The sequence below is a fragment of the Podarcis raffonei genome, chromosome 5, assembly GCF_027172205.1.
Source record: "Podarcis raffonei isolate rPodRaf1 chromosome 5, rPodRaf1.pri, whole genome shotgun sequence".
NCBI classification, from domain to species: Eukaryota; Metazoa; Chordata; class Lepidosauria; order Squamata; family Lacertidae; genus Podarcis; species Podarcis raffonei.
In genome coordinates, this window is record NC_070606.1 from 92562912 (window position 1) to 92635000 (window position 72089).

A 72089-nucleotide genomic window follows, 5' to 3' on the forward strand; every position below is an offset into this window, starting at 1 on the left:
GCAAGTGAAGGCAAATATGTTTTATTGCACCAAAAGCCAGAAGTGGACCAAGATGGAGGAAGGCAAGCTGTGGCACAGAAAGATGTTCCCATTGCATTGGAAAGACACCTTGCCGGCCACCTGGGTCTCTCTCTGTCTCTCTCCCTTTTCTGCCTCTCGCTAGCGCATGCAGTGAGGAGCATTCAAAAGCAAAAAAGCAGATGCAAATCCAGATGTTGCAGTTAAGACATAATATATGACATGCTGGTTGTCTGCCAGGGATTTAATGAGGAGTTAAAACGCCGTAGGCACCATTTAGTGTGTGTGTATAATGCACTTCACAACAGAACAGTTTCCCTTTACTTGCCCTTAGGAGAAAAAGCCAGTTAAATATTTTCTTTGCTTTCTTCTTTCTTTCTCTCTCCCCCCCCTTTTTTTTAAGAGAGACGCATTAGAATTGGGTTGGTGTTTTTTTAAAAAAGAAATTGAAGCATTTGCCTTTCTTCCTCTTTCTTCTTAATTGGAAAAAGGGATGCACATCTGTTTCATTTAGTGCTGAGATGAAACAGGATGGGGCACATTTCGTGAACATTTCAGCCCCCTGCAAACAAAAAAAAGCCACTCGTGTCAGTGATTTTGAGCCCCACCCTTGTTAATTGTTGGGGGGAGGGATTGAGTGTATCTAAATGTATGCCTCCGCCCACACTCTTCCCCAACTAGGGAGGGAGGTCAATCTTATTCACATCCTAAAGCGAACCAACCTAATTCATCGGCAGTCAGAACACAGTTGAGAAATGGATTGCACCCAGGTCCAAATTTTGTGGTGCATACAGTAAAGTGCGTTTTATGGGGGAAATGGGGAAGAAAGTGCATATTTTTTGAGGAAGGGTGCATAGAAAAAATGCACTCAATTTAAATGTGTGTCTTTCATATATGTGTTTATCCACAGTAAAAGGGATAGGGGGACACGGGTGGCGCTGTGAGTTAAACCACAGAGCCTAGGACTTGCCAATCAGAAGGTCAGCGGTTCGAATCCCCGTGATGGGGTGAGCTCCCGTTGCTCAGTCCCTGCTCCTGCCAACCTAGTAGTTTGAAAGCACATCTAAGTGCAAGTAGATAAATAGGTACTGCTCCGGCGGGAAGGTAAATGGCGTTTCCGTGCGCTGCTCTGGTTTGCCAGAAGCGGCTTAGTCATGCTGGTCACATGACCTGGAAGCTGTACGCCAGCTCCCACGGCTGCATCCCTTGTTTCCTGTTTAGGGAAGCTTTTAATGTTTGATGCATTACAGTATTTTAATATTTTGTTGGAAGCTGCCCAGAGTGGCTGGGGAAACCCAACCAGATGGGCGGGGTATAAATAAATTGTTGTTGTTGTTATTGCTGTCACCTGAGGCTCAAAGAGCCTTGGTGGCCTGGAGTGCCTTCCACCAGCTAACTTTTGTAAAATCTAGGTTAGATTACTGCAAAGCTGCCTCTGAAGACGGTTCAGTAACTTAAGCTGGTGCAGAACTCAGCAGCCAGATTGCTCACCAGGGAAAGATGGTCTGAGCGCATCATACCAATCCTGGCCTGACTGCACTGGCTAGCAAATAGTTCCCGGGCCCTATTCAAAGTGCTGATTTAGACCTATAAAGTGCTTTGTGGCTCAGGACCTCAAATACCGCCTCCCCACATATGAACTGGCCTGGACTCTGCAATCACGATTGGAAGCCCTTCTTCATGTGTCCCCCTCCAGGGACACACTAGAGGAGGCCTTTTTGGTGTTGGCGCCTCGTTTTTAGAATTTTCACTCCGGGGAGGCTCGCCTGGCACCTTCATTGCCAGCTTTGATTTATTTATTTTTATTTATTTAAACAGCTTGTATGCCACTTTACGACAATCATTTAGAAACAGTTGTACATACAGGCATGAGGCTAAGATGTGCCTGTTTACCTAGGCTTTTGGTCATTAACTTGGATCATACCATGGTATGATTTCTTGCCCGCTTTGTCATGTCCATCTTTCATTAGGGTAGGGTAGAATTTATTCTTTTTATAGTTATTGTTGGATGAGAGCACTTTTGAGAGCATTATTCCACTGTAATGTGATTTTTTTTCTCCATGTGAATTTTCGTTTTAAAATGATTGTCAGGATGTTTGTAATTCATGGATTTGTATAGGGGACGCAGGTGGCACTGTGGTCTAAACCACAGAGCCTAGGGCTTGCCAATCAGAAGGTTGGCAGTTCGAATCCCTGCAACGGGGTGAGCTCCCGTTGCTCGGTCCCTGCTCCTGCCTACCTAGCAGTTCAAAAGCACGTCACACATCAAAGTGCAAGTAGATAAATAGGTACCGCTCCAGCGGGAAGGTAAACGGCATTTCCGTGCACTGCTCTGGTTCACAAGAAGCGGCTTAGTCATGCTAGCCACATGACCCGGAAGCTGTATGCTGGCTCCCTTGGCCAAAAAAGCGAAATGAGCACCACAACCCCAGAGTCGTCCACGACTGGACCTAATGGTCAGGGGTCCCTTTACCTTTAAACAGGGAACATCTAGAAGTGCCCCCAAGCTATGTACTTGCTCCTTTAGAGGCAGTCAATCTTGCTGCTCTGGTTCGCCAGAAGTGGCTTAGTCATGTTGGCCACATGACCTGGAAAAACTGTCTGCAGACAAACACCGGCTCCCTCGGCCAGTAAAACAAGATGAGTGCCGCAACCCCAGAGTCGTTCGCGACTGGACTTAACGGTCAGGGGTCCTTTACCTTTACCTTTTGCACATCTTTCACATCTTGTGAAAAGCAATGAGTGAATGTAAAACAACAACAACAATAAAACTTAATAACTTATAGAAAATTGCATCAGAAAGTTGCCTCTCTTCCAGATTCTCAACCTGCAGTAGGACCTTATAGTCAAGTGGGCAAATTGCCGTTCTCCCAATGAATCAATCAGCGGTTCCAAGACATGCCGTTGTGTGTTCAGCAGACATCTTCCTTTGATACCCTCTGCAGAAGATGAACAAATGACTAAGTGGTCATTCAACAACTAAACTGTTAACATTTTGCCTCTGAAGGAGACTCGAGTAAATCCAGAGGCTTTAATAACAAATCTTTGATAACCAAACAAACCATTTCTTTTGGGGGAGGCCATCTGCTTTATCACTTACATGGTGTTAACGTCCTTTCCAAATAGGCAGATGGACCTCATTCAAGTTCTGACAGTAACCCTTTGTTATTGGTACAAATGGCTTCAGAGGTATTTAATTACCATTAGTAATCATCGGTTTGCTGCTAGCTGGTGACATTCGGAATAGTAAGCAGGTTGCATTCTTTGTGTCCAGCGAGTTCATAGAAAGTTAAACCTACTTTTGACAACAGCCTCAAGCTTAGCCACCATTAACCCCTCTTCAGTTACAGGATGATGTGTTTGAACAGTATGAATGATTAATGGGAGCTAAATAGGCCCATTTCTAGCTTAAAAACCTTTTGTTGTTGGCAGGGCACGGGCGACTGGCAAGGTGAACAGGAATTCAAGTGTTGGGGTCCTTGCTCACAAAAGAGATGTTAATTTAATTTTATTTTACTAGGTGGTTGACGGCAAACAATGCCAGGCTACAGCAGGCCACTTCCGCCTCCTCCGTGTCCAGCGCTGTCTCTCTCAGCCCCCTTTCCAAGGGATCAGCTTTCCCTGGCAAGGTGGGTGTGGTGCAGCGCAGGCTGGCAGAGATGGGCAACCTGCAAAACAAGGAAGCACCACACCAGTAAATGTGTTATTTAATGGTTTGTTCTCGCTGAGGAAGTGAGCGGCGTCCCCAAGTTCCACACCCAGTTTGGGATTTCTGTTCAGGCAACTTCCAAAATGTTGGCCTATGCAATTCGCTACAGCTGATCATTTTGCTTATTTTCTCAATGAACAAGTGGGCGGATTTTTAATAGAAGAAGGAGAAATATGCCTCTCCTGGTCCTAGGAGACCAGCAGCGAGGGGAGCTTGTCACAGCAGGAGGGGGAAACACTTGTGCCTCTTCACCAACTTATCTCCCTCCTCTCCATAGCTGTCAACTTACAGATTTGAAAATAAGGGACCAGCAGCCTTGAAAATAAGGGACCAGCAGCCAAAATAAGGGATTTTAGTCAACTAGTTAAAAGGGACCAGATAATTTTGGAGAGCAGCGCCGGTTTTTAGCCCTTTGTTTCCAGAGGTTACTGCTCAAGACACCAGCCGATGAAACACTGCAATTAAATAACTACAAGAAGCAACCACTTTTCGTGCAAAACGAAGTCCAAGCTACGAAGATGCTGCTGCAGTTCTGTATCTTTTCTCTCGTGCTCCATCTGTAGCTCTCAGTTCCATCAGGCGGGGCGGGAGGAAGGGGGGGGAAATAGCGCCCGAAGTAAACCCGCAGATCAGACCATCTATGCTAGTCTACCACTACAAATCTATGGGAGAAGCACTTGCGGTCCTTCCCTTGTAGCCCTTGGAACACCTGCCCGCGCCTCCGCCTCCTCTTCTTCCTCCTCTCTCTGAACTGCTTTCTCTATGGTTGCCCTCGCTCTCCTCTCATGGCTCCTCATCAATTCATAGACCATGCCAGGCTGCCCATCTCATACGGGTCCTTCGGCGGCACAGCCGCAGTACGGCCTAGTGGGAACGGGAGCAACGGTGACGGGCAGAGGGGAGGCCCCAGGCAGAGACGCTCAGTTCAGCGGCCACGAGGAGGATGGCGACGGAAGGGCCCGAGGATCCCACCAGTCCCAGCAGGGAGGGGTTCCCGGGGGCCGAGGCTGGTGAGAGGAGGCTGGAGGGGGGCGGGGCGGGCAGCCAAGCAACACAGTTGGAGCCTCCCTCCTCCCTGGCCGGCAGGGAGGGAGGGAGAGGAGCTGCTTCCTTTGAAACCTGGGAAATTTAAGGGACATCCATCAATAAGGGACAGCACTGGGATAAGGGAGTTTCCCTCCAAATAAGGGACGCTTGACAGCTATGCTCCTCTTCTGCTTCTGGACTTCTCTCTGCCACAGACTCCCAGCTCACTGAGCCCTGTCGCCTCTTCAGCTTCCGGAACCTCCTCTTCCCGCTCTGCTCCCTCTTCTTCCTCTGACCTCTCATCATCATCCCACCACGAATCCCCAGGCTCTGATGGTTGCTCCCACCATTCCTCTGCATCCACAACCAGGCCGAGACATCACCTTTCCCAGAGCATGTATTTAAGAACAGTAGAAGCAGCTGGGAAGAAAGGAGTTTTATTTTAAAAAAAGACAATTTTATAAGTTGCTTGTCTTTGTTTGAGCCCTCCGCATGGTTCTGTATGTATTGTGGTACTTTATGCATTGTGACCTGCTGTTAGTTTCATTGACTATAGTTTAGTAATTAAGATTGTTAAGAGTGAATTTCTGTTTAATTATTATCTGCTGAAATTTGATGTTATTGGGTACTATTATATGTTAACGGATTATTAACTATCACTTTATTTGATATTAGTTGTTTATTTTAAAGCTGTGTTTTTAATATAACTTTTTTTGTATTGGATCACATTGTTATAAGGGCTATGATCTTTGTTGTTTCTTCAGATTTCAGAGAAATAAGCAACTATCTGACTTTTAGAAGACATCTGAAGGCAGCCCAGTTTAGGGAAGATTTTAATATTTGATGAATTATTGTATTTTAATATTTTGCTGGAAGTTGCCCAGAGTAGCTGGGGAAACCCAGTCAGATGTGTGGGGTATAAATAATAAAGTATTATTATTATTATTATTATTATTATTATTATTATTATTATTAAGCTTGTAAACGGCCTTGTGTATACAGAAAGGCGGCGTACAAATTAAAAGTGAAATGAAATGGTGGGGGGGAGAATAGTGTTGCTTTTCTCAACAACAGATGTGCATGAAGGACTGCTGTTTTTCCATTTCCCCAAAAAAAGTTGTTCCACAAACTACAGTGGTGCCCCGCAAGACGAATGCCTCGCTAAACGAAAAACCCGCAAGACGAAAGGGTTTTCCGATTTTTAGCGGCTTCGCAAGACGAATTTCCCTATGGGCTTGCTTCGCAAGACGAAAGCCCATAGGGAAATCTCCGGGGACAGCGGGGAAGGACAGCGCACCTTCTCCTCTGTTCCCGGACCTGTCCTGAAGGCTTGCGGTGGGAGGAGGGTTTTCCTCCCCACCGCCAACATTCAGAACCGCCTTCCCCTCTCTCCCCGGACCCCTTTTGAACCAAGGGGCGGCAACAGGGAGAAGCGATTTTCCCCGCTGCCCCTTCCCTTGCTTTAAAACAGGTCCGGGGACAGAGGGGAAGGTGCGCGGCGCTTCCCCTCTGTCCCCGGACGGTCTCCATAGGAACGCATTGATTGATTTTCAATGCATTCCTATGGGAAACCGTGCTTCGCAAGACGAAAAACTCGCAAGAAGAAAAAACTTGCGGAACGAATTAATTTCGTCTTGCGAGGCACCACTGTAATGTACTGTACGATATAGTGTTGGGCTGGTACATGTTTATTCACCACATGAGCTCACTGTGGATAGGAATGCACATCCCACAGACATCAGTGTGGTGCTGACAGACATCTGCACCTGAATTCCCCTTCAGTTCCTCTGTCACTTTTCCATGCCTATCTCTCCCACAAGTTTGTGTATCCAGCTGCTGATTACTTTCTTTGGCCCATGCTATACATAACACTAACTCAGTGCTTATATATCATGCATTTATTGCTGTACTATTTACATACCTGTTGTTTTCATCTATCAGTCAATAACATCAGCGATTAAATTAATAATTATTAAGAACAGTTATTAGTAGCAGCCAGAAGGAGGTGGCCGGGGTAGACATGCCTCAGAACTATGATACGCAGGAATATGGGCATGTCGTTTCATTTTTTAATATTCCATGCCACTTTTCACGCACGCGAGTCACAAAGCGGCTCAGCAACAATAAATAACAGTAACCTAACAGAACATCGCAATTATAGAATAACTGACAAATCATCAGCGAAACAACCACCTTCTATAAACAACTATTAACAAAGCAACTAACAAAATAAGCTGAACACTGCCAGTCAGTGTAGACCATCAGGTGGCCAACTCCCAAGAGACTGCAGTGATCTACACCCTTTTGGGGGGTTCAGGTCAAAGTTGAGCTTTTTTTTAGGAAGGAGGAAGGCTGATTTTAAGGGGTTCATGTCAAAGTTGTTTAGCTTCTTTGGGGGGAGCCAGTGATCTACCAGTGATGTACCACAGACGTCCAGTGATCTACCGGTAGATCACGACCTGTCTGTTGGACATGCCTGGTGTACACCATGGGTAGGCAAACTAAGGCCCAGGGTCCGAATCCGGCCCAATCACCTTCTAAATCCAGCCCGTGGACAGTCTGGGAATCAGCGTGTTTTTACATGAGTAGAATGTGTGCTTTTATTTAAAATGCATCTCTGGGTTATTTGTGGGGCATACTGTAGGAATTCGTTGTTGTTTTTTTCAAAATATAGTCTGGCCCCTCACAAGGTCTGAGGGACCGTGGACCGGCCCCCTGCTGGAAAAGTTTGCTGACCCCTGCTATAGACAATACTGACAATACTATAGACAATAGACAATACTGACTTAGATGGACTTATGCTTTGTGTCAGTATAAGGCAGCTTCCTATATTTTGCCTTTAAAGCCCTAAATGGCCTTGGCCTTGGCGCTGAAGGAGCGTCTCCACCCCCATCGTTCTGCCCGGACACTGAGGTCCAGCACCAAGGGCCTTCTGGCGGTTCCCTCATTGCAAGAAGCCAAGTTACAGGGAACCAGGCAGAGGGCCTTCTCGGTAGTGGCGCCCGCCCTGTGGAACGCCCTCCCACCAGATGTAAAAAAAGAAAAATAACTACCAAACTTTCAGAAGACATCTAAAGGCAGCCCTGTTTAGCGATGCTTTTAATATTTAATAGGTTATTGTATTTTAGTGTTTTGTTGGAAGCCGCCCAGAGTGGCTGGGGGGACCCAGCCAGATGGGCGGGGTATAAATAATTATTATTATTATTATTATTATTATTATTATTATTATTATTATTATTATTATTATTATTATTATTATTCCCCATCCCCAGTCCTGCATAGCACTCAAGGCAGGTCGCCAGCTCAGATCTTGTCTCTGCCATAAACTTACTAACTGACCTTAGCCTGTTGGCAGACCAACTCTGCATTACAAAGATGTCTGCAAATGTGACATGAAGACTGGCAATGTTGACCTCAATGTGTGGGAATCCCTTGCAGATGACAGCAGTAAAGGAGAGGTTGTGCATCCATAACCATGACCAGAGGAGGAATCACCGTTGGGAAGAGCACAAAGAAACGCCATGGTGCATCTGCAGCAGCACAACCGGACGCCTTCCTCTGCCCCAGCTGCAACAAAACATGTCTCTCCCATATCGGTCTCTACAGCCACAGCAGGCGCTGCAACTTTCCAACGATTGCACTTCACCCCCCAAAGATACACTCCTCCATTGTCTCCCAAGACAGACAGATGCCGGCCACCCTAGCGAAGTCACTCTCTCCCAGCTTCAGTCTTCCCATCTGAAAAATGGGAGATAAGAACACCGGCTTTGCTTACGGGGCTGTTTTAAGGACTGCAGCTACATAAAGTGGCCCTTGAAACCACTGTACAAATGCCAGCACTGGCAGAAACTGCAAAACACCATCTTTGTCAAGGATCTTCAGATTCCTATGACAACCCTCCTCCTCAAAGCTCTCTGAAAGGGCTGGTGATTTTTACAAAACTGCAGCCTCCTCATTGACGGGGCCATCTCCTCCATTCACCCTAAAGCACTTTCCCCATTTTCCACCATGTTCAATGTATATATGCGGGGGGGGGGGGGCAGAATGTAAAGATATACTTCAATATTTGAATGATTTTTTTTGATGAGAGTGACTCATCTCAGCTCCGTACCAACTTTTCATTTAGTTGTGTTTTTTTTGTTTTTTTCAATCCCCAAGGGAGGCAGCAGGATATTAATTAGCCTCGTGCCCATTACTCAACAAATACACAGGCTTTAATTGCACCTTTGGTGTATTTTGCTCTCTGTCACAGGATCTTGCTTTTATTAACTACAGTCATTTAAGGCTCTGCATCGCTTTCGCGGCAACGCATGAATACCGCAGGGCCCCAATGACTCATTCACCCGTACAGAGCTGTCAAGACAATTTGCCAGGCCAGGTGCAAAGCAACTCACCCGTCATGATAAAGATGAGGAGATTTTTATTTAAAAGATATTTGTCAACAGAAATAAGGAGAATTATTTGCTTCAGACAAGTGGATGAGCGTCAAGCGGCCAGAGAAATGGCAACAGTAATTTTCAACTGAAGGGGGGGGGGTAAACCAGGAATTTATTTTTCTGGTCCTCTCTCTCTCTCTCTCTCTTCATTTCCTACCCTGGGATTTTTTGCTTTAATTGCAATTTGCTCCAGGAATGTAACAGTCTTTTTCTTTCCTTGTTGTCTCTCTTCGCTTGTACAGCCTCCAACTGTTTTTTGTCGTAGGTTTGTAATACTTGCCACCCAGTACTCCGGGTTACTCACAGCAGCAAGGATTTGGCATGCTCAGCTTGTGACCTACCAAACCAAACAGAGCCCATCTGCCATGCATGGCAGCTTGTTAGAGGCTGAATGAACCCCCTGTTTTGCGCTGTCTGCTGCGATTGCAAAAAAACAGGGGTGGGAGATGAATGGGGCAAGCTCTTGGCAGGCTATAATAGATAGCTGCTGGACTGGGCTCAGTGAATCACAAGTTCTTCAGAGCTGGGGGGTTGGGGGGGGGGGTTCATCCCCGTGCACAATTGGTAATTGTTTTTGAAAATATTCACCTAACCTCAGGGTCCCTTCCAACTCTGCAAGTCTATGATTCTGCGATTCAGGAATCATGGCCCTCAGTCTGCACTGACTTTGTTTGCTTTCAATAATGGTAGCATGTAGCCACAACTGATTGGCTGTGTAGACTTGTGGTATCAGAACAGTCACTAGATGACCCATGATGATTAACTAGGATCACCCACAACTTTGCCTTTAATAATACAGTGGTACCTCGGGTTACATACGCTTCAGGTTACATTCGCTTCAGGTTACAGACTCCGCTAACCTAGAAATAGTACCTCGGGTTAAGAACTTTGCTTCAGGATGAGAACAGAAATCGTGCTCCGGTGGTACGGCGACAGCAGCAGGAGGCCCCATTAGCTTCAGGTTAAGAACAGTTTCAGGATAAGAACGGACCTCCAGAACGAATTAAGTACTTAACCCGAGGTACCACTGTAATAATAATAATAATAATAATAATAATAATAATAATAATAATATAATATTATTTGTACCCCGCCCATCTGGCTGGGTTTCCCCAGCCACTCTGGGCGGCTTCCAACAAAGATTAAAAATACATTAAAATGTCACACATTAAAAACTTCCCTGAACAGGGCTGCCTTCAGATGTCTTCTAAATGTCAGGTAGTTGTTTTTCTCTTTGACATCTGGTGGGAGGGCGTTCCACAGGGTGGGCGCCACTACCAAGAAGGCCCTCTGCCTGGTTCCCTGTAACTTGGCTTCTCGCAGTGAGGGAACCACCAGAAGGCCCTCAGAGCTGAACCTCAGTGTCCGGTTTGAACGATGGGGGTGGAGACGCTCCTTCAGGTATACTGGGCCAAGGCCATTTAGGGCTTTAAAGGTCAACAACAACACCTTGAATTGTGTTCTTTGCCTTTACTCTTAGCTGACTTTTTTGGCCTTCAGCGACATACGAGCATCTTGGCACATCTGATCGACTATGTGTCATTGTGAAATTGCCACATTCACTGCCACGTGATCCTGGGGTAACTCGGAGTGAGGGGTGCCTGAGGAAACAGCTCAGGAAGAAATTCATTCCAGAGTTTGCACATACTGATATGCTGCGCCCAAAGCTGATGCTTTGATGCTCCTCCTCAGGTGAACAATTCAACTCCACCTGCACTGCCCCACCAGTCAGTACTGCTCATCACTTCGCCTCTTCTTCACCACATCAAGTTTTTGCTACTAGTCCCCTCCCTTGGGGGGGGGGTGACTGACTTCACAGAATGTTTATTTGACGATTATTCCATCTCCCCCAAGGAATCCTAGCAACTGCAGTTCTGTTAGGAGAACCTAGAAATTCTACCTAAAATTTTCCGTGGAAGCAATGTGCAGATTTGTCAGGGGAAAGATGCTACTTTTGAGGGGGGTTTTAAAGCAATATTTGCAGATGGAGAGAAAGGAAAAGTTTAGAAACTGAAGAGCTCATAGAGGATGAAGCTGCAAGACTTGGTCAGGAAGCGAAATGGTATTCCCCCCCCCCCCTTGTTTAAACTGAGCTGTAGATTGCTATTTATTTATTTTATACAGTGGTACCTTGGATTAAGTACTTAATTCGTTCCGGAGGTCTGTTCTTAACCTGAAATTGTTCTTAACCTGAAGCACCGCTTTAGCTAATGGGACCTCTTGCTGCTGCTGCGCCGCCGGAGCAAGATTTCTGTTCTTATTCTGAAGCAAAGTTCTAAACCTGAGGTCCTATTTCTGGGTTAGCGGGGTCTGTAACCTGAAGCGTCTGTAACCTGAAGCGTATGTAACCCGAGGTACCACTGTACACCGCTTTTTACCATAAATGGCCACAAAGTGGTTTCCGTGACGATCAACTAAACAACACATCGATCAAAACAATACAATATTTAAAACTAAATGAGAACCATAGGTAAACAAGAAAACTTCCAATTTGTAGCTCCCCGGCTCTTATTCCAAAACTGCAGTTCCCTGGAATTCCCCAATGCAGACAAAAAAAAAAAAGGAATTGTGAAAAGGAAAGTCTGCAACAACAAAAAATGCAGTTTATATTGGTGGAAATAATGTACTGAAATGCATCCTTCTTTGGAAGAATCCCTTGCAAAAATGTGTACATCAGGCAAAACTGCATACAGGAACATATATGTTAGGTGCAATGCAATTGAAAACTCATACAGGTTTTAAAAACTTATTCACAAACTCCTGCAAAAATGGGGAGAACCGAAGTGAAGGTGGGGGAAAATGAGACGCTGACATTAACCAAAGTGGACAGGATTTTTTCCATTCCTAGCGTGGCCGGCCATAATGAGAGAAGGGGTGTGTTGGTGTCTACAGTGGTACCTCGGGTTACATACGCTTCAGGTTACATACGCTTCAGGTTACAGACTCCGCTAACTCAGAAATAGTTCTTCAGGTTAAGAACTTTGCTTCAGGATAAGAACAGAAATTGTGCTCCGGTGGTGCAGCGGCAGCAGGAGGCCCCATTAGCTAAAGTGGTGCTTCATGTTAAGAACAGTTTCAGGTTAAGAACGGACCTCCGGAATGAATTAAGTACTTAACCTGAGGTACCACTGTATGTGCATTTATAATCAACTCATTTATGAAGTTCTGAAATGTCAAGTGTCCAAAACCTCCTTGCAGTAGGAGGACATTTTGACTGTGCTATTTATAAGTGATAGAAATGTGATTGCTGCCTGCTCAAATGATAAAGAATAATTACTGCGGGCACCTCCCGGCACCGGCGAAGTGCACAGATGCATGCGGATATCGAATCCAGGCAGAGGGGAAAATGCCCCCTTGTTGTGCAAGAGGAATGGCTGATCATATGTTCAGGAACTCACAGAGACCCTCATTCAGCCAAGCACAGCGGCAGCCACCACCTGCAGATTCGGCTGGTGGCACACAAGAGGACGGGTATGTCTCTTACATAGCAGCTGTCCTCAGCCAAAAGCAAATTACAGCGTCTTCCTCTTCGGAAGGCAACCCAGCAGTCGGCTTTTCTTACACCCTGATCCTGGGCGTAATTACTTGGAAGGAAATCTCATTCATTTCAATGTAACTTAGGTGTGATGAGGAAGCTTAGGATCTCAGCCCATAATCTCACAAGTAGGTTAATGCGCATGCGCGTGCACACACACACACACACACACACACACGGGCTGGCTTAAGAAATCTCCCCAAAAATGTGACAACTGCTTGCTTTTCTTTCTTTCTTTTCTTTCTTTTTTTGCATAAACTATCTGTTAACTCAAGCGTGCTACACATATGACAGCACAATATACAATCCCATTAAAGTTGATTTAAAAAAAAAACTGAAGCACTTTAACTTTAGTGCAAATAAAATATGCACATGAAACACAGAGACTTTTGGACATTAAAAAAAAAAAGTAACGGAAAAAGCTTGAACTGTCTAACAGGAATCCTGAAACAAAAACAGTTTTTATCAAATGATCACCTACACAGGCAAGAGCAATTTTACATCTCGGTGAATTTATGTCATAATTTGCAAGCCGCAACAGAAAATACAGAAATTCTGTAGGTTATATATGATTATGGTATGATTGCGGGGGGGCTGATCTTTTAAAAAATTTCCAAAAAAGAAACTCCCGAAATGAAATTTAGTCCTTGGGTTACTGCAAAATGAACAGTATAATAAATAACATTATTTACCACATTAGGGCTGCGCCCAAACTTGCCCTCCAATTTATCCAAGCTTCTTACCTCTACAAAAGAGGCTTCTACTATTCTGTTTAAAGCACTATGATGCGGTTTCAAATATACATGGCTTCTCCCAGAGAAATACCCCTGTCCCCCCAGAGAGTGACAATTCCCAGAATTCCCTGGGAAGAGAGATTGATTCTTCAACCACTTCAACCCTGCTTGAAACCCTGTAGATCAGCTACCAGCTAGTGCAGACAGTACTGGCCTTGATGGACCAACAGTCTGACTTAGTATAATGCAGGTTCCAGTGCTCCAGTTGCAACAGAGCATGGCTAAATTTCCGCGGATAATGCCATGAGGGAAACTAAAACCCATAAAAAATGCTGGCACTCAGCTAGACCTGGTTTAGGGAACGTGGTATCGGTTTAATCGTTTGTGGTTCATAGGCAGTGCTTTGTGTATATTACTGGCCTCCAGCTTTGGCATCAAGCATTGGAGTGGTGGGGACCCCAATAAAGGCACTAATGTGTTTTCAAGATCCAGTTTTGAATAACTTCCATGGAATTCACTTCAGCTCTGTCTTAGCACCACATAAAATGTGGGCAAGTGCTTCGAATCTTAGAATTGTGGAATACTTCTTCCACAAAGGACTTAAAATGCTTAGGATAAACTAGATAATCACCCTTTTCTTGGGGAAAAAATATCGGGAGCCTGATGTCAGAATACTAAAGGCCATAAGCAGGGAGGCTGGTCCCTCACCTGCCTGTTTTGTTGTTGTTGTTGTTTAGTCGTTTAGTCTTCGTGACCCCATGGACCAGAGCATGCCAGGCACTCCTGTTTTCAACTGTCTCCCACAGTTTGGTCAAACTCATGCTGGTAGCTTCGAGAATACTGTCCAACCATCTCGTCCTCTGTCGTCCCCTTCTCCTTGTGCCCTCCATCTTTCCCAACATCAGGGTCTTTTCCAGGGAGTCTTGTCTTCTCATGAGGTGGCCTCAGCTTCAGGATCTGTCCTTCCAGTGGCCTCAGCTTCAGGATCTGTCCTTCCAGTGAGCACTCAGGGCTGATTTCCTTCAGAATGGATAGGTTTGATCTTCTTGCAGGCCATGGGACTCTCAAGAGTCTCCTCCAGCACCATAAATCAAAAGCATCAATTCTTTGGCGATCAGCCTTCTTTATGGTCCACCTCTCACTTCCATACATCACTACTGGGAAAACCATAGCTTTAACTATATGGACCTTTGTTGGCAAGGTGATGTCTCTGCTTTTTAAGATGCTGTCTAGGTTTGTTACTTAGAAGCAATCCAAGGCATTGTACTGCCTATCGGCCTCCTCCTTCCTCTTCCTGCACTAGAATTCATTGGCTGTGCCTATCAGTGCCTCTGACTCCACCTAGTGTCAGCCTCCTGCCTCACACCCCACAAATCCCATTGGACACTAATTATTGCTGGTGATATGGTGACTTTCCCATAATGACAAGTTCCCCAATATTTTGAGTTTGGCACTTGGTCAGTATCACGGCTATGCAAATACAGTTTGCATCTAATAGGATGCTTGCCAAAAAGGACCACTTTAGTCTTCTCATACTTTACAACTCAGAATTCTTTTGATATGAGTTCCAAGTTCTATAAGCAGCTCTTTAAGTCGTTTCTGAAGAATAATGGATAGCTGAGCCATGTCAACTGTGTATTGTAATAGCAGCAGCAAAGTGGCTGAAATATCAGATGAACAGAAACTTGGAAGCCTCGGTTGCTCAACAATCTGATGGATATAAGTATGGGGGGGAATGAAGCCATCACAAAACAGCCTTGGCAGACGATCTTCCCTCTGGCTCCAGGGGGCCAAGGCTCCTTGGGCTGCCTCAATTTTTATTTTTTTATTTTTTTTGAGGAGGCCACCTCCCTCATTTTTGAGGCTGAACACAGAGCCAGGCATGGAACGACGTCAGGGCATCACGTCGACCCCCTCAATGTTCCTGGGAAATGGTGCCTCTGATTCTGATAACGTCTCTTGCTTGCCCGGGCAGAGGATGTAGAAGGATATACAACTATGTGCAAAACTAATCAACTGTCCAAATAAAACATTTGAATTCATTGCTCCACCAACTTTTGCCTCTGGCCCCTGGAAGGTTGCCCAGGTGGAAATGTGGCCCTTGGTCTCACCAGGGTCTCCCAACCTTGATATAAAGAAAGACATTGATTAGGCATATTCTTGTCTTTTGGAAGACCAGAAAGCTCAACAGTTTAAGGCAGGTAACAGTAAGTTTATGAACTGCAGCCTTTATCTCACAGTCTTCACAGAAGGCAGCAGGGGGCTTGAATCGGCAAGTGCAGCAGCGAGAACCAGGCACCTTGCTTTCTAAATAATCTTGCTAGGAGAAGGTGCTGCCCGACTGCTCCTTACTTTGCACCAGTGCCACCCAGATAACCAAAGGGGGGTGTTGCAGTGTCCAGCAGGGATCAGGTGACACAACAGGCCAATAGGGTTCCACTGGGTCCTACAAAGCTATAAAGCTATCTGAAGGAGCATCTCCACCCCCATCGTTCTGCCCAGACACTGAGGTCCAGTTCTGAGGGCCTTCTGGCGGTTCCCTCACTGCAAAAAGCCAAGTTATAGGGAACCAGGCAGAGGGCCTTCTTGGTGGTGGCGCCTGCCCTGTGGAATGCCCTCCCACCGGATGTCAAAGAGAACAACAACTACCAGACTTTTAGAAGACATCTGAAGGCAGCCCTGTTTAGGGAAGCTTTTAATGTTTGATGCATTACTGTATTTTAATATTTTGTTGGAAGCCGCCCAGAGTGGCTGGGGAAGCCCAGCCAGATGGGTGGGGTATAAATAATAACAATAACAATAACAATAATAATTGCATAGCCTCCAACATTTCTCTGATGAAAATAAACCCCACATGGCAGACATGGCAGACTGTGTAGCAGGGACTGAGGAGCTGGATTGGTCGGGCCGAGGCCCCTGGTTTTTGGGATGGACGCAGGGCTGTCTTAAGCATAACCGGCGCCGTGGTGCAAAGATCCCTCCGCCCCCCATTTCCCAGAGTTGTCAACCTTTTCCCAAGCCTCTGTGGGGATCGCTCTCCTCCCATGGAGACCTGGGAGGCAAGCTGCACGCCCGCCAGCCATATGGTTGATGGGGCACAGCTGGCAGGTGTGCAGGGAAAGGGGAGCCCGCCGGCAAAGCCGCACAGCTTCCCCACTCACTGGGGCGCCCCTGAGAGGCCGGCGTCCTGGTGCAACGCACCACTAAGCCCAATGGGGAAGACGGCTCTGGATGGACGAGGATATTTTGACCATGCTGAAGATCCTCATCATCTGCAAGAGTGGCTTTGGCAAGTCTAGGTGTCGACTTGCAAGTGAAAACAGTATCTGTTGATGGAAATAAGGTTCAACTAGCAATCTGGGACACTGCCGGTCAGGAACGGTTCAGAACGTTAACACCCAGCTATTACAGAGGAGCACAGCGTGTTCTGTTAGTTTATAATGTCACAAGAAGAGACGCTTTTGCAAAACCAGACAACTGGCTAACTGAATTAGAAACACACTGCACAAGAAATGATATAGTTTAAATCAGAGGTCAGCAAACTTTTCAGCAGGGGGCTGGTCCACTGTCCCTCAGACCTTGTGGGGGGGCGGACTATATTTTGAAGGGGAAAAAAATGAACGAATTCCTATGCCCCAGAAATAACCCAGAGATGCATTTTAAATCAAAGGACACATTCTACTCATGTAAAAACACACTGATTCCCGGACTGTCCATGGGTTGGATTTAGAAGGCAATTGGGCCGGATTTGGCCCCCAGGCCTTAGTTTGCCTACCCATGGTTTAAATGTTAGTAGAAAACAACATTGATAAGGAAAACAGGGATGCTGACAGAAATGAGCGTCACAAGCTTGCCCGAAAACATTCCATGTTGTTCACAGAAGCAAGTGCAAAAACATGTGATGGTGTACAGTGTGCCTTTGAGGAGCTTGTTCATAGTCTCCAGGACTGTGGAGAAACAAAAGCCAAAACAGAGGTGTAATGAAGAGAGCTATAGCAGCACCTGTGGTGACTACCATTCCGTGTTATAAACCCCCCAAAACTTGTTCTTTTGTGTATTTAAGAGGATAGTGGTGTCCTCTGGACATAAACTTACACCTGCTATTTTAGGGACCTTGCAGTTTGCTCATATTTGTGTATCACGGCAAGTGAACATTTTTCTAGGGAAATGTGCTCTGCAGCTTTTCCAGATGAAAAGTGTTATGGTTAGCATGCCTAATTTGAAACTTATCAGTTCTTTTTATACGTAGCATAAGAACATGTTGCAGGAACAAAGGCACTCAAATTTCATAATTATCATAGAATTACTTGGAAAAATATTTCAAACACATGTTGGCTTCATTCTGTCTAACTCAGGCCTTTAACTCAACCATGGCACTGTTTGAGGCACACAAATCTCAAATGGTACAAGTGGATGCATGTAAAATTTGCACAATTTTATTGTCAGAGGCCTTTTCTGACCATTTTAACAGCATGCATATACAATCCCTTTCTGGCTCCAAGCAACACTTTTTCTAGCTTGTAACTAATCCCAGTTAAAATCTGTGATCTTGAAATAGGTGCAAATTACTTCTGGTGGGGGTTGGATGAGAAGGGGAGATTTTAAAAATTGTCACTTCAGTGAATACTATGATTGTCTAATTTGATTTTTTTTTGACCCTGAGAGTGGGGGGGGGCACTCTTGCACCATGGCATTTATGATGTAATATGCTATGGACCTGCAGGAGAATTGAAAAAAGACAATGCACATTTTTGGTGAATCAAGAAAATATTTAATAAAAGTTATATTTTTAAAAAAGGAAATAGGGATGCCCTATTTAATAATAATATTAATAATAATACCCTGCCCATCTGACTGGGTTGCCCCAACCAGTCTGGGCGGCTTTCAGCAAAAATAAAAACATAATAAAACATTAAAAAAAAAACTTCCCTCCATACCCTCCAAAATTTCTCAGATGAACACAGAGACGCCCTAAGAAAAAGCAGGACATTTGAGGATCAAATCAGAAACCAGGATGGCTTCTGTAAATCCGGGACTGTCCCTGGAAAATAGGGACATTGGAGGGACTGATAGTGGCTCTGGCCCAGCTCCTCAATATCAGCAACTTCCAACTCATGATGGACCCAGCAGTTCTTCAACTGGACATTATCAACTGAATGCCTGCCTGCTGACATTGGTGCCCAAGACTGCCCACCATACTTGGTCTCTTCCACCAGCTCATTTCTGGGCTGTTTTCCTCAACAGATAATTTGTGCGTTCACTGCAGCTCCTTCGAAAATGGCTCCAGCTATTTTGCAGGCTTGGGATCACCTCCAGAGGAAAGCCGACTTGAAACTAGAGCCACTAACCTCTATTTCCAGGAGCAAGGATATTATGTTGGGGAGTGCAGGTGCTGGGCTCAGTCAACTCCCTTCCTCCCTCCCTCCCTGCAGTTTCCATATCTGCTATCCAACTGGCTGAGTTACTGTGATTGAGAATGAGCAGGCATAGTCTACCTGACGACACAGTCTGCAATGTGTGTTCATAGAATCATAGAACTGTTGAGTTGGAATGGACCCTGTGGACCATCTAGTTCCTGCAATGCAGGAATGTGCAGATGTCCCATATGGGGATCAAACTTGCAATATCCTTGGCATTATCAACAGCATGCTCTAACCAACTGAGCCATGATGGCATGTCAGGGTTGTGTTTGTGTGTGAGAGACCACCTCTGTCTGTGTGCACTTTCCCCCTGCCTTCTGATTATGGGACAGAAAGTGCTTTTTTCTGGGGGGATGCAGGGGTACGCATACCCCTAAACATTTTGTGAATCTTTGTACTTTTGTCCATTTACTGTACAGTGGACACTCGGGTTGCAAACATGATCCGTACGGGGAGCACGGCCGCAACCCCTCACGCTCGGATCACGATTCAGCACTTCTGCGCATGCACAAAGCACAATTCGGCACTTCTGCACATGCGCAAGCGCCGAAACCCAGAAGTAATCCATTCCGGTACTTCCGGGTTCGGCACGGTGCGCAACCCAAAATAGCACAACCCCAAGTGTCTGTAACCGAGGTATGACTGTATTTATTTCCCCTGATTTGAACTATAAAATGGTGATTTCCTTGAGTCAAAATGAGAGTACCCCTAAACATTTTTAATTTTTTTAAGAAAAAAAAGCACTGGGGACAGTTATAGTTTGAATTGGGAGTGCGCATTTCATGAAGTGAGGACAAATATGTCAATTTCAATTTCTCTCAGTTCCTCCTTTTTCCACCCTTAAAGTCAACCTACCACATCGATTTCTGAATTTTCCTTTGCGAAGTCCACATGGAAATTAGCATGTCTTATCTTGCACATTTCCCCAATATGCACATTTGTCTTAAGATGGGCATTGCTGTGAGACATTTCCCCAAATATAATGTCATTTGGTGTGTCATTTTCAAGAATATGTGCATTGATTTGGCTGGAGAACTGCACCACAAAATTCAGAGAAGTGTGAATCTTGAATGATAGCTGTGCTTTGATTCATTTATAAGTTCAGGAGGAACAAATTAGGAAGATTCGCATTAAAATGCAAACGGAATGAATTTCTCCCTATTGCTGGGGAATCGTGTGAAGCGGTAGCTGTACCTTTATAGTCTGGATTAACACAATGCCTTCTACGCAGCTGTTAGGCGAAATAATATATTATTATTATTATTTTGTTACATTTGTATCCCACCCATCCATCCCCCCAAAAGGACTGTATATATGATTTCGCCTCCCCAGTTTTAGCCTTACAGCAGCCCTGTGACGTAGGTTAGACTGAAAGATAATGACCATGTTATCATCTGAGCCTGCATTCAGACAGCACTTTATTTCATTTTCCCAACGTCTCCTTACCTGCTAATTTCTACATTTTATGTGACGTTTCAAACAATGTAAATTCCGCTTCTGGAAAATGTAGAAGTTTAATACTTGTGTTAAAAATCTATTGCAACCCCATTAACCTAGAAGATTGCTGGAGTTTTGCGTTGTAATTTCATGTGACAAACTTTGATGCATGCAGTATTCCAGCATTCAGTTCTTTCCCACCATTTAAAATTAAGCATAAAACGGCAGTATTTGGATCAAAAAGCCACTGTTACATAATGCAACAGGTTGTTGTTGTTTAGTCATTTAGTCGTGTCCGACTCTTCGAGACCCCATGAACCAGAGCACGCCAGGTTCCACTGCCTCCCACAGCTTGGTCAAACTCATGCTGTATTTTTGGTTTTTATGGAAGCCGCCCAGAGTGGCTGGGGAGGCCCAGCCAGATGGGCGGGGTATAAATAATAAATTATTATTATTATTATGGTAGCTGCGAGAACACTGTCCCACCTTCTCGTCCTCTGTCATCCCCGTCTCCTTGTGCCCTCAATCTTTCCCAACATCAAGGTCTTTTCCAGGGAGTCTTCTCTTCTCATGAGGTGGCCAAAGTCTTGGAGCCTCAGCCTCAGGATCTGTCCTTGCAGTGAGCACTCAGGGCTGATTTCCTTAAGAATGGATAGGTTTGATCTTCTTGCAGACCATGGTAAAGGTAAAGGTAAAGGGACCCCTGACCATTAGGTCCAGTCATGACTGACTCTGGCGTTGCGGCGCTCCTCTCACTTTACTGGCCGAGGGAGCTGGCGTACAGCTTCCGGGTCATGTGGCCAGCATGACTAAGCCGCTTCTGACGAACCAGAGCAGTGCATCGAAACGCCATTTACCTTCCCTCCAGAGCAGTACCTATTTATCTACTTGACCTCTGACTTGCTTTTAAACTTCTTTGGCAAGAGCAGGGACCAAGCAAAAGGAGCTCACTCCGTCGTGGGGATTCGAACCGCCGACCTTCTGAGCAGGAAGCCCTAGGCTCTGTGGTTTAACCCACAGCGCCACCTGTGTCCATGGTACTGCAGTGTAAAAGGAATGTTAGACTCCACAATGGCAACATTGGTATTAAAATCAGGACCACTAATGCAGTAATATCCACATCTGAATGCACTCTAAGTCAATCATTTTAGCTGATAATATCTAACATTTACATTTTTAAATCAACAAATTAGCAAAAATTTACATTGGGTCAGTTACAGTAGAGCTAGCAAATTTTCTGCTCACTGTTCACCCTAAAATGTCCCAATTGCTGCATAAATTCACACTGGCACAAGTTTGATTGCATTTTACTAATACCTTCACAGAAGCAGTTTCAGTTCTATTCTGACTATTATCCTGCTCTCCTGGCACAACAAATATCCTAACCAACATGTACAAGAACATCAGAACAGTGCAAGATTGACTGCTGGGCTATAAGGTTCAACTAAGAAAAGGGTTTAGCTGGATCATACTTGACTGGCAACTGATGCCAGATTATGGAGCTGTTCAGATATCAGAAACAGGACATTGACAACCACAGAGTGTTAACTTACTGGATTTTTCTCTGAAAAGTTAAATCTAGAAATAAATGGGAGGAAAATACAGACTGCCATATTGATGCCAATCTTGTTGTGTGAATTCTGCGGAAAAAGAAAAGCACAAATAAGGACTACCCATCACTTGTTTGCACCCAATGCCAACTTAGAAGTGCACAGAATTTATTTATTTTTTAGCATTCAGAAAAACAGCCACTAGTATAGGGGCAATCCTCTGTCAAGATCCACCATAAGGAGCCGCTTTGGATGTAGCAGATCTCCAGCTCAGTTCGCTGATTCCTGACTCGGCTGGGCTCAGGTGACGTTTAAGTCCCCAACCCCAGCTCAGCTAAAGATATGCCAGCATAACTTGCTCATCTTTTTTTAAAATGTATTTTTATTAAAGATTTTCTTGATTTACAAAGGTATGTGCAATGTCTTTCTCTCATATTTTTTTTCATGTACCTTTTTTAAAATATTTTTTTTCAAATTGGTTTCATTTATTGAGACATTAGGAAGAATAGGGGGAAAGAGGGGGAGGGGGAAAGATGCGTGGGGGTGGGGTCGGGTGGTGATGTTTCTATTTTACTTAATATATATAACTTGCTCATCTTGACTCAGCCGGAGCTCAGCCATTTAAGTCAAAGCTAGCAGAACTGAGGCCAGTGTAAAGGTAAAGGGGACCCCTGACCATTAGGTCCAGTTGTGGCAGACTCTGGGGTTGCGGCGCTCATCTCGCTTTACTGGCCGAGGGAGCCGGTGTGCAGCTTCCGGGTCATGTGGCCAGCATGACTAAGCCGCTTCTGGTGAACCAGAGCAGTGCACAGAAACGCCGCTTACCTTCCCGCCAGAGTGGTACCTATTTATCTACTTGCACTTTGACATGCTTTCGAACTGCTAGGTTGGCAGGAGAGGCCAGGGTAAGTCCCCCCCAAAAGGAGAATTCGAGGAACATGCTGTGGTGGGGCCAGAGAGCTCCCTTCAGCTCAGCCAAGTGACCTGGCAACCCAGTGCAGAATACATTTCGAAGGCTTCCCTCTGCCAGCTGTAGGTAGAGCAGCAGCAGCAGAAGGCTCACTGCAGGCCAGGGTTGGGATCCAGCGCAACTTTATGCCAGCTTCACTTCCACAGGCTTGCAATACCTCCTTGGGCATAGGATTACTCCCTAGGATAATCAGAAGGAAACGGGTTGCTCTTTCTTCTCATTCTCCTCCTTTATTGTCAAAAGGACAATAACCTTAGCACTGCAAAGAAGAAAAATGCATCATGCTTGGTCCTCCGTACCTGAGCAGGTTGAGGGCAGCAAAGGCCTTGCACCTGCTGAAACATTCTGAAGCATCAAATAAACCTTCCACATGCAATCTGCATCTAAAGGAAGACAAACCCTGTTTTGGGGAAGAAGAGATATTCTCTTGCTGCTCCTTTTTTAAAAAAAACCAACCAACCAACCAATCCATCTGACTTTCTCTGAGCTCAGAACTGTGTCCCAGATTTCCCAAATTGCAGAGAACTCGGAAGAGGTTAATTGGAGAAGGCCTGGCTGCAGACTAGGGATGCTTAGCGGGGCAGCTGCTTCCTCTGGTCTGCTTGTTAACGTGTTGTGTTTTTTTGCCGTGCCTCGGGGCCCCAGCAGCCTGTGTCATTGCTGTCGCCAGCACCCTGGCTGTGAGTCCACTCCCCAGCCTTACTGGCTCCTCATTTTTGCACGCTTCACTTTCCTGGGCCACTCTGAGTTGGCGTCTTCCATCCAGTCACAGCTCTCTAAGTTTGCCATGTGCACTGACCCGGCGCTGACCCCGAACCATGATACAAACTATGGGATTGTAATTAATCTCTAATTACCCACAATACATCACTGTGTCCTCACCAGCCTGCTGTTCGGGTATTTTCCTGACCACTTCCAGTCACTAATGGAGCGTTCAAAGCTCGGTGCAATTTGGGGCTGGGAAGACAGAGGGAGAGGCACAAGGACTGAGCCGTGACTCTGGATGAATTCACACGGCCTCTTTTTATCCCCGTGATCATTGCAGGCACAGAGTGACTGTTCAGCACATAGGCAGACCTCTCACTTCTGGGCAATTTTGTCTTCACTTCATTTTGTGCCCATGTTCTGCATCTGTCTTGTGGGGGGTAAGGGGTAGGATTTAGCTCAAGGGTGCAGCAGTGGCGAAGGAGGTTACAAACGCTGCCCCAGCGCTGGAGCCCACATCCAGATCAGAACACACAGACAACTACAGGCATGGCCATTTGAAGCCAAAGCAAAAGACTTTAAGAGATCAGGTCATGATTCTACTGTTGTCAGTTTATTTTGGCCAACATATTAATTAAATGATGAAATAAATGCTGAAGCTGAATGTTGGAATATTCAGGACAGAAGTGTAACTGAAAGAGTTACTTCCTTGCGTCCTGTTTATGCACCAATAATCAACTGGAAATGATGGATGATGATGATGATGATGATGTAAGATTTCCTGGACTTAAGGCTACGGGTACCCTGTGTGAGAGTTAAAATGTTCGTTCCCAGTGATACAGTCAGGTAAGTTTGGGCTCTGAAATTAATGGTCTCTGCCTTTAGATGGTCTCACTTATTTTAACACGAATTTGGTAGATTTGGGGCACCCTTCTGCTGATTCTGCTGAGTGGAGCTCTGGGCACCTGCAGAAGTATTCCTAGCATCAAGTAAGCAAGCATGCTAAAGAAAAGGGACAAGGAATGAAATTCCAATTCAGTTCTCATTTAAAGGCAAACTGACCTAATCCACACTTTCCCAAACAAGATGTGAAAGTGTTTCCAAAACACAGCCATCCTTTGGGTCTCTGCACTTCTCCAAATTTTGCTATGGGCTTCTCCAGCCAAGTAATTTGTACATAAACGGATATACCAGTGTAAAGTGCATATAAAAATGCACACGTTAGCGAAAGTGCATTCTGTTAAGGGAAAATGCTTTGCAAAAGTGTGTAAATTAGGCAAAAATGCATGCAAAAATGTATGTATTTAGGGCGAAATGTGCCCTAAAATGCTGTCAGATTATCAAGAGAACTTTTTAAAATCGTCGTCATTGTCGTGGTCCCAGATTGATGTAGAAATGTGGATTTAAGGTGGGGGGGATGCAAATTTGCGAGAAACCAAACCAACATATTTGCCCATCTCTAGTCTTTATTCTGGGAGGCGGGTGGAGCTGTGGGTTAAACCACAGAGCCTAGGACTTGCCGATCAGGTTGGTGGTTCGAATCCCTGCGACGGGGTGAGCTCCCATTGCTCGGTCCCTGCTCCTGCCAACCTAGCAGTTCAAAAGCACATCAAAGTGCAAGCAGATAAATAGGTACCACTCCAGTGGGAAGTTAAACGGTGTTTCCGTGCGCTGCTCTGGTTTGCCAGAAGTGGCTTAGTCATGCTGGCCACAGGACCTGGAAGCTGTACGCCGGCTCCCTCGGCCAACAAAGCGATGATGTAAGATTTCCTGGACTTAAGGCTACGGGTACCCTGTGTGGGAGTTAAAATGTTCATTCCCAGTGATACCGTCAGGTAAGTTTGGGCTCTGAAATTAATGGTCTCTGCCTTTAGATGGTCATGTGCATTATCTCACTTATTTTAACACGTATTTGGTAGATTTGGGGCACCCTTCTGCTGATTCTGCTGAGTGGTTGGCCAGAAGTGGCTTAGTCATGCTGACCACATGACCCGGAAGCTGTACGCCGGCTCCCTTGGCCAACAAAGTGATGTAAGATTTCCTGAACAAAGCGAGATGAGCGCCGCAACCCCAGAGTCGTCCTCGACTGGACCTAATGGTCAGGGGTCCCCTTTACCCTTTACCTTTTAGTCTTTATTCTGGTGTGCATCCTGAACCACCCAGGTAATACGTAAAGCTTCGCTGTATGATTTTAATGGGCATATAAACCGGCATGCAGACACCATCCTCTGTAGAGAGAGAACTGCTTCTGCACAATCACCATGAGGACCTCTAAGTGCGGCAAGGGAATGTGACTTGTCCTATTTGTGGATTAGGGTCGGGATTTTCACATTTGTTTAGCTCCGTCTTGGAAGTGGTATCAGTAGGGAAGAGGTTAAAGTGGTGCAGCTACGGAAGCCGGAATTGCTGCCGTTAACAAAGAAGAAGAAGAAGAAGAAGAAGAAAAGCAGCCATCATGGAGAAGACAGGTGTGCTAGTTAGGGGCTGATGCTGAGAGTGCAAACAGCAGGCCTCAATCTGCTCCAAACCAAAGGAACCTACAAAGGTTTGCCAGGAGGCTGCACATGGAGCAAGGAACTCTGATGAAGGATGAAGGCAAATAGCTGCTGCAGGCAAGTAGGGGGTACCTGCTACACTCTGAGTTATTGTTGAACTGCCATCAAAAGATATCTATATTTATACCTATATCGGTATCTCCTTTGAGGGTTTGTTTGGTTACTTCAGGCCTGGGGTGCAGCAGACATACCATATCTACGCACCACTTTTGGACAGGTCCCACTCAAGAATGCAGTCCTCATTCATTCTGAAGGCTGGTCGGTTACCGTCATTTTAAAAGCAAAATGCTCTTTCCTTGTAGGAAATGGGGGGGTGGGGGTAGGCATGCTTGTGGAAGTCCACAGCTTCCTCTCCACCCCCCTCTGGCCCAGATTCAAAGACCCAGGGCTGGACCAAGATATTTTGGTGGAGCAGCAAGTTGACACCCCCCACCCCAAGCCAACGTGCATCATTCAGACCTGAGACCGGTCATGTTATTTTTGTCACATCGTTCTGGCACTTCTTCCTCCATAGGCGCAGAAATGCAGCAATAGCTCCTTAAATACTATTTGCTGCCCTAAATGACACCTGAAATATGCTCTCTGGGGTGGCCACATCACGCTGCCTAATAGTCTTGCAAAAACCTATTATTATTATTATTATTATTATTATTATTATTATTATTACCCCACCTATCTTACAGGGTGGCTCACAGCATATCTAAAAACATAATAAAAACATCAGACATTAAAAACTTCCCGATAAAGGGCTGGCTTCAGATGTCTTCTAAAAGTTGTTTGATTCTTTATCTCCTTGACATCTGAAGGGAGGGTGTTCCACAGGGAATTCACATTTTAACTCACACACAGGGTACCCATAGCCTTAAGTCCAGGAAACCTTACATTCTTCCTCTTCCTCTTCCTCTTCCTCTTCTTCTTCTTCTTCTTCTTCTTCTTCTTCTTCTTCTTCTTCCAGCACATTCCAGATTGCCCAGGAATGTGGGGTGGCAGGCTTTGCCCCCCCCTTCCCTACCATAACCACATTCCTTTGTGTGTCTCCACCCTATCAGGGAATTCAAGGTGGCAAACATGTGTGGGTGCCAGGTGGACTCCCATCCAGGTGCCGACCAGACCCGGATCTGCTTAGCTTCAGCAAGGCAGCGCCCGTTCTTCTATGTACTTCTCCATTACGAAGAACACACACACAGAGGGAGCGGAACTGCCTGTGAATAGGTTTACAGGGGGCAGTGATGACAGTGAAAGACTCATCACTTTTCAAGGAAACTGGCCCGTCATTGCTGCTGCCGTCAGAAGGAGACAAAGTCTACATTGGAGGTTCTCAAACAGAGGTTGGCTCACCATCCGTCAGAGAGTCTTTAGCTGCAATTCCCGTATTGCGGGGGTGGGGGTTGGATTAGATGACCTTTGGGATCCCTTCCAAACCTCCATTTTTATTTTCCCTGCTCACTGGGCTGCAGTGGCTCCATGGCCCTGAATGGTGAGAGAGCCTCCATGCTGCATTTTGGGAAAGGGCTTTGTGACTTTCCATGGATGGCCCATTGACAAATTTCCACTGAGGAAGAACCTCTTTGTGTTGTGTTTTGATTTGGGGAGGGTTACTTCACCCCTCCCCTTTACTAAGAGCTCAGATAGATCCGTTTGTCTTCATGTATCTCAGACACCCTCATACAGCTATTGAAAGGCCTATTTCCTGCCATATCCCCCCTTCCCCTCCTTTATTGATTCCCTCCCTTATGGCTGGTAATTCACTCTTCTGCACTTGCCACAAATAAGAGAAGAAATTCGGCAGATCACATAGATATGACAACCTACCCTAGAATGGGTCATTCACATCTCATATAAGAATGCCTGCTTCCTGCAGATATCTACCTGCTCTTTTTTCCAGCTCCCCTTACTCCTCTTTTTCGTCTCTCTTTTCATATATTTTCTTTTTAAAAATAAAACAAATCCTACTCTCTCTGTTGCGTTCTTGGTATTTGGCTCTCAAATCTTCAGCTTGATTCTTCAAGCTGTGCTCATCCGGGGGGGAAAAATCTGCCAAAAATTGTGTGTGTGTACACACACTGTTGCAGGCTGAAGGCACCAATGAATGGGGATGTTTAAAAATATAACCCTTGCCATTTTTAGCGCTTCGGTCATTAAATCACAATCCCACCTCCTTCACTCTTTCTTTGCCCGTTTTATTTATATTTCGTCCAATCTGAAAAAAGGATTTTATTAAAAATAGTCTATAAATAAACACAGGGACGCGGATGGCGCTGTGGGTAAAAGCCTCAGCGCCTAGGGCTTGCTGATCGAAAGGTCGGCGGTTCAAATCCCCGCGGCGGGGTGCGCTCCCGCTGCTCGGTCCCAGCGCCTGCCAACCTAGCAGTTCGAAAGCACCCCCAGGTGCAAGTAGATAAATAGGGACCACTTACCAGTGGGAAGGTAAACGGCGTTCCGTGTGCTGCGCTGGCTCGCCAGATGCAGCTTGTCACGCTGGCCACGTGACCCAGAAATGTCTGCGGACAGCGCTGGCCCCCGGCCTCTTGAGTGAGATGGGCGCACAACCCCAGAGTCTGTCAAGACTGGCCCGTACGGGCAGGGGTACCTTTACCTTTTTATAAATAAACACACACACACACACAGAGAGAGAGAGAGAGAGAGAGAGAGGTGTGTAAAATCCCCTCTTTATTAATTTAATTTGCTTATACTTATAGCCCATGCTGGAGCAAACGGCCCCAGAACCGGTTACCAAAAACGTGACAATTAAAACAAATACAATTTACATTAAAACCACCAAATAAGCACACAAAAGAGCCAAATAGCCATGTGCTTTCCCATCCTCCTGAGTAGCCTTACATGCAGTTAGCCAGGAACTATGGCAGCTGCTCTGCTCCTTCCTGGTTCAGCATCTCAGGGTCACTGGCAACATGGAGACCTGCTGGAAGGTCTTGCTCCTTTTGTTCCTCATCAGTGGAGACCTGAGGTTTGAGATCTGGACAAGGCTGAATGACAACACATACAAGGCTAGATAGACAAAGAGTCCGACCAGGTATAAGCCCAGAGCTCTGTGGTAGAGCATTTGCAGATGTCCGAAGTTCAATCCCAGGTAGGGCTGGGAGATAAAGACGTTTTCCTGAAGCCCTGGAGTGCCACTAGTAGCTAACATGGACAATGCTGAGCCCCATGGAAGTTGTCCTGTTCACCCAAGGGTGCAGCAGGACTTCCTCTCCATCTCCCATCCCAGCACCTCCACCCGCAACCCCAATCCACTCTGGAGGAGTGGGGGAACCCACAGAACAGATTTGGGGAAGCACAAGAGACAAACAGGAGAGGAAGTTCCATCACACAGGTGGAAATCCTTGTGCTAACAGGGACGACTTTGTTGGGTACAACCCTAGGTTCCTATTATTGCGGTGGCACTCAGGTCCTGCTTCTGGGCTTCCCATAGGCCTGTGTTTCTCAAACTTGGGTCCCCAGCTGTTGCTGGACTACAACTCCCATCATCCCTAGCTAGCAGGACCAGTGGTCTGGGATGATGTGCGTTGTGGTCCAAGATTGAGAAACACTGCCATGATGCAGGGACACTATACAAAGGTGTCACATGATAATTGACTTTGTACTCCTGCCCTTTTGAAGTGGAGGGGGTGGTCAAGGAAATGTTCTCTAACGCCGTTTCTAACCATAACTATAGGGAGCGAACCCTGCTGCACACTGTAGCTCAACAACGCTGAAGAAAGTGGGAGATCACAGATGAGCCACCACTAATCTCCTGTGATGAGGCTGCATTTTAATATTTTAATGTTTCAATATTTTAATTGTTGTTTTTAAGTTGTATTCATTCAACTTGTTTTTATTATTGCTTGTTAGCCACCCTGAGCCTTGGCTGGGGAGGGCGGGGTATAAATAAAAATTATTATTATTATTATTATTATTATTATTATTATTATTATTATTATTATTATTACCCTAATGCAATAATCAGTCCTGGCAAATCCAGTGGGAAGTCCCTGCCTATTGAGGTCAACTGTACTGTTTTCAGCACCTGTTAAAAGCATTTCTGTTTAGATAAGCCTGCCCAGATGCTTAGAAAGTTGGTGCCATTTTAATCTGTTTTCGTATTTTAACTTTTGTATGTTTTAAAGTAAGGTTGCTATTATTATTATTATTATTATTATTATTATTATTATTATACCGTTTTACCTTCCGTAAAGTTCTTTGACATTTTACAATCATGGGGTGTATAAAGTTTATGAAATAAACAAAAAAACAAAACCAACCACCGTATGAATTCTTGCCCACATGATCCAAGACTGATCCCTGCTATTAAAAAAAATAGGAAGACTGGGCGTTGCATACTCTGGTCTGGCAAGGAATGGCCCCCACAGCTGCAAAATACGCACAAACAAAAGAAGCAGAATGTCGGCAAATAATTTGCTCGCTATAGATTAGAAATGTGGGAGGCCTTGCTGAGCTACGAAAGGCATTGACAGCCACCAAATATACAGCAGAGTCCACGTTACCCCAGAGAATGCTGCAAAGCCACTGCAGTCTTGCAAAGATGGATGGCTGCCAACAGCCTTGGAATTCAGAGCTCCGGCTGGGTGCCTGACCCGATCCTTAGAGGGTGAGCGACCGCTGAGAACAATCTCCACGTCCCTCGTGGCAGCAGAGAGGATCTTGAAGACAGGCTTGTTATGGCGCATGCGCATTATTGCGCACATATCTCCCTGGTCTTGGTTCCCCTGCCTTGATTGGCACCGGACTTGTTTCCACTTGCAGCTTACCCTTGAGAATAGGCAGGCCTGTTGAGTACGAAGGTTTCATTTCTCTATGTCTGGCTTTACAAGGACTCTGTATCAATTATTATTACCCAAGCAGGTTGGAGAGCCAATTGTGAGACGTTCATTAAAAAAACCATGCCTGCCTGAGATTTATTTCCGCTCATCTGAGATGACCTAACCTACCACTCGTCGAAGCCTTGCTTCAGTGCGCTAATTAGGGGTGAACATCCCTTTCTCCTCCAGAGTGTGCCTTTCATCCTCAAGCTCTTACTGAGGCAAAAGATCCCTGTGGAGTTTCTACGGGGGCTTTGCCTGAATATCTTCCATGTTGGGTCCTGCATCAAGGTACGCTAGGCCAAATTCTAGTGCTGCCAACATGCACGCTATTGTTGAAATCACCCTGGCGATATGTACGTTAATGAGTAGGCGATAGGTACTTTAATGAGCAGGCTGCAATGCGCCAATAGCCCTGATCCAGAGAGAATGGGTCCATTTCCCTCGACGCAAGCAGAAGCCGATACAAAAATGCGGGGTTTATCACTCTATTCTGTTTCCCCAACAGTCTAAACACTGCAAAACGTAGCACTGGTGTTTGGAAGCAGGGCAAGTCCAGCCTTGGGGGGGGGGGGCAAAGGACATGTTTACATGCATGAAGTCCCAGGTTTATTCCTGACCAGAGGAGTCGTGACATTGTGCGACTGTCACAGACCTCCCATGTTTCTCTACGCTGCGCAGCCTGGAGCAACCTCCAGTCAGGCTGTGCCAGGCCGCAAGGCATCTCCCAAGGCAGCAGGGGACAATGGGAGGAGAGAAGGGTAGGGAGCGGTGGGCAGGCAAGGAAGGACTTGCGACGTTGGTGCAATGTAGGTGATATGTCTTTCCAGCCATTTTTCTCCCAGTTGGGGAAATGGTATTTGTACCCTGGATCTTTTACCCCCTGTGGGTGGGCAAGCAATTGGGAAAGCAATTTCAGAAGGAAAGAAAGGGAGGGAGGGAGGGAGGGAGGGAAGGAAGGAAGGAAGGAAGGAAGGAAGGAAGGGAGAGAAGGAAGGCAGGAAGGCAGGCAGGAAAGAAAGAAAGAAAGAAAGAAAGAAAGAAAGAAAGAAAGAGAGAGAGAGAGAGAGAGAGAGAGAGAGAGAGAGAGAAATCAAGGAAGGAAGGAAGGAAGGAAGGAAGGAAGGAAGGAAGGAAGGAAGGAAGGAAGGAAGGAAAGAGAGGGAGAGAGAGAGAGAGAGAAGGAAGGAAGGAAGGAAGGAAGGAAGGAAGGAAGGAAGGAAGGAAGGAAGGAAGTCTGGCCTGCAGTGAAAGGACCCTCTCTCCCCACAACTGCTGGCAGCTCCAGTCCAATTCGGAGCCCTCTCACAGTAAAGATGTATCACCCAGATCACATCAGCTTCACATCCCTGTTGTGAAATTACAGCAAATTAAGACAGAAATACAGGTTCTCCTGAGGATAATGTCCTCTCAGCCCTTCCTGAACGGCTCACAGAGTCTCCCATCAGTCAACAGGAGCTCCTAGCCTTTCAAGAACGGCACCCCCCAAAGAATTTGCCTGGGGTGTGCCTGATGGAGAGGGATTTAGCGTGGGGGGACATGTGTTTCTTCAACTGTCAATTTTAATGTTTAATGTTTCCACCAGGTGGTCTATATGGTTGTTGTTGCTGCGCTAATATATTCCTGTTCTTTTCTTTTTAAAGCCCACAACAGCTTTTACAAAGCTCAGAGCTCACCAGGGCCAGCACAGAGAGCCGGTTTAAAGATCCGACGTAAAGCCATCGTCTCTCCAGATGTGAGAGGTGGGAAAGCAGAGACGGTGTTTTGTTATGAAGTCGTCGAATGCCAGTTTTAAAGTAAACACGTTTGAAGTCCTAAGTGGACATGACAGAATTACACATTTTCTGAATAAAGGAGAACCCCCAGCAACTCCAACACCTTTTTTTTGGTTTTGTTTCTGAAAGCCTCTGAGGATAATTTGAGCCACATTTGGTTTTAATGCTGCTCCTTAAAAAAAAAAAAATTCCACACAGGCGATGCCAGTGTTGTGATGCTTTGAAAACTGAAGGTCCTTGTCCCCTGAGAGATGAGCCCCCCAGAAGATGTGTGCCCGGCTTGGGGCATGGAAAAGTAGGTTGGCACCTGCCCACATTTCACCGGGCGCCATTATTGGACACGATCCTTCCTTCTGTTACGAACAGAAGAGAGGTGCAAAGAAATTTCTCTGTGAGCAAGTGGAGCAGTGGCTGGTGTCAAGTGATTTCCTCACCACTGACAGGGCAGCTGATAGCCTAGGCATTCCTATAACATTTTGTGATCTGTCTCCTTTTCTGCTCTTTCCTGTTTAGGGAAGATTTTAATGCTCTAAAGGTAAAGGGACCCCTGACCATTAGGTCCAGTCGTGGACGACTCTGGGGTTGCGGCATTCATCTCGCTTTATTGGCCGAGGGAGCCGGCGTCCAGCTTCCGGGTCATGTGGCCAGCATGACTAAGTTGCTTCTGGCGAACCAGAGCAGCGCACGGAAACGCCGTTTACCTTCCCACCGGAGCGGTACCTATTTATCTACTTGTACTTTAACGTGCTTTCAAACTGCTAGGTTGGCAGGAGCAGGGACCAAGCAACGGGAGCTCACCCCATCATGGAGATTTGAACCGCCGTCCTTCTGATTGGCAAGTCCACAGCTCCACCTGCATCCCTTTTTAATGCTTTAGCGTGGTTTTAATATTCTGTTGGGAGCCGCCCAGAGTGGCTGGGGTGGCCCAGCCATCATCGTCATTGTCATCATCATCATCATCATCATCTAGAAGCCATTTTGTGTTATGCCACACACCCATGGCAGCTGTGTTGTGACTGGCATCCACAACACTTTCTTAAAATGTACTTACAGCACTGTATAAGGAAGTTTTTTTATGTTTGATGTTTTATTGTGCTTTTATATTGTTCAAATCCGCCCAGGGTGGCTGGGACAACCCAGTCAGATGGGGGATACAAATAAAATATTAATATTTAATCATCATCATCATCCGCCAAAGTTTGATGACCTCTGGTGTACAGCATCAACCAAGTGCAGAATCATAATTCAGGAGAATGTAATAGAGTCAGGCAGGGCAGTGAGGACTAGTGGTTGGAATATGGGTGTTATGCAAGGACTAGGAGTATGCAGTACTTCTTGCATGAGACTGAAAGCACGGTTTGAATCAGGGTAGCTTTTCAATCAATTTGGCTTTTCCAAATTGAACTGCAATGTTAACCCAAGTGTTAGTAGGGGAGCGGGTGGCACTGTGGTCTAAACCACTGAGCCTCTTGAGCTTGCCAATCGAAAGGTTAGCAGTTCGAATTCCCACGACGGAGTGAGCTCCCGTTGCTCTGTCCCAGCTCCTGCCAACCTAGCAGTTCGAAAGCACACCAGTGCAAGTAGATGAATAGGTACCACTGTGGCTGGAAGGTAAACGGCGTTTCCATGCACTCTGGTTTCTGCCACGGTGTTCCGTTGTGCCAGAAGCGGTTTGATCATGCTGGCTATATGACCCGGAAAAGTTGTCTGTGGACAAACATCGGCTCCCTCGACCTGAGATGAGCGCCGCAACCCCAGAGACGCCTTTGACTGGACTTAACCGTCCAGGGGTCCTTTGCTTTTAACTTTTTACTTCTTTTCACATGGGGGAAAAAGTTGGAAGGCATACAATATGTTATGGTGATGGGGTTCTTTGTATCTCTGGAAAAGGTCTGGATTATTCATTATGGAAAGCACTTAACCAAGAAGCATCCCTCAGGCTATCTGGGGCCTCCATAGTTTTCTAGAAGTGAAAAATGAGCCCCCTGCACGCAGCCCCTTAACACAGCTCACGGATGCACCTATAATTCATGCCGAAGATGTGTATTTGTGTGTTGTGTGATTTAAAACAAACACCAAACACCTTGGCCATAGAAGGGACGGATTATTCTGAAAATCTCGATTTCAAGTTTATCAGTGCAGATTTATGTTTCCTAACTCCAGCGTCAAGTCCTTGATGTCAACAGGAAGCAAGGAATGTTTCTACCAGTTCTACTAAAAATACAAACAATTCTCTGTATATTATATTCATTATTACACAGTAATAGTATATGCATATTGTACATATAGACACTCCATGTTTCCTAAAGTAACAACACATAGAAAGACACACATGTAACTGTATAAAAATATTTGTGTACATATTAATACTGATAGAATTATGCTGCAGAAATGTCATACCATATGGTGCTTGATCTTTTTTATGCACATTATGTGTATAATGTATGATACATGAAGGTGTATTAATTTGCATATAATTAGGGTTTTTAAAAAAGGAAATGCTCAGGTGGTTTTGGACGTAAGCAGACAATGGTTTGATGAAGGAAAAGCTCACTCAGATCAGACCTGCCAAATTCTGCATATAAATCTCTTGAAAACATATTCCTCCTTCATCAGCAGAATACAGGAAACCTCCTTGAACTTCAACAGATCTTTCTTCCCCTATACTGTGCAATGCCCTTCCCTCTGTCAAACCTGAAGCATCAACAACCCGTTGCTTGAGACGTCTTGTAAAGACCTATCTTTCTTGCCCAGGCTTTCCCTGACCTATAAGATTGGAGCCTGATATCTCAGTTGGTAGAGCATGAGATTCAATCTCAAGGTTGTGGATTCAAGCCCCATGTTGGGTGAAATATTCTTGCATTGCAGGGGGTTGGACTAGATGACCCTTTTGTTGCTGTTGTTTAGTCGTGTCCGACTCTTCGTGACCCCCTGGACCAGAGCACGCCTGGCCCTCCTGTCTTCCACTGCCTCCCACAGTTTGGTCAGACTCATGTTCGTAGCTTCGAGAACACTGTCCCACCACCTCGTCCTCTGTCGTCCCCTTCTCCTTGTGCCCTCCATCTTTCCCAACATCAGGGTCTTTTCCAGGGAGTCTTCTCTTCTCTTGAGGTGGCCAAAGTACTGGAGCCTCAGCTTCACGATCTGTCCTTCCAGTGAGCGGATCCGACCTTCCAGATGACCCTTTTAGTCCCTTCCAATTCTACAATTCTATGATTCCATGTCTGTGAATCCCCTGAATCTGTTTTGCTCACTTTGATATTGTTTTATTGGTTCTAGGTTGTGCTTTCGTTTTAATGGATATGGTTTAGACCATGTACACAGTGTACCCCTCCTTACAGATTTTTAAAACACCACACAGTTTAGAAGTGCAATTCAATAAATAAGTGGCCCTAAGTGTGTGGTAGCTACCTGAGCCCCGCCACCCTGGTGGATGGAGCCCACACAGAAATCTGCCCTGGCTTCTCCTTCCCTGCCCCTTTATTCTGGCACTGAAAGCATTCTGCCATCTCAATGCTCACAATGCCCCTGACATCGTGCTCCTCCAGGGAATTGTGGGAAATTAAAATGGCAGCTCCCAGCATCCTCCTCTGCCTAATACCAAAGGCCCAGCAGGGGTCCTGCAAAAGGGCGCTTTGCTGAATGTCCCTTGAGACATGGACACATCCCTGCTAAGTCATCCCAAGGAATATAATTGCGCACAACTCCCATACTAACCTGGGTGGGTCATCACCCAACCCGCCCCATTAGCAACATGAATACACCCTAAGCCCACAAATGTTCATAGCTGTTCAGGAAGAAGCTTTTCTCCACATCCATTTAATCACCTTGCCAGTTATACAGCAAATTCTGGTGATCATTTCTGCCTTAATAAAATAAAATAAAATCTGGAGAAGTCAAAGCTTTTCAGTTGATATGATGTGCACATTTGGGCCCGTGTTTTCCATCATAGAAATGATTGAAAGCAAATCGCAACGTGTCTTTCTAATTGAACTGATTTCCCCAGAAGCCTTGTCACAGGTTTTCTGGTGAGTCAAAGAGGAGCTCGCTGGTGCTCCAGTCGCTCCTAATGCTCTGCAGGAAAAGGAGTTTTTTTTATATACATGTGATGTTTGTTGGCTCTCTTATTCCTTTCGCCCCCTTCTACAAGGTCTCGCTCAACAGCGGGAGAGGTCGCCCTCCGTGAAGCACTTTCCTTCTCGGAAAACAAGAAAAGAAATCACCAGGAAGGCGAGAGAAAATGCGTCTTGGTAACAGGAGGAGATCTTGTCAGTCTTCAGTTTGCTAGAAAATGATCATGGAAGCCTTTTGTTAAAGAAGCTTATAATGGTACTATTGCTTGGCGATTGTGAGCCGTGGCTGCAAATAGCCTCAAATGGGAGGGGAGACATGAGATTAGGTGAAATTGGAAAGAAAGGGCCAAAGGTACTTGAAAAGTGCATTACTGCTCTTGAAGTTCGCGGAGGTCAAAGCACTGCCACCATCCATTCCCACTGGTGGTGTTTTCGCAAACAAATTGACCTTAAAAACAAGGTCCCCTGTTTATGTCCCTCTTCCTACTTCCTTTTTTCAGATCTGTGGGGCTCCCCCTACTTTTTGCAAATTCCACCCTCTCTGCATCACCTTCTCTGGCAAACTGCATTGTCCTAGTCTCTTGTTTTCACATCTCACATGCACTTGCTTTCTCCTTACGGAGCTGTACTGATTCCTCCCGGCTTCCTAGCTGCAAGAACTGCAGCCCTAACCATGTCTGCACATAGGAAGCTCCTTATACTGATTCAGACCACTGGTCCATCCAGCTTAATAATGTCTACACTAACTGGAAGCGGCTCTCCAGGTTTTCGGTAAGCATTCTCTGCCAGCTTTACCTGGAGATACCAGGGATTGAACCTTTTGCACGTCAAACAGATTCTCCCCCATTGTCCCATGTCCCTCCCCCATAGATTATTCAGGGCTTACTCCCAGGTAAACTGGCATAGGTTTGCAGTTGGAATTATTTATTTTATAGATATACCGTATTTTTCGCTCTATAAGACTCACTTTTTCCCTCCTAAAAAGTAAGGGGAAATGTGTGTGCGTCTTATGGAGCGAATGCAGGCTGCGCAGCTATCACAGAAGCCAGAATAGCAAGAGGGTTTGCTGCTTTCACTGTGCAGTGATCCCTCTTGCTGTTCTGGCTTCTGAGATTCAGAATATATTTTTTTTTGTTTTCCTCCTCCCAAAACTAGGTGTGTCTTGTGGTTTGGTGCGTCTTATAGAGCGAAAATACAGTCATTGTTACATACCTTTGCACTATTTTTCTTAGAAGGAAGATAGCCCATCTAGGAGAAGGAAAATTCTGACCTCCGCTGCCTTGCAGGACATCTATGCGATAAGAAAAGACTTGGGAGTAAACCCTACACAAATCCAGAGCAGAGTCCCTAAGATGGTTGGATGGCTCCTTGTACGTCTCCTTCTGGCAACTCCTGCAGCCAAGCTGATGCCAAGCATATTGCTCTGCTTTCCTTTGGACTCCATCAGTGAGACCAAGAAGGGGGTCTTGTCGTCTGGGCAGCCCAGGACCTCCATACACACTGCCCAGGCTTCTGCTCTGTGGAGGTCACACTTATGCAGTGGTTTGACTTCATACTTGAAGGCGCACTCCATTGTATCTCGAGACAGATGGATGGCAGCCAAAAAATTATTAGATATCTTGGTATTACTTCATTGCATCATAAATTACATTTCAGTTTTAACAGTTCCCTCTAATAAACCTAAACATAGCATTGTTGGATCCCAAGGTAAATTATATGTTGCCATCTGCTTAATTTTTGTCAATAGCTCGACCAAATAGGTATCTAATTTTAGACCAGTCCACCACAGATGCAAAAAGTCTGAAGACACCTCCTGAATTTATATATTCATTAAATTCTAAAGCATCTGTCCAATTGGTACAGTGTCAAACAATAATTATAAAGTATTTTATAATGACTTTCTTTCACATTGATGCAAACAGAATGGATAAGGCTTTTCATAGACTTTTTTCAGAATTTGAGATGGATCTTCCCAGCATCTCATCCCAACCTGTTTTAGGATGGTTGATTTATTGTTTATTGGTTATTCATTTATATCTCACCTTTCCTCCAAGGTGCTCAAGTTTCATCCCTCTTCATTTTATCCCTAGTCCCAAAATGTGTCTCTAATGCCACCTTGAGACTAGAGACAGGTTTCATAAAAGTGGAGGCCAGAGTGTGGGTGACTCAACTACTGGCCCACTAACTATGAACGATGATTTTCAATCCACATGGAAACAGGCTGTAGTAACTAAAATCTCAACCCTGGGCTTCTCTCCATGCTTTTTACTCAGCATGGAATAATAATAATAATAATAATAATAATAATAATAATAATAATAATTTATTATTTGTACCCCGCCCATCTGGCTGGGTTTCCCCAGCCACTCTGGGCGGCTTCCAACAAAGATTAAAAATACACCAAAGCTCTCATAAAACAATGTGCTGCAGACACTGAGCGTCAATTGGATCTACTCAGGACTCCAACATTTATTGCCAATGAACCCTCCAGGTACTCTGCCTGCCCTATGTCAGATCTAGCTAAACTCAAAGTCCCTAAGCACGGGAGGGCCTTTACCTTGGCTTGATGTCATGCTCTTCCCTCAGCTGTCCTTGAAGGCCGAGACAGGAAGATTGCTTATCTGGAGAGGCAATGCCCCCGTGACTCTGGACAAACAGAAACAACAGAGCATGTGCTGCTCCAGTGTCTTTATTATAGAGACATTCGTATTAGCCTCATCTTACCGTCACTATATAAGTACCCAGGGCGCACAGGACAATTCTCTACCTCCCTGCTGCTCTCAGATACCAATCCTGCTACAACATGCAACGTTGCCAGATTCTGCATAGCAGTGCTCAAGATTCAACGGATGATGACCTGTGCCACAAACTAAATATAATGAGCACTCATATTGGAGTGCTCTGTAGACTGATAGCTGTGGTCTTATATATACTAGCCTTTTGCGCTCTTTCACTCTTGTCTGATGTTCCTAACCTTCTTTTAAACTTTCTTAGCTTTTTTCGGATTCTTATGGATACACACACACACACACACACACACACACACACTGTTTTAACTCCTTTTAGTTGTTGTTTTTAGATTTTAAATGATTTTAAATTATTGTACCCCTCCCTCCTTATGCTGGTCTACGACCATAATAAAGTGTTGATTGATTGATACATTTTATTCTCACATCAACCCATCAAGGTAGTTTAGGATGAGAGACAGTGACTGGCCCAGGTCACCTTCTGAGAAGGGATTTGAGCTCTATTTTCTCATCTCCAAATCCAACTCTTACCATTACACCGCACTGGCACTGCAGTTTTTCATTTGATATCTAATTAGCCAGCCATCTGTATCAAATACCACACTATCAAAGACTAGTAGCAGTTGAGCTTTTGCTGCTTACTGGGAGAAGGAAGGCAGCAGGAAGGTCAGTATAGTGCAAACACACCAGCGGAGTCAGCCCAAGGCATTTGCACCATGCTGACCTCCCCACCAGCTTGCCTGTCCCGCTATCCTTCCCAGAAAGCAGCAGCAAGACAGCTGATGGGAAGCCAGGTGAGTGTTGCTGCTCCACCCCACCAGCCTCTACAGGTTGGCTCTATGAGTACATCATTACAGGTAGACCCTGGGCATTGGGAGATTGTGCACCTGCTCTGAAGCCACGTGTTTTGCATCCCCAGCTGACAAATGTCTACTTAGAATCACAGCCTAAAAGGGAAAGATTACAGATTGGTTCTTCATTTTGCAAAGTGTGAACATCATTCCTATTTCAAAGAGACATGGCTAAAACGAAAACAATTAGGGAACTCTTCAACGGGATGGATGAAAAATAAAGATTTGTGAAACAGAACAGAAGGCAGAAAATAAAGTCGTCTTGTGCAACCCTTGCCAATTCACAAAAGACAATTGAGATCTTATTGACACCAGGTGCAGCCCTGGAGTTGAGCCCAGACACATTTTCATTCTTCCCAACCATCTAAGTCTGGCCCTGAAGATTAAGAGGCGCATAGTCACACGCCAAGTAATATGCATTGGGAGCAAACAATTTCTTTTCAGTGTATTAATCATCCGCATCATTCACTCACTCTTTGATCTTACACCAAAATTAGAAAACCTAAAGTTCAAGGTATCCACACACACACACACACACACACACACACACACACACACACATATCCAAAGCAGAAACAATAAAAACCAAAAATATGAGTTCAAGATAAAGTCCAGTGTTGCACACACCACAAACTAAGGGCTGAGCCATACATGTAATAAATCACACAATACAGTAATGCATCCTGGCATTGTGCAGTTTTGGATTCCCTGTTGCATGGGAGCTGTTGCATGCTTGAATGTTCCCATGCATCAAAATCAGTTTTCTTCAGGAAAAGCTAGCGTGTCAGGGAAAGTGTTTTGGCCTAGCCTTTTCCATGATGTTCAACCTTTCCAAATGCACAGAGGTGTTGGGTGGGTTTAACAAACAGGCAAACTGAGAGGATGCAAACATGCCTTTCACCAGCCAGAGCCTGGAGCGATATAAACACCAGACAATTGTATAACATGGATAGAGCAGATAATCTGCACACAGGTAAATTGGAGTTCTCGAAGTGAGGTATGCGGGGTTGGTTATATAGAAATGATTATGTGGGACTGGGCCTTTCACAGCTGCCTAGCCAGGTAACTGATGCTGGAGAGAAAATGAAGAAGTTAAAAAACCCGAGCTCAAACTGCTCCAGCTTTTGGAGACAAAGCATGGCATCTTGGAGCTGGCTGGTGTAAATATGACAAGGTGGAACTAGGTGCAGACACTTAAAGTTATCACCTACATGTGCTTTGAATTCAGCATTGCCCACTAATCTAGAGCGCCTGGGTGCTCCAGTTTGCATTTGGAGTAGAGAAGGGATGAGCAGATATGTCCCCTTTGGTTCCAGTTTCTCATTTTTCCAATCTTAAATTCCATTCTCCACCTTAGTTTGCAAATTTGTTTGTTTTGTTGTTGTTTTCTGGTCCTCGTGAAAATTCATTAGCGTTCTTGTGCGAATTTTCCTAATATACACATTTTCCCATGCAGTTTGGCCCAGGGCACACATTTTTAAAAATGCAATTTTGCCTAATATGACACATTTTTGCATGTTATTCTCACTAATGCATGCCGTTTGATGCACAGGATATTCTAGCATATTCTAGCAATTTTGTACACATTACTTGGTGAGAGAACTCCCTGGCAAAATTCAGAGAAGTGTGAATTTCAAAGGATGGCTATGTTTCAGCTTGTTCGTTGTTTCAGGAACATTAGGCAGGTTTACTCTTAAATGCAAACTGAGTCCCCAAGGGCTCTGCACCAGCGATTTCCCCATTCACTTCAGTGAAGATATTAGCTCACCATGGAACTGGCTCCTCCATTGAACTGAATGAGGAGCCCCTTGCAAAACAGCGAGTTGCAACATGGTAGCTCAGAAATCTTTGAATTTGTATTTCAATGTATTCGCTTTTTAGCTATACTTGGCCACATATTCACAAACCTAACACCGGCAGATGCTGCTTTCTCCATTTGTTTCAATGCGATAGCCTTTCGCTTCTGCCAGAAGGAGAAAGCAGCCTCCTTTTCCTTTCCACCTAACCCCCCTACAGCAATATATGAAAGATTCCACATGCAGCCACCTGCTGCCTTTCAACCTTCCCGTTAAACACCTGTTCCAGGGTTGGGGCCCCTGCTTCCAATTTCTCACTCAAGATCTTGCATCTAGCTTAAAGGGATAAGTGCCGTAATTGAAGACCACTAATTTGGAGAAGTCTGTTCTTGCCAAGTTTGAGTTCTGACTGAGTCGTATTTAAGGACAGAGCGATCCCCACCCAGTTATGCAACCTGGAACACGTCCCCTTTGCCCCGTTTTTGCCTCTGACAAAGGATCTCTCTCCCAGGTAGCTGACAGAGTTCCCCCCTCCCTTCAATTTCATGCCTTCAAAGGCAGCTCTTACCAGCAGCTGGCTAATTTAATATTTCCCTGAGCAGACAGGTATGCCTCTTCGCGGCAAACTCTTTCCTCTGTGTTTTATCACTGAAACAGGCTTGGCGCATTCAGTTCAGGTCTTGAGGGGCTGTACTGGGCCAATTCGAAAGGATCTGTGGCTGCTTTCTGACAAACCTAGAATCTTAGGGTGTAAACAAAAGGATTTTCCCATACTAGACTCCCTTTTCCATGAAAAAAACACACTTTTAGCATGTTCTGAAGCTTCAAGTGTACCTGCAATATCACCTACCTAGGACTGAGTAACAAAAAACCCGGAAAAAAATTCTTTTCAGCCTTTGTAATGTTCAGCTGAATTTGGGGGAGTTCGTTCTGGGCAATTCTCAGTGGATTAACAGTCCTTTTTCCCAGGGAACTTTGGGAATTGTTGCTCTGTGTGCGGAAAAGGGGTCTCCTAACAACTGTCAGCACCCTTAACAAACTACAGTTCCCAGAAGTCTTTTGGGGAAGCTACGACTGTTTAAAGTGGGGTGTAGATGGGGCCATTGGGGTGGAAGTGGTTTTATTTATACAGTGATACCTCTGGTTGCGAACATGATCAGTTCTGGAGCCCTGTTGGCAACCTGAGCAGAACGCAACCCGCGTCTGCGGGTCACGATTCGCCACTTCTGCGCATGCACGTGGCATCTGCGCATGTGTGAATGGTGAAACCCGGAAGTAACCGAGTACTTCCGGGTCGCCATGGGACGCAACCTGAAAATATTTAACCCGAAGCGTCTTTAACCCGAGGTATGACTGTATACCTTCCTCTGTCTCAGGAGACAACGGAGGACAGTGCCTTTGGAGATGAAGTCAAGCCGTTGGAGAGTTAATGCAAAACGGGCTTCTAAGCTGTTTGCAAAATATTTTTTAAAAAACACATTTACACAAGGATTAAGATAATTACACTGTCCCATCAAAACTCTTGCAATTACAACAGGTTGAGAGAGGCAGCAGACAGAATCCTTAGCCAGAAGGTCAAGGTCCATTGCAGCTTCCCATCACATACCATCCAACAAAAATTGAGACATATGTCTTTTGCTGCCACAGTCTTGCCAGGAGGATGACTGCCAGCTCATCTTCCTCCCCCAGCTCAGTGGTGGTGGCACTGGAGGGGGCAAATGGGACATTCCAGGATCAAATCAGAAGCCGGAATGGCTTCTGTAATTCCAGGCTGATCTGGGAAAATTGGGGCACTTGAAGATTATGCCATAATGGGGGAATTCAGGAGCCAATCTAGATTTACTGCTGAGTCATGACTGAAATGGCCCTGCGGTAAGAAGGCAAAAACAAGCATACCCTTTTAGGGCTTTTTTTTTTAAGTATAATTTTTATTAACAGGCCAATCAAATCACATTAATTCCAAATCACATTAATTCCAAATTATACAGCCAGATTTTTAAATTTTTGTTGGGGGTACCCATACATCAAGCTCCGAAAGGGGACCAAACATCACTCATGTTGCTGCTTTAATTAAACAGTTCTATCCAGTTCTGTCCAGATAGTCTCTTTGTTACTTTCCTCATCTTCTTGTTGTTATCATGTATTCCTTTCTTTGCGATCTCTGATAATCTTCACAAGCGGGTTAAAAACAAACATCCTCTGTGTGGGTTTTACACTCTCCAAAAATCATATCACATAAAGAACAGACGCCATTTCCGCACCTCCGTAAAGAACATTCCCTCCGTCTGTCCCGATTTCCCCAGGCTTGTCAAACATATCTCAGGGGGCCCTGCCAGGTCAAGATCACATTCCGATAACCATACATTCACATTCCGATGACCCTGGTCCTCCTCCCCCTCGTCCTTCTATAGGCAAGCCTGTCTTAGCGAAACACCATTTGTAACTGCATCATAAAACTTTCCATTCCCCGATGTTTCTACCAATCCTCTCTTTGATCATTTCCACACAGTTCTTGATCTCCTCCTTGTGATTAATAATTTGCAACGATTCTTCTTTCTGGAGGGGAGGGTTATTGGTACTCACATAAGATATAAAAAAAGAAAAGTTTTTTCCTCCCCCCCCTTTCTGCCTTTTAGGGCTTTTTGACTGGTCATCAGGGTGAGCAACACATCCCTTGACATTTGGGTTTGTCCCAACTCTTTCTAAAGCAAGGAGTGGGGCCTGATCCCGTGCAAAAGGAACACATGGGTGATAGGTACTGAATCGTCCCCCCGCCTGCGTTTTCCTTCCCCACAGTCCGTACCTTCACATCACTTTAACCTCAGGTAGGTTCTGATACCACATGTAGACCCACCTGGCAGGAAAGCACCTGGAGAAAGGGCCTTCAAGGACATAGGAAGAGCCTGCTGAGTCAGGCTAAAGGCCTATCTAGATCAACAACCTGTTCGTCCAGTGGCCAACCAGATGTCTGTGGGAAGGACCTGAACACAACTGTGCTCTCCCCATTTGCGATTCCCAGCAACTGGTAATGGGAGGCATACTGTCTCCAACAGTGGAGGTAGAAGATGGCTATTGTGGTGAAAAGCCATTGATTTGAGGAGCAAAATCAATGCTCGTTCAGAAGGTTTTGAGGAGATGCTTGGCAGGCAGGAGAGCTGGGCATCCCTGACTCACAGGGCCTGTGTGATTGAAGCCAAACCACACGTCAAAAGACGAGGTGACTGCCATCATTTGTCTCTCAGTTAAGGTGGGCCTGCAAAATGTAAGCCTGCTAGATCCTGTGGGTGTCTGGAGCTCGTCTTACACTCAAGTAGGACCCTGGCAGAGACACATGCCCAACTGGCATGTTTTCTCCCTCCTGGTCGATCATTCGGGAGCTTCATAAGAAGAGTTTGGATTTGATATCCCGCTTTATCACTACCCAAAGGGGTCTCAAAGCGGCTAACATTCTTCTTTCCCTTCCTCCCTCATAACAAACACTCTGTGAGGTGAGTGGGCCTGAGAGACTTCAAAGAAGTGTGACTAGCCCAAGGTCACCCAGCAGCTGCATGTGGAGGAGCGGAGACGCGAACCTGGTTCCCCAGATTACGAATCTACTTCTCTTAACCACTACACCGCATAAGCTTTCTTTAGCCCGAACATCACACTTCAAAACGACACACAGGATCACACTTCAAAACGACCTTGACAGATTAGAGAACTGGGCCAAAACGAACAAGATGAATTTTAACAGGGAGAAATGTAAAGTATTGCACTTGGGCAAAAAAAATGAGAGGCACAAATACAAGATGGGTGACACCTGGCTTGAGAGCAGTACATGTGAAAAGGATCTAGGGGTCTTGGTTGACCACAAACTTGACATGAGCCAACAGTGTGAGGCGGCAGCTAAAAAAGCCAATGCAATTCTGGGCTGCATCAATAGGAGTATAACATCTAGATCAAGGGAAGTAATAGTGCCACTGTATTCTGCTCTGGTCAGACCTCACCTGGAGTACTGTGTCCAGTTCTGGGCACCACAGTTCAAGAAGGACACTGACAAACTGGAATGTGTCCAGAGGAGGGCAACCAAAATGGTCAAAGGCCTGGAAACGATGCCTTATGAGGAACGGCTAAGGGAGCTGGGCATGTTTAGCCTGGAGAAGAGGAGGTTAAGGGGTGATATGATAGCCATGTTCAAATATATAAAAGGATGTCACATAGAGGAGTTTGTTTTCTGCTGCTTCAGAGAAGCGGACACGAAGCAATGGATCCAAACTACAAGAAAGAAGATTCCACCTAAACATTAGGAAGAACTTCCTGACAGTAAGAGCTGTTCGACAGTGGAATTTGCTGCCAAGGAGTGTGGTGGAGTCTCCTTCTTTGGAGGTCTTTAAGCAGAGGCTTGACAACCATATGTCAGGAGTGCTCTGATGGTGTTTCCTGCTTGGCAGGAAACACCATCAGAGCACTCCTGACATATGGTTGTCAAGCCTCTGCTTAAAGACCTCCAAGCAGGTTGGACTCGATGGCCCTTGTGGTCTCTTCCAACTCTATGATTCTATGATTCTATCACAGCGACCGATGCCAACAGACATCGGCACACTTAGGGATCCGCAAAGTCTTTGCAGCTTGCATAACAGACCTCAACAACTCAGCATTTTGGCTAATCTACTTTATTTACATATAAACACACACGGAGCACTGAAACATGGCTCCCTCTTTCTCTAGCATCTAATAGCAAAGAGAGAAAGAACAAAGGACAATAGTCCCACTTTACGGAACACAGTAACACAAACATCCTGTTTCCATCACTTCCCACTCTGTGGAGTTAAAACATACACCGTCATGTGATAGATAACAATCCCATGACTTCAATCATGGAGCAGGAATTCTAACATCGGGAGGTAGCAGCTGGTGGGGGATCTCTCTGCCACCCCATGTTCTTTGCCTCCAGAAGGAATTTTATCAGCATATCCCACCCCAATGTTTCACACAGCTGGGCAAAATGCTAAATGAAGGACCACATCCAAAGTGGTTTGTTAACTGCAGCTCCTTTTTTAACTTTTTGTCACCAAGCAAGAAAAGGCTAAGGGGATCCCTGGACACAAACAGAAGCTTTAGTTCCCTTTATTAGAGTACTTAGCTGTAAAAAGAAAAATTCTTTTTGATTCCGCTTTGTCAGCTTCACATCTGTGGGGTTGCGGGGTTCTTCCCCACTCCCTCCCTCCCGCCTCCTTCCTCTCCTGACCTGCCCTGGTTTCCCTGACCTCCTGAATTTCCCCAACTCATTTATATTCCCATTTCCGTTCTGTTGCACTTGTTAGTTTTAGGGTGTTCTATTATTTCCATGGTTGAATTTTTTTTTTTTTAAAGGAATGGAAGGGAAGGAAAAGCTAACAGACCTAGCTGACTTCAAAGCCCATCAGAAGCAAATTGTCTCTTTGTGTGGCTATTTGCATTCAAAATATATGTCCATTTCATTTTAAAGCAGTACCTGTTGCGTAAAAAGAAAGAGGGAGAGAGAGAAGCAAAATTGACCTACATTTCATTTAGGGCTAGGCCTTATCACATGCTGTTTAACTTTGTGAGAAGACAAGAGTTTTCATTTGGTGTAGTACAAATTAGCTTTGAGAAATTGGGGAGGGGGGGAACAAGTGCAGGAACATCTCAAGTCTCGAAAACTGACGGCTAATTGTTCCCCCACCCAATTTTCAATTGTCTCCTTCTATTAGATTAGGTAATCATTTGCAGAGATCTGTTATTTCCCCCCCAGAGATTTTCTTCTTACAAGATAATTGAACCCTTGCAGGCTGTTACAACTTGACTCAGAGAGAAGTAAAAATAAATGGCATCTTTTAGGTTTGTTTAAAAAAAAAATACAATAATAATAATTGCCATTTTAGAGAAAGCACCTTAACACTTTCCCCGAGAATTAAAAGAAATTAAGCACAGAGGCAGTGCAGAAGAGGAAACACGAAAGCTTACGGTGGTTTTGGTCAAGAGAGAATGGGTTGTGTGTCACACCTTTTGGACAGCAGTTCTCCATTTGAAGGAGTTTTCTATTTGAAGGGCTGTCTGGTTTAAGTTCAGTTTAAAGATGAAGAGCCGTAAGGAGAGGGAGCAGGAAGAGCCCTGAAATTACCCTTCAACCATTCGCAACTGGGCACCAGGTGGAACAGGCCAAGTTTTCCTCATATGTTGAGACGTAGGACATTTCCACTCAAGTTATAATGATTATTTGTACATTTATTTATTTATTAAAAGCATGACAAAATGTACACATTTTCATACCCTCCAATATTTCTCTGATGAAAATAGGGACATTCAATTCAATAATAATAATAATAATAATAATAATAATAATAATAATAATACAGTAATAATGTTACAATTTATACCCCGTCCATCTGACTGCATTGCTCCAACCAATCTGGGAGGCTTCCAATATATATAAAAACATAATAAAACATTAAACATTTTTAAAAATTTCTCTATAGAGGGCTGCCTTCAGATGTCTTCTAAAGGTTGTATAGTTACTTATCTCCTTAGCTCAGGGGTCGCATAACTCCATACCCTCCAATATTTCTCCGATGAAAATAGGGATGTCCTAAAGAAAAGCGGGACATTCCGGGATCAAATCAAAAACTGGGATGGCTTTTGTAAATCCAGGACTGTCCCTGGAAAATAGGGACACTTGGAAAGGTCTGCATTTTATATTTGTTTTTTCCAATTCCCCCCTAAGGCACACATTTTGATTATATGCTTATTAATGCATTTCCCCTAAAATACAGATTTGGTATCCCTCCCCCCCCAAAAAAATACACATTTTGGTGTGCATTTTTCTGAACTGAAACAGTGTGACAAAATTCAGATAATTCAGTTGACAGCTAACGTTCCCATCCACCTATATCTCCAAGGGCAGGATTCAGGCAATGCTACCACCTTGATGCATAATAAGATGGCAGTGAAGTGAGGGCTGGCTTAGGTTGGGTTGCACAGCCTCCTCTGGTACAGAATAGCATTGTTAAAGAATTCACACAAGGGGATAAAACATTGCACATGCTTCCTTTATTCTGGTGTTCATTCAGAGAACATTCCCCAGAAAATCCACATCTTCAATCTCCACAAGGAAGCCTTGTGCGCCTTTAAAGATCTCTCAGAATCTGCTGCCTGATTCTCTCATTCCTTCTAGAACTTTATTTTATTCTAGTTATCTCTCACCTTTCCTCCAAGCGAGGCAGGATAGCATACATGGTGTGTTCTTGTCATACTATTCTCACAAAATACCCTGAGGGAGGATGGGTTGAGAAATAGTAGGGACTGGGCCCTACGTAGGGACCGTCAATCTCCTCAGCCCTAGTCCAATATGCTAACCACTTCATCACAGAAGAACATAACGTTGCAGATATTAATATTACACAGTTTGAAGCAACTGGAAGCATAAGAACTGACTCCTTTTGGAAGAAAGAATTGCCCATTAAAATATTATTCAAACTTTTACTTGCAGAACTCTTCAAAAACAAAACAGAATGCAGTAAAGGATATGTCCAAAACATCCATACAATGTCATGGGGGGTCCAGCAGAGGCTCAGCATCTTAGAAAATAGGAAATACAGTGGAACCTCCTGTTATGGACAGGATCCGTTCCTGAGCTCCGGTCGGATCCCAAGGTTTCCGCAACCAGAGGGACCGCTTCTGCTCATGTGCACGGCTCTGTAGAGCGCTTCTGCACATGCATGTGCGGCGAAACCCAGGAAAATACTTCCAGATTTGCCATGTTCGCATCCTGAAGGATACGCAACCACAGGTGTGAGTATCCAGAGGTACCACTGTAATCCAAACAGATCTATAAGCAAAGGTCTCTCTCTCTCTCACACACACACACACACACACACAACATCCGTTTCCCTGGAGCTGTTTTCCTTGAAAGTTTTGTTTGCATCTTCTGTGGCAGTCAGAGAACAGCCACCATCCTTTCAAGGTGGCAAATTTGCAACTCAATACCTATGTCATCTTATCTAAGGTTACAACAGTTTAGAGTAACAATCAACAGGTAATCATTAACCCATTTAGGAGCTACGTTTTCCCTTGGAAAAACTACTGTGGATAAACCCAGTGTTAGTAATAAGCATTTAGCCATTTCCCATTTTAAACCTTCATTAATATACAGGCATTTTTCATTTCTGTGTCAATTGAATCTATTATACTTAACTCAGAAGAAGCACCTGCTGGATGAGGGCGATGGATCATATAGTCTGGCATCCTCTTCTCGCTGTGGCCAACCAGATGCCTGTGGGAAACATGCAAGCAGATTCAAACACAAGAGTGCTTGACTCTCCTGCAGTTTCCAGAAACTAGAATTCAGAAGCATTACTGCCTGACCATGGAGGCAGAACATAACTGTCAGTTATGGTCCCAGTACATTTCCAAGCACAATTCAAAGTGTTGGTGCTGACCTTGAAAGCCCTAAACAGCCTCGGCCCAGTATACCTGAAAGAGCGTCTCCACCCCCATCATTCAGCCGGACACTGAGGTCCAGCGCCGAGAGCCTTCTGGCGGTTCCCTCACTGTGAGAAATGAGGTTACAGGGAACTAGGCAGAGGGCCTTCTTGGTAGTGGCACCTGCCCTCACATCAGATGTCAAGGAAATAAACAACGACCTGACTTTTAGAAGACATCTGAAGGCAGCCCTGTTTAGGGAAGTTTTTAATGTTTGATGTTTTACTGTGATATTATAATTGTTGGCGACACATAAATAAACAACTTCTTCTTCTTCTTCTTCTTCTTCTTCTTCTTCTTCTTCTTCTTCTTACTACTACTACTACTACTACTACTACTACTAGTACTGCTTACACATTCTTTATTCCTCTATTGACTTTTAGAAGACATCTGAAGGCAACCCTGTTTAGGGAAGTTTTTAATGTTTGATGTTTTATTGTGTTTTTAATATTCTGTGGGGAGCTGTCCAGAGTGGCTGGGGAAACCCAGCCAGATGGGTGGGGTATAAATAATTTTGTTTTGTTTGTTTTGTTTTTTGTTTTGTTTATTATTATTGTTGTTGTTGTTGTTGTTATTGTTATTGTTATTATTACTACTACTATTATTATCATGGCTAGTAGCCGTTGATAGCCTCATCCTCCAGTAATTTGTCCAATCTTCTTTTAAAGCCACCCAAACTGTGGCAGTGAGTTCCATAGGTTAAGTAGGCACTGCACTAGCTCCCAAATGACAGAGATGTCTTCGTTCATTTGGAGGAGGGGTGGCAGCGTGAGAGCAAGAACTTCACTGGTGTTATGGCGAGAGGACATCATGTGCTCATCCATGAATAGTGACATCTTGTTTTCTTCACTCTCTGTGTGCGTTTTGATGTGGTGTTATTTCCTTGTTTTGCTTTCAGTATTTTCCAGTTGCAGATTCATTTCTGATGTGAGCCATATGAACTCCAAAAATTCAGATCTGTGTGTATGTGTCTAATGGTGTGTCAGAAAGTGTAGCATAATCCCACCATAGCAGCAAAGCTAAATACCCATCTGTGTATCTGGGAATTTTATGACCCCCATCTATCATTTCAGAATGTTGACATATACCGCTTTTGGTTTTTGAAAGTACACACACAGAAACCACATTCTTTTTGGGGGGAGATCTTCTGAACATGTGCTGGACACATGGATTTGCTTCTATGTCTGTTATTTATTTAGTCATTTTTAAAGGTATGTTCAAAGCGACTGGCAGCTAGCATTGCAATAAACCAAGTTCTGATTCAGAGAAGTCCCTGGCATAAAATATACGGGAAGCAAATGTGGTGTAGGGATTAGAGCGTAGCTGCAGAGACCCAGTTTCAGATCCCCATGGAGGCATCAGTCTCACAGGGCAGCCTTGAGTCAATCACTGTCTCTCAGCCTGACCAGCCTCAAAGGGTTGTTGTGAAGATAAAATTGGGAGAGCGGTTTAAAGAACAGCCAGCATGAATTAAAGCACACTGGCTGGTGCTGATGGGAGTTGTAGTCCGGAACATCTGGAGGCTAGGCTGGTCTGAGGCATATGATTAAAATTATACAGGTTTCAGTCTGTACAGGAGGCTGTCTTGACATCCTGTTAGCTTTCGGAAGAAAAAGCAGGTCATAAATAACAAGCTAACTGCCTGCCACCAGCCTTACAAATGTTAAAGCCCACCTTCAGTCCTCCTTGCTCCTACTGCAAAGCAAATAATAATGCATTTCTGGGTTTTAGAGCACAATTCAAAGTGTTGGTGCTGACCTTTAAAGCCCTAAACGGCCTCGGCCCAGTATATCTGAAGGAGCATCTCCACCTCCATCATTCTGCCCGGACACTGAGGTCCAGCGCTGAGGGCCTTCTGGTGGTTCCCTCCCTCAGAGAAGCCAAGTTACAGGGAACCAGGCAGAGGGCCTTCTCAGTAGTGGCACCCGCTCTGTGGAACGCCCTCCCACCAGATGTCAAAAAGAAAAACAACTACCAGACTTTTAGAAGACATCTGAAGGCAGCCCTGTTTTGGGAAGCTTTTATTGTTTAATAGACTATTGTATTTTAATATTCTGTTGGAAGCCGCCCAGAGTGGCCAGATGGGCGGGGTATAAATAATAAATTTATTATTATTATTATCATCATTATCATCATCATCATCATCATCATGGCTAGTAGCAAGACTAGATTTTGCACATATATATTGCACCCAGGGCCAGACTAATATTGCACATAAATGCACATAACCTTCTCTTGGCTGTAGAAGCCAAATGAAACCGAAAAGCTCCCATGTTAAGACACAAGCAAGGAAGGTGGGGGGGACCTGGTTTTAACCAACACCTCTCCCCACCCTGGAGAATCACCACCTGAAAATGAGCACTGCACACACAAACCCCACAGACCCAGTGCTCTTCTGCTTCCTCCTTCATCCATCCTCACTTTTCGGTGAAAGAAAGAATTTCAGTGAAAGAAAGAAAGAATTTGCACGAATCTGTGTGTAATATCTAATATGCTGCTCTTAACCTGCTATAATTTGGTGCTGCTATCTCGGTGTTTTCAATGAACTCTTTAATCTCTTATTTTGTGTAAAATAATAATCCTAGTATCACCTTGTTATCTGAAACCTGGGCGAGACAAGGTGTCCTGACCAAGGGGGCAGCAAAGGGTAATGGAACACCTGGGGAGGATAAAAGAGCTCTAGTTTTGCAGCAACTGTTAAATCCAGTTTTGCAGTATGGTCACTGCTTGCAAGGAGGGGCTGGGGAGAAATGCAGTTCACTTTTAAATGCAAATCTGCCTAATTCGCACTTCCTGAACCAAAGTACAGCTACACTTTGAAACTTCTCAGCAATGCAGTAGGCCAGCGAAAAAAAGAAAAAAGAAGATGTGTGTTTGTGTGCAGAAAAATGTGTATGTCAAGGGAAAGTGTGCGTTAAAATGCGATGCTCTGACTCCCCAATTGTGTTTAAAAAATGCATACATTAGCAGAAATGACATTAGAATGCGTACATTAAGAGAAAGTGTATTAAAAAGTGCAGATAAATAAAAATAAAATTAACAAAGATAATGTAGATTAAAGAAAACTGCTCGTGGGGAAAAATGTAAACGATTCACAACTGCATAGGGAAATGTGTATGGTCAGAGAAATTTGCGCAAACATTTGATGTATTTTTGTGAGCTTTCTCCTTGGTTTTTTGTCTCATGAGGGCCCCGTGGCAATTAGGGGCGCCATGACAATTTTGCACTGCGATTCCACCCCCCAAAATGGCACACTATATCAGAGGCATTGTGAGAAAATTAAATGGCATCTCCCAGAGACCTATCAGCATGGCGGTGCTAGGTGAGGATGACCCATGCTGTTCAATCAACCTGTTGTGTGGTGAGTTCCCACTCCCCCCCCCAGTGGAAATAAAGACACATGACCCCAATATTAAGGTTAATGGGCTAAATAAGGCCACAACTTTATTGGTTACAGGTGATGAGCAGTATTGGCTTAGGCATTGGTCCTAACCGACTATATCTGGCTTCAGCCTGTCCGCTTGAAGTCTGGGAAGGGTTAACCACCAGTAGGGGGAGTCCTGCTGGTGCACATCAACTAGGAACTCCCCCGGGGTCACAGATAGGGGGCGTGCCTTAGGCCCTCAACTCCATAGGCTTCGGACAGGGCCACACCCCCCGGGAATCCTTTATCGGACTACCCTTCAATATGTGGGGCAGGTGATGGCGCTTCCTCCCCTCTTCCATCTACAGAACAATACCAATGCCTAACCACCAATACCAAGAAAGTTGTGACAATTTGCTACGAGGTAGGTAAAAGCCAGGTGGCTGGTGCCAATTTGCCAAGTGGGAAAATTCCTACCAGGCTCCTGAATGGCAACCAACCGAGGTTCATAACAAGGTCAAGGAATGAAAACCTTGTAGGGCGGGAGAGTGGGAAAAGCAGGAACAGCCGGCAGACGGGGAAAGAGGGAAATCCCCGGCCGCGTCCTGCCTTAAGTAGGGCAGGCCACGCCCCCAGAGCCAGCCGATTGGCTGGCCAGGGAATGACACGGCTGGGGATCCCCCAATCGCGCAGGGTGGAGCCATGAAACCCGCAACTCCACCTCCTTTGAAGGGCGGAAGTGGTTTTGCTCAGCTAAATCAACCTTTAATCCAGTCAGAAAGGCAATCTTGCATTCCAAGCCACATCACTATGAGACGCTCACGTTCACCCAAAGCACATGCACTGAAAGAGTAGGAAAGAGTTCTAAACTTTCCAACGCTGCAGTGGTGGGAATCCTCATCACCCACCCTAGTAATACGGGGGGGAATCCTGTAAAAGTATTGCACGCCAAGGTAATTGAGCCTGAGCTTCCGCAGCCGCCATCTGCCATGAACCACCATTGGCAGGACTGGCAGCAACAGCAACAGATATGTTCTATGCTTATAATAATATTTTATTCCCTTGCTAATTATGCTATTTTAGATGTGCATTTTATATTTGACTTCCTTTAGTGATGTTTTCTTTTGAAATGCTTAAGATAATTGCAATTGTTAACTCTGCTGCGCTAAATATGCATTCTGTAGTTGACCTCCTTTGTTATGTTTTTGTTTTGAAATCCTTAATATAATAGTTTAGTCTCCTGTTTACTATGTTGCTTTGAATGTATATGTGATATTTGACTTTCTTCACTAATGGTTTGCCCTGCACTGCTTTGTTTGATGTTTTAATGTGTTGTAAACTGCTTTGAGATTTTTTATTAAAAATATCAAGCAGAACAGAAGTGAAATGAATAATAATAATAATAATAATAATGGCCGCTCTCTTGCCTGGTTCCAATCCCTTTTAATGTGGCACACATGAGATATTTACTAGTGTATCGTGCCATATCTTCCAACATGTTGAAGGGAAAAAATGGGGTATCATCTTCCCATTTTTCCTTCCAAGAGCACGTTGGCCATTTTGGGTGCCATGATCTCACACGACTTTGTGGTATGATTTTCCCCCTCCCCCAAAAAGTGCTCCTTTGGGGATATGGAGCCCAAAAACACGTACTTGGGGGAGTGCACAAGATTGCGGCTCTGGAAAAAGTGCTTTTTTCAGGGGAAATTGTGGCGCGAAATACCATACCAAATGGCCACAATATTCTTGTGAGAAGGGGAGGGTATCCCAGTTTTACCAGGAAATTTGAGGGATATGTCATGGCCATGTTTCGGATCAGTCCATCTCCCACTATACCGCCTGTGTATTAATGGCACTCAAAATCTACTTGACGCCTTTTCGGTACTGACTTTGCTCTGTTTAACGGCTTTGACTGGGGGTATAAGATCTGCCAAGAACGTTAAGAAATGATGAATTTGCTTCAGAGAGGTTCAGAATACAGCCCCCTTAGATTAGGGGCGGGAAAATGTTTTTCAAACAGAGGGCCACATTCCCACCTGGACAACTTTGTAAGGGCCACATGTCCATGACAGGCAGGGCCAGAGGCAAAAGTGGGCGGGATAATGAATGCATACCTTTGTACAATAGGCTAGTTGCTGCCCACACTCACAAACCCTTCTCTATCCATTCAGGCAAGTGGAACACAAAGACACATTCCAGGCAGGCACAATGCAGGAAGCAGGGTCTGTGAGGGGTGTGGCCTGGGGGGAGCTTCGAGGGCCATATTTGGCCCTCAGACCCCAAGTTCCCTACCCCAGGGGTCAGCAACCTAAGGCCCATGGGGGTCGTTTAACCAGCCCATGGACCCCCGCCACCCGTTCAGGGACCACCACTGCCCACTCAGTCAGCTCCCATGCGCCACGCTAAACCAGCATGGAGCAGGGCGGGGACCGCCTTCCACAACACTGGCTAGATTCCCATTGGCTGTGGGAAGCTCCTGCAGCCAATGAGAAGCTGCACACGCCTCCTCTGTGCCAGAAGGAGCACCAGAAATCGTGTTTGCATGTGCATGCGTGCGTGCGCATACTCCGGCCCACCGCAGCATCTGCAGGACCATGAACCAGCCCAAGCCACGAAAACTTTGCCGACCCCTGCCCTACCCCTTGCCTTACATAAAATGAAGCTCCCATTTAAAGGCCTGTACAGACTAAAATCTACTCTGTCAAAAGTTATCCTTTTCGCATAGGCAGCTTACTTTTGGACAGCTTTGAACATAATGCTCAAGTTTTATTTTATTTCCTTCAAATCCCCCCCCCTCTTTTAAATATGCCAAAGGACACCGAACATGCTACAAGGTAATTATAGATGTTTCATCTCCTTTATGGCCTGTCAGGAGTCTGCTATCACTTATGAAGCCATTACAGCATGTACTTAACGTCAGTTTGATAGAAGAAACACTTTCATAGGCTCCCGTTGACTGACACATTTGAAATGACATCAGTTTCTAGCTTTAAAACCTATTGTTATTAGGTCTCTGTTGCTATTTATGTTAGGAATATGTGCATGGATGTCAAAACAGTATATCAACTTCGCTGATTGGCTGCACCCACATCCCGTTACCTAGGCAACCGAACAATCGCTTTTTACTCCCCCCACTCCAATTGCCTCATTTTGTTTGTTTCTTTGCTTAGCCAAAGTTTCAGATTTAATTCTTTTCCCAAGCACTAGTTGTGGCTGCATGGGTTTCATCTATCCACTGATATAGCTTGCAAGGTGCCTAAGAATGCCAATATCTCAACCAGCCTATTTACCTGTGCCTTTCACAATGGCTTCCTGTGGGCTGGAATTGCTAGCAGATGATAATGCCCAGGCTGCAAAGATCGCAGCTCCCTAAAAGCGCTCTTTTCAGAGCGAGATTTCAGTGCAAAATCGCACCAGATCATGGTGACCAAAATAGCCGCTGCACTCTCGTGGGGGAAAACGGGATTCTGGATTTTTCCAGGACTCTTGCAGGGTGTGTTTAAGCTTGTGCTAAAGACACATAAATGCAGAATTCATCATGCGAAAGGCTGGGCTGGATGAATCCCTAGCCAGAATTAAGATTGCCGGAAGAAATATCAACAACCTCAGATATGCAGATGACACAACCTTGATGGCAGAAAGTGAGGAGGAACTAAAGAACCTTTTAATGAGGGTGAAAGAGGAGAGTGCAAAATATGGTCTGAAGCTCAACATCAAAAAATGAAGATCATGGCCACTGGTCCCATCACCTCCTGGCAACAGAAGGGGAAGAAATGGAGGCAGTGAGAGATTTTACTTTCTTGGGCTCCATGATCACTGCAGATGGTGACAGCAGCTATGAAATTAAAATACGCCTGCTTCTTGGGAGAAAAGCAATGACAAACCTAGACAGCATCTTAAAAAGCAGAGACATCACCTTGCCAACAAAGGTCCGTATAGTTAAAGCTATGGTTTTCCCAGTAGTGATGTATGGACCATAAAGAAGGCTGATTGCCGAAAAATTGATGCTTTTGAATTATGGTGCTGGAGGAGACTCTTGAGAGTCCCATGGACTGCAAGAAGATCAAACCTCTCCATTCTGAAGGAAATCAGCCCTGAGTGCTCACTGGAAGGACAGATCCTGAAGCTGAGGCTCCAATACTTTGGCTACCTCATGAGAAGAGAAGACTCCTTGGAAAAGACCTTGATGTTGGGAAAGATGGAGGGCACAAGGAGAAGGGGACGACAGAGGACGAGATGCCTGGACAGTGTTCTCCAAGCTACCAACATAAGTTTGACCAGACTGCGGGAGGCAGTGGAGGACAGAGGTGCCTGGTGTGCTCTGGTCCATGGGGTCACGAAGAGTCGGACATGGCTAAACGACTAAACAACAACAAAGGCACAAGAGCAGGCCTCAGTGATCCACCAGCAGCAGCGGGCACAGGCTTTGCATACAGAAAGGTAGTCACTGGTTCATCCTTTGCATTTTCAGGTAGGGCTGGGAATGACTCTGACCTAAGACTCTGGAGAGCCCCTGCCAGTCACTATAGACAATAGTAAGTAGATGGACTAACACTGTGAATCTGTAAAAGCTAGCCCTCCCCAAAGTGATGCCTTTGCCCTGTTTTGGAAAGCAACTCTCATCAACCCCAGCCAGCATGGTTGGGATGGTTGAGAAGCCTGATCTAAGGCAACTTCCTCTAAGCCCCAACAGTTTTAGGTTCTGAGGGACTATGGCTCAGTGGCAGAGCAACATACAGTGGAACCTCTGGTTACGTACTGTCCCCCTTACGAACGCTTCGAGTAATGAGGTCTGCTAACCCGAAAGCAGCTGCTCCCGGTAGCAAACTTTGCCCTGGGATGTGGGCGGAAGTCACACACCAGGAAGTCCCATTAATGAAAGCGCACCTCAGGTTTCGGCTTAAGAACGGACCTCCCGAACGAATTAAGTTCATATCTGAAGTTCATATCAGTATATCTGAAGGAGCGTCTCCACCCCATCATTCTACCCGGACACTGAGGTCCAGCACCGAGGGCCTTCTGGCAGTTCCCTCACTGCGAGAAGCCAAGTTACAGGGAACCAGGCACAGGGCCTTCTCGGCAGTGGCGCCCTCCCTGTGGAATACCCTCCCACCAGATGCCAAAGAGAACAACAACTACCAGACTTTTAGAAGACATTGGAAGGCAGCCCTGTTTAGGAAAGCTTTTAATGTTTGATGTATTACAGTATTTTAATATTTTGTTGGAAGCCGCCCAGAGTGGCTGGGGAGGCCCAGCCAGATGGGAGGGGTATAAATAATAAATAATAATAATAATAATTATTATTATTAACACATTTTTTGGTACCTCCCAAAGTGTGCCTTTTGGACTTTATGATCTCATGCGGGTCACATGACTCACATGGGAGCACAGCCGGAAAGATGCGCATCCTGGTTTTGGGACTCAACATGTTGGAGGGCATGGAGTGAGTGCTTTGGCTGCAAATGTTCCCAGGTTCAAAGTCTGGACGGCTAGGAGGTGGTACGTGACACCAGTCAAGCTTGCAAAAATTTACCATTTGCCCGATAATAAATGTTGGAAATGTAATGAGACTGCAGGTACATTCTTTCACCTTTGGTGGACATGCCCAAGGATTAAGACATTCTGGGAGATGATTTATAATGAAATGGAAAAGGTATTTAAATATACCTTCCTGAAGAAACCAGAGGCCTTTCTCCTGGGCATAGTCAGCCAATTGGTGCCAAAGAAGGATAGAACTTTCTTTATGTATGCTACAACAGCAGCAAGAATACTCATCGCAAAGTATTGGAAGACACAAGATCTACCCACCCGGGAAGAATGGCAGATGAAATTGATGGACTATATGGAACTGGCAGAAATGACTGGCAGAATCCGAGACCAGGGAGAAGAGTCGGTGGAAGAAGATTGGAAAAAATCTAAAGACTATTTACAGAAACACTGTAAAATTAATGAATGTTAGAGGAATGTTGGAATGAAGCTATATGGCTTTAGTAGGAATGTTATAAAGAATTAGGTAAGAATAGATTGTCTAATGGGCCAAAGGGGGAAAAAGGTTAGATTGGGTTAAGATAAATTATAGGACAAAAAATGAGAAAGCTGGAAAGGATTTGCTGAAATAGCTAACTGAACTGGAATACAAAAAAGGGAGGTGTGAGGAGGTCGTTGAAACAAGTAAATGAAAGACAAGATATGGAAATATTGGATGTGTTTTTAATTGTTTCTGTTTTTGCTTCTGTTCTGTTAAGAAGTGTTTTTGGTGGATTTTTTTGTATTGTATTGTATTGTTTTGCTTTGTTTAACACTTTTTCTTCTTTTTGTAATTTTTAAACTCTAAATAAATATTACTTTAAAAAAAAAAACAAAGTCTGGACGGCTAGGAAACAATCCTACATGAAACCCTGGTGCCAGTCAGTCTAGAGCAGTGCTCTCCGGCCTTGGGTCTCCAGACATTTGTTGGACCACAACTCCCATCACCCTTCCCCATTGGCTAATCTGGGTGGGGTTGATGGACAAGTCCAACAAGACAAGGCTGAGGTTGACGGACCAATGGCCTGAGTCCCCATAAGGCAGCTTCCCATGTTCCCTTGGGAGCAGACATGACTCAACAGCATGGCCCTCTGCCATGACTCAGCATTACGCCGCTTCCTCCCTTTATATTGTTATGAGCGGGAATGGGAGGCCAGTGATAAAGGAGCCCGGCTCACAGAGATGACAGGTGGAATAAGGGAGTGAATGCTTTCGCAGCTACATCAATGACGATGCGCCCATAATGGGATGATTTATGCGGGGGAAAGATCAGCAAAAGCAAACACTGACTCACCGAGTTCTAAAAATGAGAGCAAATATATGGAGCCGTGGTGGGGAGGGGGCCAGGGACACTCCTCCGGGCAGGGCTGGAGGATTCGCATTTCAAGGGATCATTGTTTACACTCGCAAAGAGCTCTTTGATGTCCCCATGTCGTCCTTTCAGCTATTCTCTCTCTCTCTCTCTCTCTCTCTCTCTCTCTCTCTCTCTCTCTCTCTTTTCAAATCATTTTGGAATCCCTTGCTAAGTGCTGATATACACTCAGGTGGAAAGGCCCTCTTGGGAGATTCCCACCTCAACTTCTGAAAAACAAGTCCACCACATGATCAGCAGCAGAGGAGAGCAAGGGTATATATATTTTATCCAAAGAAGAAGAAGAAGAAGAGTTTGGATTTGATATCCCACTGTGGGTTAAACCACAGAGCCTAGGACTTGCTGATCAGAAGGTCAGCGGTTCGAATCCCCGCGACGGGGTGAGCTCCCATTGCTCGGTCCCTGCTCCTGCCAACCTAGCATTTCGAAAGTACGTCAAAGTGCAAGTAGATAAATAGGTACCGCTCTGGCGGGAAGGTAAACGGTGTTTCCGTGCACTGCTCTGGTTCTCCAGAAGCGGCTTAGTCATGCTGGCCACATGACCCAGAAGCTGTACACCGGCTCCCTCGGCCAATAAAGCGAGATGAGCGGCGCAACCCCAGAGTTGGTCACGACTGGACCTAATGGTCAGGGGTCCCTTTACCTTTAAGGAGTCTCAAAGCGGCTAACATTCTCCTTTCCCTTCCTCCCCCACAACAAACACTCTGTGAGGTGAGTGGGGCTGAGAGACTTCAGAGAAGTGTGACTGGCCCAAGGTCACCCAGCAGCTGCATGTGGAGGAGCGGGGATGCGAACCTGGTTCACCAGATTACGAGTCCACCACTATTAACCACTACACCACACTGGCTCTCTTAGGGCCATTTCCTAAAATCATAGAATTGTAGAGTTGGAAGGGACACAAAGGGTCATCTAGTCCAACCCCCTGCAATGCAGGAATCTCAGCTAAAGCCTCCATGACAGATGGCCACCCAACCTCTGCGTAAAAACCTCCAAGGAAGGAGAGTCCGCCACCTCCCAAGGGAGACTGTTCCACTGTTGAACAGCTCTTATTGTCAGAAAGTTTTTCCTGATTTCACACATTTACACAGAGGCAAACCCAGAATTGCCACCTAGCGTAGCCTTAGCTGGGGCCAACACCAGTCCTGGCTTCTTGACATGTATAGATCTGTGCAATGTATGTGTTTATAAGCATGTATTTGTTATGTTTATGGTATATGGCATGTTTAGGTGTGCAGCACAGAACATCCTAGGTGTAAAGATGTTAATGTGTGAAGCAGCCTTTTAGGAGCTGGCAAGAAATGTGCAAAAGTGCACAGATTCCCAAGGCTCTGGAACTGCCTTACTTTGATAAATCAACACAGCTTCCTTCTTTTCTTTTTTTTTAACACGGGTCAGGGATCTAAAAAACATGACAATGGCTTGACTGGGGCCATTGTCCACAAATCTATGACTGAGCAAGTCTCTCTCCATCCACTGAGCCTTCCTAGTTCTTGGAACAAGAGTTGCTTTGAGAGCAAATCTGCACATTGCGTTAGAAGCATTTTAAACTGCATAGAACTGGCTGTGTCTATTTCTTCAGGAAAAAAACAGCTGGAGGGAGGTGGTCCAGATCTGGACTATGGTGCAAAGAAGACGGCTAAATCCTTTCTTCCTTTGACTGTTTTCTGGGCAAGTAGTAGCTTTAAGGGGAGGAAGGAATCTCCCATGCTCCATCCAGATAACTCTTATCCTGAACCTCTGCTGCCTTGCAGGATGTCTTCGGGAGAAGAAAAGGATAAGGTGTAAACCCTACATAAATATACAGTGGAGTCCCTAAGAAAGTTAGGTGGCACCTTGTGCACCTCCTTCCGGCAACTCCTGCTCTCCTTTCCTTTGCACCATATCAGCAAGGCCAAGAGGGAGATCTTGTCATCTGGGCAGCCCAGGACTTCCATACACACTTGTCCAGGCTTGCGCCATGGACAGTGCTGCTAGCACAGCATTTTGCCTTCACCCCTGGAAGCACACTCCATTGTCTCTCTCAGAAAAACAGATGCCAACAAAAAAGGCAACTTCACAAGCTCATTGCAATGTGCGAGAAGCATCATGTACCTACAACAAATCAGAATATTTTGGGGTTTTCTGGCCTTTGAAATCCACCCTGTCATCTATGTTACTTGCATCCTGAATTTTCATTAGCATGTTCAAGGTGGAGTAACAAAATTAGAATCGCAGAATCATAGAATTGTAGAGTTGGAAGGGACCCCAAAGGCCAACTAGTTCAGCCCCTTGCAATACAGGAATCTCAACTAAAGCATCCATGACAGATGGCCATCTGACCTCAGCTTAAAAAGAAACTGCGCAAAGCACTTGGGCCAAAGCAATACCCTATGGTTATTGCAGATATAAGAATCATAATGATTCAGAGGTGGCTGGTTTTCTCTCCTCCTGCTGCTACTGCTGATAGTTAATGGTAAAAATGGAGCATGTGGTTTAGACAGAAACCTAGGAAGGTACTTTATACCAAGTCAGATGAATGGTCCACTTAGCTCAGTATTCTCTACCAACAATGTGTCAGGAGTGTGTGCAGGAGCCAGGCCCTGTAACCAGTAGGGCTTCGCAGGACTGGGGCCTTCCTAAGTTTGTTCTGGAGAGGCAAGGCGTGGCCGCACAGGTGAGGCCGCTTGGTAACTATCTGCACCTGGTGGCAAGAGCCGGGAAGGGATATAAGGTCAGCATTTCCCTTTGGCTCTTTGCCACAGTAACTTGTTTCCTGCCTTGCTGCGTTTGGCTTCTTGCTTCCTGAGCCTCGGACCTCGGCTTCTTGACTCCTTGCTTCTTGACCCTTGGATCCTTGACTTTGTGACTCCCTGCTTCCTGACCCTCAGACCCCTGGCTTCTGGACTCTCGTTCCTGCTCCCACCCCGCCATTTTACCCCCAGTCCCGACGTCCTCAGCCGGGACTTCGATCGCCTGTAGACCGGACCGTGACACAATGACTAGCAACAGATCTCCAGGGTTTCATTCCTCCCCAGCCCTCCCTGGAGATGCCAGGGTTCAAACCTTCTGCATACAAGGTGTGCAGTCCATGACTGACCCACAGACATTTCCCATAAGAGGGACTGATAAGAGTCTGGGATGCTGGAGAGGCTTCAGGCTCTGAAGCTCACACTCAAAACCCAAGCCAGCAAAGATGCTCAATGGGTGGCCTGGGACTTGAGTGAGTCACCACCTCTCAGCTTAAAGGCTTCAATGAAGACTGTTGAGAGACTAAAGATGGCACTCTGAACTCTCTGGAGGAAGAATGAGGTGGCATTGTCACGAATTTGTAGCACAATACACACACGACCTTGATCTCTACCATCCTGGGCAAGAATTGACTTGCAAGGCAACACAACTGAAATTCTTATGTCAATGAATGCAACGGCCATGGAAAACGATACCACCCAAAACCCTTTCATGTAGCCCATATTAATCCCAACTGGCACAACATAACTCTGCTTTTGCAACACAGCAGACAATATACACCGGAACAGATTTCAAACAGTGCCGACTACAATCCAAATAATCTAATCTCAAATGTTTATCCAAGAAAAAGAAAACATCGCCCTCAGACTGCATTGAGAAGCATTTTCCATTTCTGCTCTTTTTCTTGATTAGTCCACTACCAATGGCAATCCAAGCACAATTGCTTACATTATTTGAATGAAATTCTTCATACAGTATAGGCTACTGTAGCATGTACTGTACAAACTTACTGTAGCATGACATCCTTTAAGTAATATCTGCTCCGCAGTGTATCAGAAAGTTGTTTTTGAGATGTGGGGTAGCGCATGCTTTGTCTGAATGACCTGATTATCTCCTTGTTGTGAATCATCTCCTTCGTTTAATGAATTTGGTAATTTAGGGAAGGCACATGAAAGTTCCTCTTAGGTGATGACTGGTTTTTATGCCTCTGATCTATTTTGCAGGTCTTGTCCAGGCTCCCACCCAAAACACAGAGATAGAGGCTCTTACTTGTAAGTAAGAAAGAGATATTTATTCAGGCAAGTAATGGCACAGGTTCAGCGGCAGGCAAGAGTCACAATTCAGGAGTTCAGGAAGAGGACAGAAGTTCAGTACTGGAAGTGATAAAAGTGTCCCAACATATTTTGCTGGGGAGAAAACCCCCAATTTTACTTGAAATTCACTTTCGGTGAAACCTTGGTTGTAGATCCATAGGTGGTGGACCTGTGGGAGGGTGGCAATCGTCTGGGGGCAGGTGTTTCAAGAAATCAGTTCCATTACGGGACAGCGGGGGCACACTTTCCTGCAGTTGGCCTTATTTAACCTCCTTATTGGCTCTGATCACGACCTGAAACAGAAGGAACTGATCAGCCACTTGTTGTCAGTAGCTTAAAATCATTATTGCCTGTAACTGGAAAGACTCTACGGGGGTTTATTGAGAGTTATGCCATCACAAAGTGTGGCAAATCACATTTTTAGAAAAAGTTAATCTCAGAATGTCCTGCTTTTCCTTAGGATGTCCCTATTTTCATTGGAGAAATGTTGGAGGGTATGGAGTTATCCAACCCCTGAACCATCTGAAGGCAATCCTGTATAGGGAAGTTTTATTAATGTTTTACAGTGCTAGATGTGCTGAACTTGCCTACGAAATGCTGCACATCCTATCAAAACCCTTACCTCGCTTTCCTCAAAATTTACCTGTGGGTTTGTCAAATTCTCAAATTAACGTGGAATTTTCTTTTACCTGAAATTTCACTGGCATCCTGTACTAGCACTTGCATTTTGTTACGTGCTTTGAGATGCGGTAGACTGTTCTGTGGACCGGTAATCAGAAACGAGGATTTCAAAATAAGAACAATTTTTTTAAAAAAATAAAAATATTTCAAGCCTTTCTCTGTAAGGCTACAATGGCCCACCCTCTGAGCACAGAATCCTAGCAGCACCCTGAAAACATTGGTTGAAGTAATCAGACCACGTAGAAGTTCTGCTATTTATGAAATGTTATTTACTTCTGGTACAGTAAATACCTTCTGTGTTTAATTTGCATTAGGGTTTTTCTTTCATTCTTCTTTAGTTTTCTAACAAAACTAGAATTTCACAACACAGAAATTCTGCCAGCTTGTTCTTCAGCAAAGCAACTGTTTCCCCATGAGGCTCGATCAACATGCATTTGAATTATGGAGAAAAGAGATCAACTTGGAAGATGTGTGCAATTATATATATATATATATATATATATATATATATATATATATATATCACAGAGGGGCACTTTGATCTTAGCTCAGATAACAGCTGCTATACCTGAGAGAATTTTTGAGTCGATATATCCTTCAGCCCAGAAAGGCCTCAGGGGAGGTGTCCGGTTGACCTCAAAATAGAGCCCAGGTACCTGATACCTGAGGTAGGGTCTTTGAATGGGCAAGCGAACCTGGCATCAGTGTTTTATCATCCTGTCAGTCTTGCGTTTCTGGCTAGACACATCGAAGACAGGAAAGGAAACCCCAACAGGGATTCGAGTTGAACCTTTGGGGCTCTCCCCTCCTGCCCCTCATTGTAAAAATAAAAGGCAGCTTGCCAAAATGCCACGATGAGATTGTGGCTGCTCTCTCGTGTTCCCTCTCGCTTCACCTGCAACTGCACAAAGTGGCCTGTTTGAGAGACATGATCCTGAGTCCTTGGTGCAAAAGCTTAAAGTCGCACCGCACAGCAGGAAGCATCATGAAGCAAAAGGGATTGGGTTAGTTATGCCCGAAGCGGTCAGCTACTCAACAGGCACTCCAACCATTCTGGAGAGTCACAGATGTCCACAACAGAAAGTTCTTTCAGCCACAGAAAGTTCTGCGATCTGAGAGACATACTTTTTATCACTGTGGGTCGCAGAAGTTTCTGCAACTGACGTCTGGGAAGTATCAGCTCGGTGTGGCACTTTGCTCTTATTTATGGCTGCAGGTTGTAGCAGCAGCTATATTACTACCAATAGTAGCTGCTACCGGTAGTAGCTGCTCCCACCCAGGCACCAGTCAGGTGCACATCTACTTAGGACAAATGCTCCCACTGGGAATGACCACATATTGGAGGAAAACAGACGTACCTAAAATTGAAACCAGCTGTAAGAAATTGAGCGGTTGGGAACCCTGAAACCAGTCTTACAACTGTGGTAAGCATGAAGCGAACAAACTTATAGGACAATTCCCACTTTCCCTATATTCTACTAAGAGCATCAGATTCCTTTAAAGGGCCAGAACTGAAAACACCTATTATCAAAGGGATTTCCATACCCTAACCATTTTGTTCCCATTTTTCTAAATATATATTCAGAAAGATGGAGAACACTCACCAAGTTCTGGCCAAACAGTGAGGGGGGGGTCTCCTCCTGTCAATTATGTTGCCTGCCTATAAATGGAAGAGGTACCGGGGAGTCATTTTTAAAGCCCTAAATAATTTAAGCGAATAAGTTACCCCTAGGCCAGGTGTTCAATTTATGCAGATGGTAAAAATAAATTATTCAGAAATGGGAGGCAGGTAAAACAGATGGGAAAGGCAGCCAAACCAAGAGCCCCTGGGGGCAGCTGGTTTGCAGTTGTCGAAACACAGCTCATACAACAGTCAAATGCTGGTGCTAAAAGGCAACATTATCATACCAAATAACGAGAGGCCTACCAAATGGTGGGAAAGGTTGCAATGAGTAGTATGGTTTCATGACCCCATAGGTCTCAAATATGTAAATGGAGGGAGGGCAGAGGGTCTGTTGCACGAATCTGGTGCCCTCCAGCTGTTTTGGATGATGACTCCCATTGACCAGCTGTGCTGACTGGGGCTGATGCGATTTGTGTGGGATGGGATCCATTGGAGCAGTCAAATACAACATTCCTTGTTTCCCTAGAGTGGACACAGGAAGGGGGACATTACTCCAGTCAGTATAACTTCCTGTTCCACTGGTCTGGAGCGTCCTCTCTCTGCACGTGACCAGGGAGACGGGTGTGATCCTGTCTGACTCCATAAAATAGCCGAGTCACTCAGCCATCTTTCTCTTGATGCCATGCGGCTCTCCTGCATCCATTTTGTTCTCTTGGTGCTGTTCTCTTAATGTATTTTGCTGTCTGCTGGCTCTCAGCAGCAGCACATGGGCTCAAGCCCCATAAGGGATGAACTCACACTACGTTCTGTAACGACAAGCTGAAGTCCGCCTTCAGGGATCGTACTGTGAACTGACTGTGAGTAAACTTATTGTTAGGGATGCGGGTGGCGCTGTAGGTTAAACCACAGAGCCTAGGACTTACCGATCAGAAGGTTGGCGGTTCGAATCCCCGCGACGGGGTGAGCTCCCGTTGCTCGGCCCCTGCTCCTGCCAACCTAGCAGTTTGAAAGCACGAAGTGCAAGTAGATAAATAGGTCCCACTCTGGCAGGAAGGTAAATGGCGTTTCCGTGCGCCAGAAGTGGCTTAGTCATGCTGGCCACATAACCCGGAAGCTGTACGCCGGCTCCCTCAGCCAATAAAGCGAGATGAGTGCTGCAACCCCAGAGTCGGCCACGACTGGACCTAATGGTCAGGGGTCCCTTTACCTTTACCTTTAAACTTCTTGTTACTTTTAAGGAAAGACTCTTGTGTCTTTATTCTTTTAAGAAGGATCAAAGGGGACACCTTTGATCAAGCCAGACTGGATTGCTTAACTAAAGAGATTCAAACAAATCTGCAGACTAGCTTCCTGCTGTATTGAGGCGAATCTGCTCTGCTACATGACTCACTAGCATGAGTGAAGGAAGAATAATATTTAATCAACATATCATCTCCTACTATCCTTAACATTCCCACAATTTGCAGTCCGAATCAGCTAGAGGTGAAAGCTGTTGGTGAAAGCTGGTCTCATGGGAATCGTCTCATGTCGAGAAAACTTTTCATTGCAACTACATCTAAGGAATATATATGTGCAAATTAATTTAACATTTGACAAAGCTGCTTGGGCACCCTTGAAGACATTTGAGTTTTGCGTTGTTGTTCTTAATCAGCTTTGGTTTTGCAGACAATATCTCCACCTTGATCCTGCGGCGAAGTCTAAATCCCCTGTTTTGACATCAGTTTGGATGCTACACAATTGAGTATGACATCATAAGTTTATTTTCAGTGCGTAGCCAGGAAGCAAGGAAGGGTGAATGAACAAAGGGCTCTTAAATGAGAAGGGAAGCGGTAGATGAGCGCTATAAAAGATAAAGTGGATCAATTACTCCTCAAAAACAGGAAACTGATGTCAAAATTCAGTGGAGAAGTCAAATCAAACACATTTCTTTTTCAATCGTACCTAAAAATAATGCTCAAGGTCTACATGAAATGGTCCTTCATGTTCCAACTAAAGGCCAGTGTTGTCCTCTATATGAAATTTCGTATTTAAAATAGTAATTCAGAACATGAATTGATAGCATGAATATAAGTACAACCACAGTCAACTTTGCTCCACTTTCTTTAACTGGCAAAACTAATTGCACCAACTTACTCTCAGAGTAGCCCCTGCCTGGTCTGGTGCTGGCCTAGCCAAAGGCCATCAACCTTGGAGTGCCTTGCCAGGAAACTGCGGCAATTGACTTTCTCTCTGGTTTGAAACACAGCAATGACTTACCCAGAATGCTCTGTAGCTCAGCACAACGCCACTTTAATAATTCTGTTAGCGTTAAAGTCAAGTAGCCGAGAATGCGATGGGTGGAGGTGTTGCTTAGCAACCAGGCAGAGCCGGATGGATTTTGCTGAGGCAGCACATCTGCTGATTGGCTGTGTAGTTCTGAGGGAGTTTCCACCTCTATACATTTGATTGAATGTTTCCTTGCTAAGTACAAGGCTTGAACTAAGAAAGACAAAACCCTCAAGATGCCTGCTGCTTTGTTCAGTTTTTACCAGATTATTTATTTGTTAAATTTGTATACTGCCCTTCATACGAAGATCCCAGGGCAGTTCACAACCGGAAGAACACAAAATGAGGATACAAAATACATAACGAGACAATAACAATAACAAACGAATAACCCCTTCCCATAAACACATTTTGTATGTAGTTTTTCACTAATATGCACATTTCTTCAAGCATCTCCCCCTAATATGATGCATTTTATGATGCTTCCACACACGCGCACACACACACACACACACACACACACATATATATATATTTAAATGTATATACCACTTGATTGTAGAAAAACCTCAAAGCGGGTAACAAAAATTCCTCTTCGTATGCATTTACATACACATTGTTTGCCTGGTGGAAAACCTCATTGCAAAATTTGCAGACGTGTGGGTTTCCAAGGATAGCTGTCTTTCGCTTTGCATATTGGTCTGAGAAGTGCAAATGAGTTGGCTTCTCATTAGAAGTGAATCAGCACTGAATTCTTTCCCCATCCCTAACTTCTGTACTGCACACACAGCACAGCAGCAGCAACCAGTACTGTACCCCCATTTTTAAAAAAAGAAGAAGAAGGAAGATGATTGAGTCTCGTTTTCTTGTCAGGTCAAAGGTCAGGCAGATCCACAATTAAGGTCAACTGAATGTGCAGAGCAGGGTTATGGGAGAAGACCGCTATCTGATTAGCGAGCAAATTGCTGTAAGAGCTGTCAATCACATTTTGAGAAACTGGGCCATATTTTTTTTAAAAAAAAAATCATTTAGCTCTAGCTTCACCATGGCCAGCCAAAGGTATAAAATTCTGAGCTATTTTGGGGGGAGCTGATGATGACCACCATTCAACTACCACTGAAAGGAAGTTTTCATTCCAGCCCTGCAATCTCGTCACGTATTATGATAATTCCTCTCCTTTCCTAGGCTTCAGCACTGCTGAGGTTCATACATACAGTAGCTTGAATTCAGCACTGCTGTGCTTGTTGCTTTTCCAAAATGTCAAAATTAACCCGGGTCGGCTGTACAGTAAGGAAAAGAAGTGAGTTGGGAATCTGGGGGGAAAAATTGATTGTTTGCACTTTAATGGAAAATAACCTAAATTATACGTTTCAAGCCCATATGTGAACTGAAGCACAGCTATCCTTTGAAAACTGTACATTTCTGAATTTTGCAGTGCAGTTCTCCAACAAACAAATGTCTACATATATTGGGTGAAATTAGTGAAAATATCCTCTTAAATCCAGTTCTCCACATTTCTGGAGCAATATTCAATTTTCGTGCATTCCCCCCCCCCCCATAATATGTCCATTTTTATATGCAGCTCTGACTAATGTACTTTTTTTTTTGCATGCACTTTCCCTGAATAGAATGCATTTTGTGTGTCATTTGCAAGCTTAGATGCCTTTTCAAATAAAGGCATCTAAGCTAAGCAGTTGGCTCCTTACCTCTCTCGCCCTGACCTAGCCACTGTGATCCACGCGACAGTCACCTCCAGACTGGATTATTGTAACTCGCTCTACGTGGGGCTGCCCTTGAGACTGACTCAGAAACTCCAGCGGGTGCAGACTCCTTACGGGGTCCTCGCTGCGAGATCACATTCACCCGGTGCTATACCAGCTGCACTGGCTCCCAGTGGAGTACGGGATCAAGTTTAAGGTGCTGGTTTTAACCTTTAAAGCCTAGGACCCTCGTACCTATGGGACCGCCTCTCCTGGTATGTCCCACAGAGGAACTTACGGTCTTCAAACAAAAACATCTTGGAGGTCCCGGGCCATAGGAAGGTTAGGCTGGCCTCTACCAGAGCCAGGGCTTTTTTGGTTGTGGCCCCGATCTGGGGGAACGCTATGTCACAAGAGACTAGGGCCCTGCGGGACTTGACATCTTTTTGCAGGGCCTGCAACATGGAGCTGTTCCACCAGGCCTTTGGCTAGGGCACAGCCTGACTCCCTCCTTTGGCAATCTTCACAGAACTTTAGCCCAATGGTTGCCATCAATTTGATTTGAATTAATTTTATAATAAAATGATTTTAGAATGTTGTACTATTTTATTGTTGTTAGCTGCCCTGAGCCCGGCTATGGCTGGGGAGGGCGGGATATAAATAAAATTTATTATTATTATTATTATTATTATTATTATTATTATTATTATTAAGGCCTGCAATGTACTACTTTGGGCCATTTGTTTTACAAGCGTCCAGAAAGAATGCTTAGTGCTCTCATTATAAGCAAGCCTGGCATCTGTTTAATATAAATGTGTAAATGTATAGCTGCATGTAGGAATTATTACTGTCTTTTAGAGTATCACAGGGAACCTCAAGAAG

General features: G+C 45.0%; 1 pseudogene; it reads left to right on the plus strand.

The window, feature by feature from the left end:
* The first annotated feature begins 16689 nt into the window (after positions 1-16689).
* On the plus strand, positions 16690-31680 carry LOC128413471 (ras-related protein Rab-18-like; annotated as a pseudogene).
* The last annotated feature ends 40409 nt before the right edge of the window (positions 31681-72089 follow it).